Genomic DNA, 72,089 nt, shown 5'->3' on the forward strand with positions numbered 1-72,089 from the left:
CGGGGAGGGCTGTCAGCGGTACAAGCGAATTAAAAAAATATAAAATGTGAATGAGAAACAAACATCAAGTATAATTTTAAATTATACTTTACATACAGACAGCTAAAAGACAAAAATATGTACATTTGAAAAACGCACTGCAGAGTGGTGAGTTTCTTACGATAGAAAACACTGAAACACTGCAACAACACTTACAATCTGAAGGACCTGCACTGGATGAAAAGTGTTGTTGGAGACGAGAAGATGTTCCATACGGTTGAGGGGTGTAGGTAAAAAGACAGGGGTCTGTTAGTTAGGAAAGCTATGGGGATGATAAGTAGGATTTGAGGTGGATAGTGGGAAATGCAGATGGTGGGAAAGACAGTGGGTGAGGAATAATGTGGTGTGTGGGTAGAGAAGAGATTACAAGAGGAGAAGGAAGGGTTTGATGGAGAGGGAAAAGAACAAAGGAACCCTGATGTGGAGTGGTATAGGTGGGGACAAATTATTGTTGCTAGAACGGTCAAACATTCGGATGGATCTCATATTTTATGGGAGAGGGAGTCCGTTGGAGTTGCGTTGATACAGGACATGGAGTGCATGTAGGACTATGGATGGGCGGATGTGTTTGTGAAGGTGCAGCAAAGGATTATTAGAATCTAATATGGGGATGGTATAGGAGATGTAAAGGTGTTCGATTTGCGTGAGGAGGGTTGGGAATTTGTTGGTGTGGTAGATGATTCATGCAGGGAAACGTAACTGGATTCTGAAAGAAAGACAGTAGGCATGGCGTTTAAGGATTTGGAGGACCTAGTAGAGTTTTGATGGGATGGAGATCTATGGATGAGAAGAAACAGAGTTTTGTAGGTGTGGAGAATAGTGGAGGGGTGTAGTCGCTAAGTTCGGCCTGTTAGCAGTTTTAGCAGTTATAGTCTGTTGTGGCCTTTCTGTTGTATAGTTAGTAGGGTGAGGATTAGCCCAAGATATTTTCAAGTGTTTGTTAACTGAATAGGATGGTCGCAAATGGTAATTCAGTAGTCATGGAGGTGGAAGGTATGAGTAGTTTGTCCTATAGCAGTTGCCTGGGTTTTGGAGATATTGATAATGAGGAGCGATTGGTTATACCAGAGATAAACTGACGGCCATTTCTGGAATGTAGGATAGAGTGCAAGGAAAACGGCGGCATTAACGTACTGCAGGAAGTTGACTGGTGTGGGTGGTTTGGCCATACCAGCAGTGTAAAGGAAATAAAGGAGAGGAGATAGGATGGAGCCTTGGGGCACTTCTGCAGTGGAATGAAAGATGTGGGCAATGGTACTGTTAATAGTGACAAAGGACAGGCGATTAGATAGGAAGGGTGCAATAAGGCGGACATATTTCAATCGAAACGCGTATGAAGTTTGTAAAAGATACTATGATAAAATACATTGTCATAGGCGTTCTCTAGTTCAATGTAGACAAAAAAAGAGGGTTTACAATAGGTGAGTTGGTGAGATAGGATAAGGTTGAAATGGAGGAACTGGTCATCAGAGGAGAAATTAGGACTGAAGCCACACTGGTCATCAGGAAGAAGGTGGTGTTGATTCAAGTGTTGGTGGACATATTGGGAGATGATGGAATCGAAGACCTTGCTGCGCACTGAGGTGAGGTAGGGGTGGTAAGAGGAGGAATCAGTGGGGGCTTTGTCCCGTTTGGTGAAAAGTAACATTTCAGAGGTTTTTTACTGCTCAGGACAACAATCCGTGGAGAGGATAGTGGTAAGGGTTGGAAGGGTGACTATAAAGGAGAGTGATAATTCTTTAAGGTGTCAATAAAAAATGGCTCTCAGCACTATGCAACTTAACTTATGAGGTCATTAGTCGCCTAGAACTTAGAACTAATTAAACCTAACTAACCTAAGGACATCACACACATCCATGCCCGGGGCAGGATTCGAACCTGCGACCGTAGCCGTCGCTCGGCTCCAGACTGTAGCGCCTAGAACCGCACGGCCACTACGGCCGGCAAGGTGTCAATAGGTGCTGCAATCATGACCAGGGACCGTGTTGTTTTTTCTGTGAAATACCTGTTTTATGACATGTGCTGTGAGTGGTGTATTTAATTATGTTTATGGTATGTTGTTAAGTGCTGGAAGCTAGAAGCCATGGGTTTGACAGCAGTGTTAGTACGTCCATGGGTGGTAGGGAATAAGGAGTAATCAAAATGAGGTTCTCATGGATGGAGAAAATGCAAGAGTGATAGGATGTAAAGTGGTCATCTTTTGCTCCATTTCTCAGGAAAGGGATGGTTTTTGTGGGGGAGCTTGTACTGAGGTGTGGGAGCTATCGCCAGTGAGTTGATGAAATGTTTTCCAGTACTTGAAAGAGTTTATGGGAGTGTAGTGGTGAGTTTGGTACATGTCCGGCACCAGTCCCAGCGTCTTTTCTTGTGCGTTTAAGAAATTCCTTGTGTGTCTCTGTATTTGTCGCTAGTGTGTGAGTATAAGGGCCATTAGTTTACGGAAGGTGTGATGGATGCGGCAGGATTCTCAAAGGATGGGTGAGGCTTGTGGGGAGAGGGTGGGACAGTCAGGAAATGTGGTCTTGCCAGGAATGTGGGTGGATATAGCGTCTGACAAGCTCTGCTTCAGGAAGGATGTAACATGAGGAATATTGACGGGTTGTTGCAAAGTCAGAGGATGGTTTCCAATCTGGATTCCTATGGATTCCCAGTAGGAATTCCAATTGGGGTGCAAGTAGTCATGAATAGATCTTGGATGGAGACTGGGACGGCGTGCATGGGAGTGAGGTAGTTTGTAGACTATGGTGAGGAGTACAGGTGGGTTGCCACTTCCAGTCTGACCGAGAACTTCTGCAGTGAGGCGTCCAGGGAGATTGGGAGATGCTTTGATGTCATTTGAGTTGGTCTTGCTTTCAGGATGGGTGTCTTGTGAGATGAGAACATTGTCTTCTTACAGGGCGTAGCTAAATGAATCACAGAGATCGAATTCGGCAGGGAATCCACTGTTGAGGTCAGCACCAATAACACAGTTGGAAAGGTACGGTCTGAGTGAGTGAGGAAGTTATAGGGGATTGGATGATTAGGTCAGATGTAGATGATGACACAGGTAGCGATCAAGTTTTGGAAAAGAGAGAAAGGATAAGTGTTCAATGGGAGTATGACATAATAGTTGACTAAACAATAATATTCTTGTGGTGGCCAATTGCAACTGCTTCTAGCCAGGGGAAGGGAATTATCTGTGAGGTAGAGAGTACATGTAGAAGTTGAGTGATAGGGTTAGACAAACATTTCATGAAGGATGAACATATGGATTTTGTGTTGGGACAGGGTATTCATTAATGGATGTTTACTGGGATGTACAGAGGGGCTATTGTGGTGCAGGATTTTACAGTGCTGTCACGTCATTAAAAGAATAAGTGGTTTTGTGGGCGAGAGGCAGGACAGAGTGGTGAGTGAAGAGGAAGTGGACCTAGTTGTCAGAGTTGGTGGCTTTAGTGTTTATGTGGAAGATGGAGTAGGCAGCAAGTGAGATTTTGAAGGATGTGTGGACACTGGAATGGTTGGACGTTTTGGAAGACGATTGTCTTGAATTTGATGATGTCTTCAGCCAGAGGGCTGAACTGCTGCACTATCGACAACTCGCTCTACGTCTCCTGGAACACAATCTTTGGCTTGGATGGGGCGTGGCAAGTTTGCCAAGAGTGCCATTGTGACCTGAATCCAGGAGTGGCCGTGTGTGAAGAAGCATGGACATAGCAGATCTGCAGGCGATGGGTAGTCTTTTTAATCTACCGCCCATGTGACTTCCAAGGTAGTCCACCTGAGCATCTTGAGGACATGAATGACCTGGTCCGGATATGGTAGTAGACGCATTATTCCTTTGGCTGACCAGGTCTCGAGGCGAGCAGTAAGTCGTCGTCATCCACACATCTACTAGGGGTTCGGTGTTTTTTCGATGTTTGTCATCGTACAGCACCTTTGTATGCTCAGTAAGCTACTTCGTAGCTTCGGCGCCGAGACCACGAGGCATTCGTAAGGACTAATCTTGATCTCCGCTCACAGCGGGTGACAGTTATGACTGGTTCGCTCTTCGTGCCTGTACTTGTGACCCGCTGCTTCTATTTTGGATTCAGTTCTGCCTTTTGTTGTTGTTCTCTTCTCCTCTGCCAGGCCAGTGGATTTGAGGAGCCTGTCAATGCTTTAATGTTTAATACATCAATATTTAGGACGTTCAAACTATTTATTTTTTTAAACTTCCTGGCGGATTAAAACTGTGTGGCAGCCGAGATTCGAACTCGAGACCTTTGCCTTTTGCGGGCAAGTGCTCTACCAACTGAGATACCCAAGCACGATTCATGCCCCGTCCTCACAGCTTTGCTTCTGCCAGTACCTCGTCTCCTACCTTCCAAACTTAACAGAAGCTCTCCTGCGAGCACTTGCCCGCGAAAGGCACAGGTCCCGAATTCGAATCTCGGCCCGGCACACAATTTTAATCTGCCAGGAAGTTTCATATCAGCGCACACTCCGCTGCATAGTGAAAATCTCATTCTGTTTTTATTATTTGTCTGGTATATCGTGCACTAAATCACCAAGTCACTTTCTTCAGTTATTTTGTACCTGCAAGCTAATGAGCCTTACTGGGGCACATCTTGTTGCATGTATCTTGGTGGGTTTCATTTCCAACCGAAGCTTGTGTTTACATATGTCAGGCTTATCAGCGAACCGTTAGCGTCTTAGTTACGCCAATGTTTTCCGTCCCAGGCAACAGTTAAACATTTATGATTTCCGCCTCGTAGCGTGATTTGAAGCTGAATGTCGGTTCCTTTACAATCAAGTGTAGGTGGAGTGGTGGCCTTAGCCAGTTATCTTATTACCTTTCACCGACTTTTCATAAATATTTTGTCTAAGTTGCCAGCCTGTAATATGATGACTTAGGATTATACTTCTTTTACGTAAAAATTACTACTCTGCTCAGGAAACTATCGTTGTTTGTTTGTGCCTTCTCACGTTTTCCCACTGGATAGTTAGAAAAGGAGAGAATATTTTTACAGCTTCTCTCAGATAGTACTTCTTCATAGATATCTGCATCATCTTCAAAATGCCCGAGGTTATTGTTAATATTGCCTACAAGGTCTTTGATATACGACCTGAAAAGCAAAGGTCCCAACTCACTCCCCTGGGACACGCCTGAAGTTGAAACTTCCTGGCAGATTAAAACTGTGTGCCCGACCGAGACTCGAACTCGGGACCTTTGCCTTTCGCGGGCAAGTGCTCTACCAACTGAGCTACCGAAGCACGACTCACGCCCGGTACTCACAGCTTTACTTCTGCCAGTACCTCGTCTCCTACCTTCCTAACCTTACAGAAGCTCTCCTGCGAACCTTGCAGAACCAGCACTCCTGAAAGAAAGGATATTGCGGAGACATGGCTTAGCCACAGCCTGGGGGATGTTTCCAGAATGAGATTTTCACTCTGCAGCGGAGTGTGCGCTGATATGAAACTTCCTGGCAGATTAAAACTGTGTGCCCGACCGAGACTCGAACTCGGGACCTTTGCCTTTCGCGGGCAAGTGCTCTACCAACTGAGCTACCGAAGCACGACTCACGCCCGGTAAAGCTGTGAGTTATTAATTTCGGTACACAGCGACAAGTGAGATGCAGACACATTTTACTAGTAGGTGCTGTTGCGCCGCGACATCGATGTTCAATGCAAGGGTCGACATGGTTCAGATACTAATCACTGCTGCAGAACATATATGTCCTGTGAATATGAACGCCCTATCTCTAGCTGTTCAAGGTGTTGTTGCTTTTTCTGAACATGTGTTTATATGGGGAGTTAAGGACAGCGAGTGCGGTATGGTTTACTGCTGTTGTGAGAGACGATTCTGTAGGTGAGGAAGGATGGATGTAGGGGAGTGGGTGAGAGAATGTGCTCCATGTTGTGACGGTGGGAGCAGAAGGAGGAGAGGTATAGACGATAGTCGTTGGGGGATCATCCACGACGGCGAACAGTGATGGGAGGCGTTGATTGATGTGAGCGAGCGCCGAAGTGGCGCTGGAACGACGGTGACGAGCTGCGACGGATTTGCGAACGATGAGAATGTCTCCAGTGTGACAGGGACGGGAGCGGCTATGTCAAGCGTGATGCGATGGCGGCGATAAACAGATGGAGGCGGCTGCGGTGGTCGTGGCGGCAGTGACGAGCACACACACGGATGAAAGACGCGTGATGCAAATAACACGCAGAAGAAAATTTCGACGGCACAAGCTGACTACACAGAGGAACAAGTAAGGACGCAAGTTGTAGAGAAGTGGGCTCTACTAGTTTAAGCAACACAGAAACCGACAACAAGCAAGCAAGTACTAGGTAGCAGCCTCGTCGGTTGGTGCTGGGGATGGATGACGAAGGTGTTGATAAAATACGGTTACATACCAAACTGAAATTGGTCAAGTGCTAAAAGCTAGAGTAGTCTCTCATATCATCCTGGGTGAGTGATGCACTAAATAATTAATATAAAAGAAACACTAAAGTTCACAAGAATTGTGTTTATGATGATTTGTTAACGACATATTAAAATATTTCAGATAAAGTTGACATCGCTAATTTAACCAGATATCTTCAGTAAAATAACAAATTGGCTGATATCTAGTTGTGGACCTAATAGTTAAATAGTGCTTGACTTGTTTCATTTGGAAACCAGTACAGCATTGGATAGTATTAACAAACAAACAAAAAATGACAAAACGATCTGCTGTAATAATATGCTACATTCTCACATACTTCCATTCCTAGTATTTTCATATTAAATGCAGGCCAAAATTTCCACATTAGTTTTTTCGTGGGTGGTGACGTCTCTTACTCCCAAGCAGAAGATCGTCGAAGATATCCCAAAACCACCTGCTCATTACCACCACCTGCTCATTGAGCAGAGGAACGCCAGTTGATCTCATATGATAGTATATCCCCCATCTCCTCACGAATCTGTCTTCTCACCTCTGTGCAACAGCATGACACCCAGCCTGAGAGGGGATCAGAGAGAGGAGTGTCTCTTCACTCCCAATCAGTGGACAGCGAAATTATATCTCTCAACTATATCCCATCCATTCAAAACTGTATGTTTAGAAAACCTGCGGTCAGGTCTTTTATCCATCTGCCCCACATAACAGGCATCACAGTGCAGACATTCCATCCTGTACACTCTTGATTCGTTTTCTTTTATGAACTCCACTAACCCGAATGTGCCCATGGTCGTTTGTGGTTTCAAAGGAAAGTTTTGTGTATTGTTTTTGAAACCGGTGATATTTTTGTGCTAAAGGGGCCCTAGTATAGCAAGCAAATGAATTTGTATATTTGTTATTTGTATCTTCAATTACATTGATACCACGTTCTTTTCAATTTTTGGTATTTTTTAAATTTTTTTGTAAATTTTATCTACTTAATGAGGGCGAGGGTGGTACGTATCCGCTCTAGCAATGTGCTGAACGGTGCCTATTGCTTTTCCATGTTTGTTGAAGAGAATGGGACCTTATTTAGACGGTTGTATGGACCTGTGACCTCATTAGTGGCCATTGTCCTCAATTGAGGACAGTCCTTTTTCCGCCATTATTGCAATGTATGTTACTCCAAACCAACAATGGGCTTTTGTTGTTGTAAAGTAAGCTTTCCATCGACAATGGGTACCACCGTTATCGCCTTGCTTTCAGTTATTCAGTTCAAGACTGTTAACAGAAGTTGAGCGTTTTTGTAGAGCCTGCTGATTATTTCCATTTTTATGTTTGTGGCTGCATCTAAGATAAGGATCGCTGTTATTTCCTGGCTGCAGCATAATTTAATACTGTGATACCGTTTGGTACTTATGAAGGTGACAACAGTTTATGGCATTTTCTGTCCCAGAATGTGAAATATTTCTGTTCTCGTCTGAGGACACTAGACGTTTCCGTGTTAAATGTTACCATGTTATGATTTACGGTCTTTTCAGATTTCTTTGTCATGGCTCGCCAAGTCTTTAAAACTGTTGAAGAGTTAGTAGAGTACTTATTTTCTGAAGAAACAGAATTAGACATAGTAGCTCTACCTCCAGAAGCGCCCATATAGAGAAAGTTAAATGGCGTGATCAGGTTGTGAAATATTCATTTCCTGACTTAGGGAAGAAACCTTCTTGTCTGCCAGCTAAACTGAGAGAAAAAATGTGTGGTCTCACTCCCACGAAGGTTTCTGAAGAACTCTTTTGAGGAAAAGGAGTAAGCGTGATTGTAGAATAAACTGAAAAATGCTCTAGGGAGTGTAAAAATAAAATAAATTTTTCACTGTTACCTGATGAAATTCGTGGATTTGCTGGATTCTTGATATTTACTGGCTATGGTAAATTGTCCAGTCAAAGAGATTACTCGTATGAGGATGATGATCTAGATTTTCAAATAGTGAATAGTATGAAAAGTCGTAACAGGTATCTTGAAGTGAAATCTTTAACATATTTCAATGGTCACAAACAAATAGGCCAATGAAAACAAGAGTGACAAATATTTCAAAATAAAACCATTAGCAGAGGCTCCGGTAAAATATAGCGGGAAGTGGAGACTTTCAAGAAAATCTGGCAGTTCATGGAATGTTTGTGAGACACTATGGACATCTGCACATAAACCGGGTTATCAGACTAAAGCCCATACGCTATGGTTATAAACTTTGTGCCATATGTGGTACTGATGGTTACTGTTACAATTTTTCACTGTATTGCGGGAAGGACCTGAATGATGAAAACGCAAGTCTACCACTGGTTTCCAAAGTAGTTGTGAAAATGCTGTCCATTATTGATGAGCCCAACAGTTACAAAGTATTTTTTGCAATTACTTTACTAGTCAACTGAAGGAACTGAGATTCTGTGCAAATGGAACTATAAGAGAAAGCAGAACAAGGAAGTCTCCCTGTCACCAGATAATGTTATGAAAAGGAAAGAAAGGGCATATTTTGAGTTCAGACTTGACAGGGAGAAGGCAGTTTTCATCAAAAAATCAAATGACAAATACTGTGTTACGCTAGTAACTAGTTTCAATACTGTGCTTCCTACCTCAAAAGCCCAAGGTTGGAATTCCTCCCAAAGAGACAAGGTCAGTGTTCCAAAGCCACATGTGTTGAACATATACAAGAATTTCATGTGAGGCGTCGATCTTCACGACTGGCTAGTAGAGAAACATACCATCGCAGTGCATAGTAAAAAGTGGTAGTGGTGACGTTTTACAATGATGGTAAACATGACTCTTGTGAATGAATACTTAGTTTTCAAAAGATGAAATGAAGGAACTTCTCTTTCAGTGAAAGAATTCAGAAGACAGATTGCGAGAACATACCAGAAGAAAGGTCTTGAAACCAGGTCAGATAAGGGAAGACTAACAAAACTCATCTCACCTTCCAGTAGTAAGGTACCAGATATATGATATGGCCAGATGCTGCATGTCATCCAGAAGCGTGAAAAGGAAAGACGATGCCAATATGAGAACTACAAATAAAAGCCGATGACGTATTGTGGGAGGCGTAATGTTACACTCTGTGTGGAATGTTTTCCCAAATATCGTAACAGTGCTTAACGAAATTTCAATTTTGGAAAATTTTTAGGTTAAAATTTTTGTGAATCTTACTGTAAAATAAATAATGATTCTGAAATGTTATTTTGAGTTTATTATCACCAATTTTTACATACCTTGTCATTTTTCCTAGTAGGGAATGTAATAACAAAACAGCTGCCAAGCACCCAGCATCCTAAAATGAGGATGGTCAAAAATTCCACATTTAGGTAATAAGTGAAGAAAATTTCCTTATATTTACATAAATTGGGTTGCCGGAACACAGTTTTCCAAAAATACATAATATATGTTAACTAAAAATAAATTAGTTGCTAATGGGTTAATAATCTTTTGCATAAGATTTTATGGATCGCCCCAGCACTAATACATCAACAAAAAGCGATATACAAATATACTTGCTGATTTTATTTATTAAAAGTAGGGTTTTAAGATACTATATAGGAATGAAACTGTGTTAGTTATTTTTGTAGTGTAGATGGCGTTACTTGCAGTACATAAGGCAAACTGAGACTGCTGTTCTTGTTGTGAACAACAACATTCTACCTGTACACTATTCAATTCATATGGTGACATGGAATACTGCGGCTTCGTTGGATTTAATCTCCCTCAAATGGTATCTTGACTCTATTGGATCATTGCTGATGGGTAACGTTGAGTTTTATTTATTATTTTATGCAAATCACTTCTAATTCTGTAAGGTTCTTATATTTTAGCTCTGAAGTTGGCTATGTATAGCTGAAATCGTTATGTGCTTGAGTACTAAAGAACCAATGGGATTGCAACTGATTGTTGTTCAAAATGGTTCAAATGGCTCTGAGCACTATAGGACTTAACTTCTGAGGTCATCAGCCCCTAGAACTTAGAACTACTTAAACCTAACTAACCTAAGGACATCACACAGATCCATGCCCGAGGCAGGATTCGAACCTGCGACCGTAGCGGTCACGCGGATCCAAACTGAAGCGCCTAGAACCGCTCGGCCACTCCGGCCGGCAACTGATTACTGTGTTCCTATTCTTTCTTAGTTTCGTTTTTATGTTGTAGCACTTCTTTTACTTTTTACTTTGATTGTTGGACAAACAAGTTACGCTCTTCTTAAAACGAATTTATTTTTCTTGCACTTTACCCTTCTATTACTGCTGTTTGGATTTTGTAGATACGAAGGATTAGCTGTAGTTCACCCGTGGTCTGTGGACAGCGTCTTTGTTTAATAATCAAATGGTCTCCGCTACAGAGCTCTAACCCCATTACCCATTAAATTTTGAATAAAAATAATCAACAATGGCAGCCGAAGATTTCCGCCAAAAAACGTCACCCTCATTCTGCCATCGGCCTTGTCAAAGAGGGCGGAGGAGCGGACAGAGGTTCAAGGCACACTGTCCGCAGCTCGTGGCTGTGCGGTAGCGTTCTCGCTTCCCGCGCCCGGGTTCCCGGGTTCGATTCCCGGTTGGGTCAGGGATTTTCTCTGCCTCGTGATGACTGGGTGTTGTGTGATGTCCTTATGTTAGTTAGGTTTAAGTAGTTCTAAGTTCTATGGGACTGATGACCATAGATGTTAAGCCCCATAGTGCTCAGAGCCATTTGAACCGATTTTCAGAGCACAGCCTTGCCCTAGGGATGTGAAACTGCCCCTGAAAGGCGGAAGATACAGCGAGGATCAACGCTCTGAGGATGTAGAAGGCAATGGAAATCAGTGCATAACATGTATCAACAGGATATGAGGCCTTTAACCACGACTACCTCTCCACTGGCAAATGATCCGGATCTCCTGGAGGGGACTGTGAAGATGGAGGTGACCAAGAGAAAAAGGCTGAATAACAACCGCGAGGGTAATGTTGGTAGTCCGTCTGTTAAGTTGTAAGTTCATAGATTCATAGGCACACAAATTACGCGGAAGAGTGTTCTCTCTTATTTATCGAGAAAAGACAGAATTTCTGCTTCTGATTGCTTCTCAGGAAAAACCTTCATATTAGCCATTAATTTTCACACTGTAGTCACTTCGTGAGACGAACACTGTAAATTGTTTGTCCACAACACTTAGAAGAAGCATTATGGAGCTTGCATATCTAACCCCTCTTGTAGAATATAGCTTGCCCACGATAGTTTCAGGAACTTTCTAGTCTGATACATCGCATCTGAATCCACTTGATTTGGACGAGCAATAGATGTTACCTGCAAAGTCACAGACCCCTGCTAATTCTCTCAAAATCCTATCGCGTTCCGACAGCACTGTTCCATAAGTTAGAAGCCTGTCCAGTCCCCCATACGTCATTGACTTGGTGGAAAGCTATTCTATCGAAATAAATAGCATGTCACATTCTCTTTCATGCATTTTCTATTTACCTCCCTCGATCCTAAGGTACGAGGGCAGTTCAATAAGTAATGCAACACATTTTTTTTTCTGAAACAGAGGTTGTTTTATTCAGCATTGAAATACACCAGGTTATTCCCCAATCTTTTAGCTACACAACACTATTTTTCAAGGTAATCTCCATTCAATGCTACGGCCTTACGCCACCTTGAAATGAGGGCCTGTATGCCTGCACGGTACCATTCCACTGGTCGATGTCGGAGCCAACGTCGTACTGCATCAATAACTTCTTCACCATCCGCGTAGTGCCTCCCACGGATTGCGTCCTTCATTGGGCCAAACATATGGAAATCCGACGGTGCGAGATCGGGGCTGTAGGGTGCACGAGGAAGAACAGTCCACTTAAGTTTTGTGAGCTCCTCTCGGGTACGAAGACTTGTGTGAGGTCTTGCGTTGTCATGAAGAAGGAGACGTTCGTTCAGATTTTTGTGCCTACGAACACGCTGAAGTCGTTTCTTCAATTTCTGAAGAGTAGCACAATACACTTCAGAGTTGATCGTTTGACCATGGGGAAGGACATCGAACAGAATAACCCCTTCAGCGTCCCGAAGACTGTAACCATGACTTTACCGGCTGAGGGTATGGCTTTAAACTTTTTCTTGGTAGGGGAGTGGGTGTGGCGCCACTCCATTGATTGCCGTTTTGTTTCAGGTTCGAAGTGATGAACCCATGTTTCATCGCCTGTAACAATCTTTGACAAGAAATTGTCACCCTCAGCCACATGACGAGCAAGCAATTCCGCACAGATGGTTCTCCTTTGCTCTTTATGGTGTTCGGTTAGACAACGAGGGACCCAGCGGGAACAAACCTTTGAATATCCCAACTGGTGAACAATTGTGACAGCACTACCAACAGAGATGTCAAGTTGAGCACTGAGTTGTTTGATGGTGATCCGTCGATCATCTCGAACGAGTGTGTTCGCACGCTCCGCCATTGCAGGAGTCACAGCTGTGCACGGCCGGCCCGCACGCGGGAGATCAGACAGTCTTGCTTGACCTTGCGGCGATGAAGACACACGCTTTGCCCAACGACTCACCGTGCTTTTGTCCACTGCCAGATCACCAAAGACATTCTGCAAGCGCCTATGAATATCTGAGATGCCCTGGTTTTCCGCCAAAAGAAACTCGATCACTGCCCGTTGTTTGCAACGCACGTCCGTTACAGACGCCATTTTAACAGCTCCGTACAGCGCTGCCACCTGTCGGAAGTCAATGAAACTATACGAGACGAAGCGGGAATGTTTGAAAATATTCCAGAAGAAATTTCCGGTTTTTTCAACCAAAATTGGCCGAGAAAAAAAATGTGTTGCATTACTTATTGAACTGCCCTCGTACTTACGTTGCCATATTAGCGTATTTCTGTGATCATTTTTATACTTCCTAGATCAGATCGTCGATCAGTTGATGTACAACCGTTAATTTTCTCATTGCAGTCACTCCACGAGTTGTTTGGTGGAAACAGTAGTGTGTTTTCCTACAACGTTTAGCAGTGGTAAACAGATCACCTCTCGTCCCCCTTTGTCAGAGTATCGCTTATCCCCACATCTGCACCTATCTTCCAGTCTTCGATATTTATATAAACTCATAGCCAAGTCACAGACCCCTGATAATTCTTTCGAAATCCCATCATGTTGCAACAGAATTATTCCATTATTTAGAAGGCTGTGTAGCAATCTAACGCAGTTGCGTTCTGGGAGAAATTCACCATCATGCAGATGCTCAGGCCAAATTGTCTTTCTTTTTTTTTTTTTACGACTGGTGATGCTTCTAGAGATTTGCAGTCAATTACGTAATGGAACTGTAACGCGTCTCTTCGGCTACTTTAGATTCAGTAGCTACATTTATCTACATTTAACTCCAACGCCTACCAGTCTTCAGTTCGCTGCAAATCGCTACAGCTTACTGATGTCGCAACCTAGCTTAGACATCTAACTACGAATTCTGCAAACAACTGTGTTGTGTGAACTACGTTGTATCAAGAGTATCGAAGTCTTCGTTCCTTTTCCAGTCACTTGCGTACAGATCGAATGAATGTCTGTATGCATCTGTATATACCCTAATCTACTCTCTGATAGCTACGGAAGATACAGTATTCTCAATGGCCAAGGAAACCTTTAAGATGCACCTTCTCTATACGAGGACTGCACAAAGAGAATCTGATACATTGGCAATTCGTCTGTATCGAATGGTTGTCTACAAATATTTCCCTGTATGGGTCTAATCTCGTTTACTATATTGCAATAATCACTACACTAGATATGCGACGCTACACTGGGACTGTAGCCTACGCTGAGAGCGTAATGATTTATGTGAAATACATAAACAATTTTTCAGTCGTGCTATGCCTCCATAATACATTTCTAACAGTATCACTGAGCTTTCAACGTGTACTCCATTCCCTGGATCATTTACGTGGTGCAACAGCCTTGTACCTCTATATACAATTCAGAGGTACTGCAAGTGTAGGGGAAGATTCTGGGTTTAATCTGCAGTAGTGAAGAAACCAAGATGCTGTACTTCGTCTAGAATTAGTATATCCACATCATAGTAAGCATATGTGTAGTGTAGCTTTTTATTTATAAACAAAACTAGTACCCGCGTACTTATGAGAAAACCGTACATCGAGAGCCATTTAACCATGAAGTACAGGCTAGACCAAATCAGTGTCGAACAAATTTGAGCCTGACATATTCTTCTGCTTTAGCACACCCAACTATCAGTACACAGTGTTTGGATTGCATACTTAAAGATTCCTTCACATGAATCTGACCCCAACATAGGCACTGCTCTTCAGGTAGCTCCAGGTTCGTACCGCTAGGCGTTTTACTGCGGTTAACAATTCTGATGACAGTGTACGAGATTTCTAGTTCTATTAAGGTACAATGGATTTAGTTACTTACAGGTCAACTATGAGCCTCACTATAGGTCCTCCTGCCTGTTAACAGACAACTCTATCACCAGCAAACATCGTACATGTAAAACAATACGCCACAATCTGCTAAACAGGGCATGGCGCAGGATACATCGCACCAGTATCGACGATATCTTTTCCATCCCAATCTCACATGCTGATCGAGAAAAAAAGTGATTCTCTATACTTAAATACAAACCCTTATACTTCCGTGAGGAATAGATCGTTTTTCACAGAGATTTTTTTTTCGTTACATATTCGATTACCTATATGATTCTAGCAGCATTCACATGATGCCTTTGCTTTGCAGGTCAGTGACGTAACAAAAACTTGTGTGGACAGACATAATTTGTGACAGCGACTATGTAGTGTTCAGATGTCGAATCGTGTACAAACTGATCTTTGCATGGTAATGTTGGGATAGCACTTGACAATGACCTCAAAATTAGAGTCGAAGGTGAGAATGTACGTTGAAGTACGTATATATGAAATATTGGCCCGTACTACCCTCGCAGCATGGAATTGGAGTCCCATGCGCCATTGGATATTCAACGGTCATTGTCGTTAAGTACGATTGTGTACCCATTTCTTTCCTCAGAACATATGGTGTACTTGTAGCGTCTCTGATGAGTAATCCTAATGCTCTCGTACCTGTGTTCGAAACACACCACTGCTTAAATTTTGATTAATAATCAGCACTGGCGGCCGAAGACTACGGCATAAGAAGTCACCCTCATTTTGCCAGCGGCGTTGTGAAAGAGGGTGGAGGAGCGGACAGAAATTAAGGGCACTCCCTTGTCCTTAGGGTGGGAAACTGCCTCTAAAGGAGGAAGGATCAGCAATGATCAACGGCAAAAGGATGCTGAAGGGAATGGAAACCACTGTATTAAAGACAAATGTGGCCTGTAACTGAAGAAGTTTAATGACGATCTCTGCATTGGCAAAAGATTGAATAACCAACGAAAGGATAACGCTCTACGAGTCGGGGTGTGGAATGCCACAAGCTTGAACTTGGTAGAGAGGTTTGAAATTCTGCAAAGTGAAATGTAAAGGTTATCTGTACACAGGGTGTATGAAAAAGGATAGCGCAAACTTACACGGCTGAAACTACACGATAATAGAAGCACAAATGTCCCAGTAAACACGGGGCCGCAAACGAGCTGCTTGCGAGATAATCACGACTGTATGGTTCCAAGCAGTCACTGACGTCATAGTAAACATCGTCCTAGTTAGTGCACATTAATTTGAAATTTAGACTTTTACTGTTGGGTTGTACAGCGCAGTTAGTTTACATTTCACGTATGGGGTACCTGTTAAAGGAGGTATTCGAGATGTTTTCCTTGTATCTGGATGCAATACTGTGCTCGTCTCTGCAATGAATTTCGAATCCTTTCGAAAACCCTTTTTCATTCCGGAATTCTTGAGAAGCATGTACAACTCCAGTTCTTCAACCGTGTTAACGGGTGTGCTGTACACTTTGCTTTTGAAGTGACCCCAGACACAAAAATCCAAGGCCAAGGTACAGGTCCGCCTCGACCTATCCATCTTCGGCCACATCTGTGCTTTAGATGCCGTCTCACACAAGCATAAAAATGTGCCGGAGCTCCATCTTGAATGTACCAAATACTCTGACGTTGCTGAAGAGGAACATCCTCAAGCAATCCTGGAAGATGACGCTGCAGAAAGCTAAGGTACCTCCGTCCATTAAGTTGTGGTGGAAGAACGTGTTGCCCAATTAGTTGATCGCCTTGTACCCCTAACCACACGTTCAGTGTGAAACGTTGCTGATGTGGTGACTCATGAACAGCATGTGGGCTTATTTCACACCACAAATGTGTGTTATGATAGTCGCATGTGAATCCTGTTTCGGCTGTAAATAAAATGTTCCATGCGAAATGAGGGTCGACTACTGCCTGCTGAGAAAGCCCGCATCATGGAGACATTGAACTCGTTGGAGGTGGGAGGGGTACAGTACATTGCGATGTAAAATTCTCCATACACTACCGTGGCTTAGTAAAGGCATTTGCGTGGCAATTCTTCTCGTCGAGGATCCTGGAGACCGCTGTACTGCTTGCAACACCACATCCTCAACCTCAGGATCAATGCGAGCAGGCGTACCTCCTGTTCTGCCATGTGCAGAACCCCCGTGTTCTCTCAGGCGCTGATGGACCCTTGTAAATGTGCGACTTTCGGGGTGTCTTCGATCAGGATATGTTTCTTGGTACAAGCGTGCAGCCTACCGTGCATTGCCATTAGCCCTACCGTACATGAAATGCATATCCGCATAATCTTCGTTAATGAACGGTTCGATTGGAACTACAACACAGCACACGTGGCACTCTTCAGCCCGACTGATACCCTTTGGGACTACGTAATATATCCGTCCTGAACGTTCTGCGTATGTGGTGTGATTCCCACTCCACCTTTCGGCAGTGTTCCGTTGTGTAAACAGCGAACATAGGACGGCCTCAAATGCGCAAGGGGGGAACCGGACGATATTACAAACAATGTCGTCAGTGGTGTCGTGGAACCGAACAGTTGTGAATATCTTGCAAGTGGCTCGTTTGCGACCCGTGTTTACTGGACATTTGTGCTTCCATTATCGTGTAGTTTCAGCCGTGTAAGTTTGCGCCAGATTCACCCTGTATAGTAGGGGCCAGTGAAGTGAAATGGAAAGAAGACAAGGATTGCTGGTCAGATGAGAACAAGATGACATCAACAGCAGCATAAAATGGTATATCATGAGTAGGGTTCGTTATGAATAGGAAGGTAGGTCAGGGAGTGTGTTACTGGGAAGAGTTCAGTGATGGGGTTGTACTTACCAGAATCGACAGCAAACCAACACCGACAACGTTAGTTGACGTATACATGCCGATGTCGCAAGCAGAAGCTGAAGAGATAGAGAAAATATATGAGGATATTGAAAGGTCAATATAGCCCGTAAAGGGAGGTGAAAATCGAATAGTCATAAGGAAATGCAATGCAGTTGCAGGGGAAGGAGTAGAAGGAAAGCTTACAGGAGAATATGGGCATGGATCAAGGAGTGAGAGGAGAAGCATTAAGTTCTGTAATAAATTTCATCTAGTAAAAGCGAATAGTCTGTGCAAAAATCACAATAGGAGGAGCTATACTTGAAAAAGGCCGGGTGATATGGAAAGTTTACAGTTGTATTACATCATGGTCAAACAGAGATTCCGTAATCAGATACCTAATTGTAAGGCGTGCCCAGGAGCAGATGCAGACTCAGATCGCAATGTAGTAGTGATGAAGAGTAGGCTGAAGTTTAAGAGATTAATCAGGAATAATCAATACGCAAAGAAGTGGGACACAGAAGTACTAAGGAACGATGTGATATGCTTCAAGTTCTCTAGGGCTGTAGATACAGCAATAATGAACAGCTCAGTAGGCAGTACAATTGAAGGGGAATTGACCTCTAAAAAGAGCAATCGCAGAAGTTGGAAAGAAAAACACTACTACAAAAAAACTAGCCGCGAAGAAACCTTGGTAACAGAAGAAATACTTCAATTGATCGATGAAAGAAGAAAGTACAAAAATGTTCAGGAATACAGAAATACAAGATAAATAGGAACTGCAGGGAAGATAAGACGAAATTCCTGCATGAAAAATGTAAATAAATTGGAAAATAAATGATTGTTGGAAGGACTGGCTCAGCATATAGGAAAGTCAAAAAACCTTCTGTGAAATTAAAAGCAAGAGTGCTGACATTCAAAGTGCAACGGGAATTCCACAGTTAAAGGCAAATGAGAGAGCTGATAGGTGGAAAAAGTACAATGAAGGCCTGTATGTGGGAGAGAATTTGTATGGTGTGATAGAAAAAGAAACAGGAATCGTTATAGAAGATATAGGGGATACAGTATTAGGATCAGAATTTAAGAGAGATTTGGAGGACTTAAGATCAAATAAAGCACAAGGAATAGACAACATTCCACCAGAATTTCTAAAATCATTGGGGGAAGTGGCAAGGGAACGACTATTGACGTTGGTCTTAGAATGCATGAGTCTGGCGACAAACCACTTGACTTTCGGAAAAATATCATCCACACAGTTCCGAAGACTGCAGAGATTACAAGTGCAAGAACTATCGCACAATCAGTCTAACAGCTCCTGCATCCAAGTCGTTTACAAGCATAATGTACAGAAGAATGGAAAAGAAAACTGAGGATGTGTTAGATGACGATCAGTTTCGCTATAGGAACGGTAAAGGCACCAGAGAGGCAAGTCTGAGGTGGTGGTTGATAATAGAAGCAAGACTAACGAAAAATCAGAATGTTTTCATACGATCAGTTGACCCTGAAAAAGCATTCGACAGTGTAAAATGGCGCAATATATTCGAAATTCTGAGAAAAATAGGGGTAAGCAACAGGGAGAGACGGATCATATACAATATGAACAATAGGCAAGAGGGACTAATAAGAGTGGACAAACAAGATCGAAGTGCTCGAATTAAAAAGGGTGTAAGACAAGGATGTAGCCTTTCGCCCCTTTTGTTCAATCTGGACATCGAAGAAGAATGATGGAAACAAGAGGAAGTTCCAGGAGTGAAATTAAAATTCAAGGTGAAAGTGTATCAATTACATGATTTACTGCCGACATTTCTATCCTGAGTGAAAGTGAAGGGAAGTTACATGATCTGGTGAATGGAATGAACAGTGTAATGAGTACATAATATGAATTCAGAGTAAATCGAAGAAAGACGAGAGTAATAAGAATTAGAAGAAATGAGAACAACGAAAAACTTAACATCAGAATTGATGGTCACGAAGTAGATGAGGTTAGGAGTTCTTCTACCAAGACAGCCAAATAACAAATGACGGAGTACGGAGAACATGGCAAACAGACTAGCACTGGCAAAAAGTGCATTACTGGCCAAGAGAAGTCTACTAATATCAAACACAGGCCTCAATTTGAGGAAAACATTTCTGAGAATGTACGTATGGACCACAGCATTGTGTGGTAGTGAAACATTGATTGCTGTAAAACCGGAACAGAAGAGAATCTGAGCATTTGAGACGTGGTGCTACAGGCGAATGTTGAAAATCAGATGGATTAATAAGGTAATGAAGTAGTTCTGCGAATAATCTAAGAGGAATGAAAGATGTGGAAAACACTGCCAAGGAGAAGAGAAAGGATGATAAGACATCCGTCAATACATCAGAGAGTGACTTCCATGGTACTAAGAGAGTGCTGTAGCGAGCAAAAACTAAGGGGAAGACAGAGATTGGAATACATCCAGCAAATAATTGAAGACGTAGGTTGCAAATGCTACTTTGAGATGAGGAGGTTGGCACCAAACCAGTCACAAGAATGATGATAAAAAAAAGAAAATCACTGCCATCTGTGGGAAACTAAAAAAAAATTCTTCAGACTAAACGTATGTAGATTTTGCCGTAGAATTGTACTTGGCAATAAAAAAAATGTGTTTTCCTGTTTAAGATCTCAAAGTTGGCCCTCCCTCCCACTACATCTCCCACGTCATCTGCGCATGGGGTGGGATAGCGAGTTGAGTGTGGTATTGTTGGATGCTCCCCCTCCGCGACAAATAAATTGGAATTGTAACTTTCTCTGATCCAGTGTGTAGTTTTAGAGGGATTTCAATATCTTGAGTTGAAATAATCATCCTACATAAAGTGACCTTTGAAAGCAAGTCAGGCTGTAACACAGTGAATGTCTGAGGGTATTGGGGATGTATATCTGTTATTCTAACTGTTTGATTTGTACGATACTTATAACTTGTGCAGAATGGAGACACTCTCACATTCATCACCTGAATCAGCATCATTATCCAGTACAGCTTGTGATGTACAGGATATTAGGTTAGCTAATCCTAAATACAGAACATACGATTAGAGGCTGGCATCTTTCAAATGTTGGTCTTGTATCGATGATAGATGGTAAGTGCTTGTTTCTGCTTCTTTCGTTGGATCAGGATTTTGTGAATGATGTTTTTCTGCACGCAAATACAAAAATTACTGCAAAGGTTGCATCAAATCTTCTGAAAGCAGGATCAGAAAACCATGTGACTGTGAGTACTTCCGACAATGCCCACCTGTGTAAAATCTGCTTCCAGGAAGAATTAGGAGTACTGTTCTTTCACTGTACAAGTATTGCTGTTTTTGTTGAATGTGGTTCCCCCGAGTACTGTGTGACAGTAACTTGTTTTAGCTACAATAACAACATTTTTTATTAATGAAACGATATTGTAAGAGATACTATTATTTTAAGATGTATTTTTATACTTTGATAATATACGTTGTGAAGAATAAATCAGTATGGTCAAAATGCGTTCTTCTCTTGTATTTTATCACAAATAGGTCTATCGTTAATATGTTAGGTAAGATTAGACTGTGATCTGCGTTGAACAAGCGTTTTTTTTTTTTTTTTTTTTTTTTTTTTTTTAATGTCGAAGCACGGAATTGACGTACAATACCACCGTTTTGCTAACGTATGGAATTTTCCATGTGTTAAAAGAACATCATTTCGTCCCTCAGTGAAGTACCAATGTTAAGATACGTGCCACATAGTTCCATACGGTCCGGTAACAAACGCTTTGCAACATGTACACCCCGCTAAGCAAATAAGGACTAAATTATGTATTGTGGTGTTCCGCATGGAGAAAAAGGATATCTGAATGCAGCCTACAGCCACTAGTTGTATTACCGTAGTACAACGCATTACACAGCACATATAAGGTGAATTGGTGGCTGAAGATACTTGGTTTCTTATTGTATTCAGAACATGTTGGATGGAAATATGATATCATACATCAGGATTTTAATAGGAAAGCCCCTACACTATAGCGACATTGTACTTTTTAGCATAATTAGGAGCCAGGTCCATATTAGGAGATATAAGCGGAATTGTTGGTTGAAATACTTGGTTTCTTATTGTATTCACAATATGTTGGATGGAAGTATGATATCATACATCAGGATTTTAATAGGGAAGACCGTGCACTATAGAGACATTGCACTTTTTCGCATAGTTAGGAGCAGGGTCCATATTAGGAGAGATGGGTATGGATGCATCGTGGATGTAAAACTCTATCTAAAGCTGAATTTCTTGACGTTGAAGTGTACTGACGTTGTAGTGGACCATCATCCTGTACTATTGCAAAGGCGTTATATATATGAATACTAGCTTATGGATTCGGATAAGACTCTCGACTATTTTATTACAACGGATGTGTGCGAGTACATTACGTTTGGAAGAAACGTTTACAATTTCCTCCTTTAAAAAGAAATGGGTTTTAAGCTCAGATTTATAAATGAAGAGACGTACTGTTCGAGTTTGATCTTGTCTAAATACTAGCGATACGGAAGTACAGTTCAAAAGCCAATATCGGATGTATATGGCGTGGGAGACTGTAATTTTAATGATTCGTTTGTTAACGGTGAGACGGAGTACCACACACAGCATTGCAGCACTAAAATAGCTCTGACAGACTTTTACACAATTAGACAGTATTTCGCAAATAATTGTACTTGTGTGCTTTTAGTTCTACGTTTATTGAATCCAAAAATCTTATTGGAGTAGGTGTACGTCCTTACATTGAACTTTCGTTGATCTTAGAACTATTGAGTGACCGTAATCGCAAACATCAGATCTCCATCACAATGCCCCCGCTATTTTCATCAAGGCAATACTCAAAAAAAAAGTATTCAAAGAACTGTGACTGACGCCCGAACAACAGGGAACTGACGTGCATTGTGACTAGAAAATAGTGCATTGATAATAGCTAGGCACTATCCGAAATCCGGATTTGACAAATAAAACCTGCAAAAAACGGGACGCCCGAACAACAGGGAACTGACGTGCATTGTGACTAGAAAATAGTGCATTGATAATAGCTAGGCACTATCCGAAATCCGGATTTGACAAATAAAACCTGCAAAAAACGGACGACAGTTTGCTGCGCTCTATAATTTAAAAATCATATCACAGTCGCTGAGAGCACCCACGTTCCTAATGGAACGTAACCTCATATTAATTTTAACGTAGCAACACAAAGCAATGAGTAATGAAGTACCAACACTGCTGCTGTCGGAGACGGCAATGCCAAGATGGTATGAGTCGTACTTAACCATCAACTCACCATAGGTAAATATATACCTCACCATACATTCTCACCTCCCATTATAATTTTGAGGTTATTGTCAGCTGCTATCCCAACATTACCACTCAAAGATCCATTTGTGCTTAAATTATACTTACCGGTGATCAGTAAAAACAATTCGACATCTGAACACTACGTAGTCACTGTCACAAATTATGTGAGCCCACACAAGTTTTTGTTACGTCGCTGATCTGCGAAGCAAAGGTATCATGCGGACGCTGCTAGGATCGTATAGGTCGGCATACTCAATTCGAATATGTAAATAAAAAAAAAATCTCTGGGAGGAACGACCTATTCCTCACGGAAGAATAAGGGTGAATTATGGTATGAAAGGATGTATATAGAGAATAACTTTTTTTTTTCTCGAACAGCTTGTGAGATTAGGATGGAAAAGTTCTCGTCGATACTGGTGCGATGTATCCTGCACCATAACCTGTTTAGCAGTTTGCGGCGTATTGTTTTATATGTCCGATGTTCGCTAGTGACAGAGTTGTCTGTTAATAGGCAGGATGACCTATGGTGGGACTCGTAGTTGACCTGTAAGTAACTAAATCTATTGTACATTAATAGAACTAGAAATGCCGTACACTGTTATCGGAATTGTTAACCGCAGTAAAATGCCTAGCGATTAGAACCTGGAGCGAACTGAAGAGCAGTGTATATATTAGGGTCAGATTCATTTGCTGGAATCTTAACTGATAGTTGGGTGTGCTAAAGCAGAAGAATATGTCAGGCTCAAATTTATTTTCATGGATTTTCATGGGGATGTAGTCCAGTCATGAACGAGTGACAGGGTAGGAGGCGATTTACCGTAATTCCCTTCAGCATATCACCTAAGGCTGTGGCAATACAATTTGGTTCGAGGTGTAAGAGGCACTTAGATGACTGCTGTTGCTGGGGAAAACATCGACATTGATTTGGTCTAGCGTGTACTTCATCGTTAATTAGCTCTCGACGTACGATTGTCTCATAAGTACGTGGGTATTAGGTTTGTTTCTAAATAAATAATTACACTACATATGTGCGTACTATCACGTGTGTATACTCTGTTCTAGACGGAATACGGTACCATGATCGGTCCACTCCTGAACAGTGGGAAAACTGAAAAATTCTGTGATCAAACCCCAGAATCTTTCCCACACTTGCAGTACATCTGAATTGTGTGTAGAAGTACGAGGTTGTTGCACAAATGTAAATGAATCTGGGAGGGATGTACATGTTGAAAGCACAGTGATACTGCTAGAGATCTATTACGAAGGCATATCACAACTGAAAAAACTGTTGATGTATTTCTTATAAACCACAATGCTGTCAACGAAGACTACGACACTAGTATGCCGTCGCGTATCGATCGTAGTGATCATTGCAAAATGGTAAACGAGATTAGGACTCGTACAGGGAAAGAGGCAATCATTCGATATCGACGAATCGCAGATCTGTCAGATTTTCTTTGTGCAGCCCTCCTGTGTAAAAAAACCTAGCGGTATAGAGGTGATTCAGGGTATATACAGATGCATACAGACATTCACTCGATCGTTTCGCGTGTGACTGGAAAAGAAACGAAGACATCGATAATACTCATAAAACACAGCCCACATAGTGCAGTGGTTTGAGGAATAGATGTAGGTTCCTGTCTTTAGCAGTGTTCCGACAACGGTAAGATATAGAGATCGGCAGAGGTTTGAGGATCGGTACGCGCTGGAGCTAAATGTAGATAAATATAGCAATTGAATCTAAAATAGCCGAAGAGACATCCTTATGTTTTATTACGTCACTGACTACAAATGACTATAGCAGTGCTAATCCTAAACAAATATTTCAACACCAGGTTCCACATGGTGGTGAATTTCTCCCAGAACGTTGGTGTGCTATTTTTTCTCGTTGTGATAGATCTCTACATAACCAGTGGCGGGTACAGGGCTGGAAAGCTTTAAAGCTAATGGAACAGTGCTGTCGCAAGGTAAAGGGATTTTGAGAGAGAGAATTAGCGGGGATCTATGACAGGGATGGAGGTGTATGTCGCTAGATTCCGAAGACTGGAAGGCTCGTGCGAATATGAGAGTTAAGCGATACTCCGACAAAAGGGAGGCTGAGAGATTATTTGCTTACTGCTTACTCCCTCCCACATACGTCTCATGAAGTAGCTGCAATGAGAAAATTATGGGCTCTACCCCAACTAATCGACTAACAGATCTCGGAAACACAACAATGTTCACATAAAGGCGGTAATACGGCAAAATTAATAACTAAGGATCGAGGTAAATAGGAAGCGCTGGGCAGCCATGACGACATGTCTGCAGGAAAAATAATAAATGAAGGTATGTTATTTTTATCGTAGCGAGACATTTCTACCTAGCCAGTGACAGGAGGTGGACTAGACAGACTTCTAATTAATGGAACAATCCTGTCGAAACTTGATGAGATTTCGAGACAATTAGCAGGTACTGACTTGGCGGGGAAATCTCTCACTTGTGAACATCAGGTGGATTCAGATGGTACACAGCTGACAGAAAGAGTCGTGAGAATATGGCGGGTAAGTGTTGCAGACAATATGTTTTAGCGTTCAGATAAATCATGCGAAGTGACTGCAGTGAGAAAATTAGAGGCTAATAAGAAAATTTTTACTGAGAGGCAATCAACAGCAGAGGTTCTATCTTTTGTTTTCTCGATAAGTAAGAGACAACTTTCTCCCGTGGGTTTTGCGTGTCTATAAATGGATAGACGACATGTTAATAGGTAGACTAAATTTACATCTACTTCTATATGCGTACCTGGCAAGTCATCGTACGGTGTATGGTGGTGGGTACACTGCACCACTACTCAACATTTCCTTTCCTAGTCCACTCGCAAATAAAGTGGGAGTAAAAAATACTATCTATATGCCTCCGTAGAGCGCTAACTTGAGCCTTACATTCGTATTAATTGCGTAAAGTATATGTTGCGGAAGTACAATTCTTGTGCTGTCAGTTTTAAAAGTCGGTTCTCTAAATTTTCTCAGTAGTGTTCCCCGAACAGCGTCTTTCCTCCAGGAATTCCCATTTGAGTTACCTGGAAGGTGTAATCGTACTGCAGGAAAAATGTTACCATGCAAAGGAGCTGCCGTGATCAATTTAATTAATAAGCTAGTAAATTTGATATCAATAACGTGCCGTCAGGGGGGCGGGGTGGGGGTGGGGGTGGGAGGGTGGAATCGATGGCGATACTGCCACTGATCCCATCTACACAAGGAGAGACGGCCATCGTAATGAAATCAGCTATATCGCCGAATTTATAAGGTTAAACATAGTATTAACCTGATATTTAGAACTCTTTGTGCTGTTGTTTGGCGGTTTTTAGAGATTTCATTGGTAATGAGGAAATTGAATACCTTAAGAGACTTCGAAAGTGAGGAGGAGTACTGTGGCAGACGTAGAGCATGCTCTTAGCACTCCTTCATGGGCCAAAAATGAGTTTAATATTCTATTCCTATTGTGTGGTACATAACAGATATTAAGCTGATATGAACAGAGTTCTTTTTTACCGCATGAAAAAATAAAGGAAATGTAGCCTGCGCCTTCGGTTGCATAGGATTTTGACAGAATCAACAAGTAACGATACTTTAACGATGAGAAAAAAATGTGTTTGTTCCGATTTCTTCTGTCTTCGAAAATAACACGCTTAAAAGGGAGGAATCTGCATTTTGGATGAGAAGTGGGAACGTGAGAATATGGATAACAACATCCCTGATACAAATTGAGTGAAACGAATTTTTTAAACTAGGGAGCCTATGTCAGGGCCGGAATTGTCGTTAGGTCTCGATGTCCAAGCGGCACCTGCTTGTCTCGCTGTGTGCTGGAAGTTAGTTACGCTGGTACGCGGCCAGTGGCAGGCGTGATCGTGATGGCTCGGCCGACTGGAAGGCGTGGCTTAGCTTGTCGCGACAATGCACTTTAGGTACACAGTGCACTCGGTGCTGGACTAGATTAGAGGTGACTGGAGAGCTTCTTGTCTTGAGATGTCAAGTTAGATAATGACTACTGCACACGTAAAAAAAATAGTAAGATGTATTTCCCCCGTTTCTGTTGGCTAGGATGTGACTTGCGGCACGTAAATAGTTACGCTGTTGCTACATGACTCCTGTACGTACGGAGCATAGATTTACAGCAGCACTAGGTCATCACCCTTGTTGAGGGGTTCAAAAATGGTTCAAATGGCTCTAAGCACTATGGGACTTAACATCTGAGGTCATCAGTCCCCTAGACTCAGAACTACTTAAAACTAACTAACGTAAGGACATCACACACATCCATGACCGAGGTAGGATTCGAACCTGCGACCGTAGCAGCACCGCGGTTCCGGACTGAAGCGCCTAGAAACGCTCGGCCCTGTTGAGGGGCTCAGCCAGATTTGGTTACAATAGCGAATCTCCCACCATACAACCTTCAGCCCACTCGGTAGTTTTCTGCATTTTTAGTGCTAATGCCCTTAAAAGTATGAAGATTGAACTGAACACTTTCCTCTACGACCACCAAGTGGACATTTTACTTGTCTCCGAAACCCACCTGAAACCCGCCGACGACTTTCGTCACCGCAACGTGATTTGCTATCGCACTGACCGCCTCCATCGCCGAGGTGGGGGCATGGCAGTGTTTCTGTATAAGTCACTCGTCCATAATCACAAAGTTCTCAAAATCACTCGAACATATAGAGGCTACAGCAGTCACTGTTTCTATCCGCCTTGGTGGTATAACTTTTGCTGCGGCGTATTTGAGCCCTAACCTACCATTTCTTGAAGTTGATCTCCTTACCTTGACATCATTTGACAAACTCATTGCTGGGGCAGATCTCAACGCCAAACATTCGGCTCGGCGTTCTCGCGTTGCTAATTCCAAGGGCAGACTCCTACTTGACCTAGAAGATCCTCTGGCGCTGTCGGTCTATGACCCTCACTTCCCCACCCACATACTATTCATTGGCAATGCCAGTCGGACGTTCTGGATGGGCCATTTTCAAGAACATTCCGGTGCAGTTTTAGTTGGAAATACTCCACGAACTTGCCTCTGACCATGACCGCGTACTCCTGCACCTTACCAACCTCGTTCTATCTTTGGATGTCCGTTCTACCTTCACCGTCACAAATTGGGACAAATTTTCTAGGATATTTAATAACACCACTCGGCAACATCTCGACCTAACAACGCCTGCCAATCTGGTTAGTGCTGTTGATCGCCTCACCACAAATATCCACAAGGCGATGAAGACATCTACTTCCATTGTCCAATGGACTTTAACCCCACTCGATGACTTACCTCTCCTCTTGTCCGAACTCAAAATCCAGAAGAACCACCAGGCGGTGGAAGCAGTTTCGTGATCCTTGGGTTAAGCGTCTCCAGCGTGGATTCTGCCACCGGCTCGCCGATTGGAAAAAGCAACTATGGGAGGACAGGATGTCCGTCTTCCTCCTCCAACATAAATGCGAATGGGCTTTTGTCCGAGCCCTGTGGCGTTTCGCAGTGAAAACCAACAACCATCCCATCCGCACTGTCGATGGCTTAACATATGATGCCCTCTGTATTGTAGAAACTCTGGCCGATGTGTTTGTGGCCCAAAACCAGTTACTCATCCATGACTTCACGCCTGATGAACTACAAGATGAACACGATATTCTAGCAGCCATTGCCGCTTTCAGACAAAGACCATCTCTATCTGCCCCTCAACTTGCGTCCACAGAAGAAATCCAGTGGATCCTCAGGCAAAAGCGTGGACAGTCGGCTCCAGGTTTGGATGGTATTTTAAACCAAAGTCTACACTGGCTTCCACGCAAGCCACTGGTCTTATTTACCAGCATCCAAAACTGCTGTCTCACAATTGGCGTTGCCCCCCCCCCCCCCCCCCCCGCACAGCGGAAGCAGGCTAAAATGTTTGCCATCCCCAATCCCTCTAAGGATTCTAGGATCCCTACTCAAAAATGGTTCAAATGGCTCTGAGCACTATGGGACTCAACATCTTAGGTCATAAGTCCCCTAGAACTTAGAACTACTTAAGCCTAACTAACCTAAGGACATCACACACACCCATGCCCGAGGCAGGATTCGAACCTGCGACCGTAGCAGTCCCGCGGTTCCGGACTGCAGCGCCAGAACCGCTAGACCACCGCGGCCGGCTAGGATCCCTACTAACAACAGGCCCATTAGCCTTCTGAATACCATGGCCAAGTTTCTAGAATCTTTGATCCTGCACTACATTTCGCAGTCTCTGGCAGCGGCTGAGACAATCTGTCCGGAACAGTTTGGTTTCGCTTCCCATCTGTCGGCCGAACTACAAGTTCTTCAGATCATGGAACATGTCAGCAAGGACTTTAACCCCACCATGTAGACACCAGCGGTTCTCCTGGACCTGCAAAACGCGTATGACGATCTGGTAGGACAGTCTTGTGTACAAAATTCTGACATAGACGACCATCCCCAACATCTAAGTGAAGAATTATGCAAACGATATGACAGTCCTCCCATACTGCCACCTGACGCAATACGCCGATGATACGGTGCTCTATACCACTGGCTGAAACACAGGCCAACTCATTGCTCGCCTCCAGAGGCAGGTGGACACGACAGCGACCTCGTGTCATTCCAACAAGATTTCCCTCAATGCCGTCAAAACTAAGGCAATCTACTTCACTAAACACCACCCCATCCTCCGCCACAACAGTACGTTTGCAGGCGTCCAGGTCCCATGGTCCCATGATACCAAATACTTAGGTATCTGGACGAATAAAAAACTGCTCTTCCATCGCCACGCAGAATATGTAACCTAAAAATGGCTCAAGCTGATAATAGCGTTGTACCCAGAGTTCACCAGCAGGGAATTGAACCTCCACACCAAACTCTGGCTGTACCGGATGGTTGTCCATCCTTCCCTCACTTATGTCTCCACTGTGTGGGCTACGATTAGTGCCTCCCAGATTCAGACCCTCCATTACCTGCAGAATAAGGTGCTTCAGTGGAGACTCCATGCCCCTCAATTCACAAGGGTAGTTACGCTCCACGGGGAAGCGGACGTGGCCACTCTCTAGAAGTCCATGCTAGAGAAGGTAAGGCGTCTCTATGACAAAGTAGATGCCCTACGCGAGACGGTCGCTGGTTTACAAAACATTGGCACAACGCCTACCCGGCACTGGCACCACCATCCTTGAAGACTCCGATTCTGACCATGGTTAACGTTAGCCTTCTTACAGCCACACATGCAACGTTAGTATATACAGGGTGTTTCAAAAATGACCGGTATATTTGAAACGGCAATAAAAACTAAACGAGCAGCGATAGAAATACACCGTTTGTTGCAATATGCTTGGGACAACAGTACATTTTCAGGCGGACAAACTTTCGAAATTACAGTAGTTACAATTTTCAACAATAGATGGCGCTGCAAGTGATGTGAAAGATATAGAAGACAACGCAGTCTGTGGGTGCGCCATTCTGTACGTCGTCTTTCTGCTGTAAGCGTGTGCTGTTCACAACGTGCAAGTGTGCTGTAGACAACATTGTTTATTCCTTAGAACAGAGGATTTTTCTGGTGTTGGAATTCCACCGCCTAGAACACAGTGTTGTTGCAACAAGACGAAGTTTTCAACGGAGGTTTAATGTAACCAAAGGACCGAAAAGCGATACAATAAAGGGACTGGGAACGTGACGGATGAACGTGCTGGAAAGGTAGGGCGACCGCGTACGGCAACCACAGAGGGCAACGCGCAGCTAGTGCAGCAGGTGATCCAACAGCGGCCTTGGGTTTCCGTTCGCTGTGTTGCAGCTGCGTTCCAAATGACGCCAACGTCCACGTATCGTCTCATGCGCCAGAGTTTACACCTCTATCCATACAAAATTCAAACGCGGCAACCCCTCAGCGCCGCTACCACTGCTGCATGAGAGACATTCGCTAACGATATAGTGCACAGGATTGATGACGGCGATATGCATGTGGACAGCATTTGGTTTACTGACGAAGCTTATTTTTACCTGGACGGCTTCGTCAATAAACAGAACTGGCGCATATGGGGAACCGAAACGCCCCATGTTGCAGTCCCATCGTCCCTGCATCCTCAAAAAGTACTGGTCTGGGCCGCCATATCTTCCAAAGGAATCATTGGCCCATTTTTCAGATCCGAAACGATTACTGCATCACGCTATCTGGACATTCTTCGTGAATTTGTGGCGGTACAAACTGCCTTAGACGACACTGCGAACACCTCGTGGTTTATGCAAGATGGTGCCCGGCCACATCGCACGGCCGACGTCTTTAATTTCCTGAATGAATATTTCGATGATAGTGTGATTGCTTTGGGCTATCCGAAACATACAGGAGGCGGCGTGGATTGGCCTCCCTATTCGCCAGACATGAACCCCTGTGACTTCTTTCTGTGGGGACACTTGAAAGACCAGGTGTACCGCCAGAATCCAGAAACAATTGAACAGCTGAAGCAGTACATCTCATCTGCATGTGAAGCCATTCCGCCAGACACGTTGTCAAAGGTTTCGGGTAATTTCATTCAGAGACTACGCCATATTATTGCTACGCATGGTGGATATGTGGAAAATATCGTACTATAGAGTTTCCCAGACCGCAGCGCCATCTGTTGTTGAAAATTGTAACTACTGTAATTTCGAAAGTTTGTCTGCCTGAAAATGTACTGTTGTCCCAAGCATATTGCAACAAACGGTGTATTTCTATCGCTGCTCGTTTAGTTTTTATTGCCGTTTCAAATATACCGGTCATTTTTGAAACACCCTGTACTTGACCACTCGATGGGTGTCGACCATTGTAAACCACCGATGTTGATACCTAATTTTGTTCATCGTTATTTTACCCTGTTGCCTACAAGCTGAAATTCCAGCGTCGGAGGGTCCCAATCCCACACCTTCAAAGTGCATTCCACTGATGTCTTTGGACTGGCATCACTCTCGAATGGAACAGTTTTACCGTCCACCAACACATAAGACCGTGAGCAAGAGGTGAAGCTGAATTCCAACCTTCGAAAAAATGATAGTCAATAGTATCTGAACGATCTGATTTGCTTGAATTGCATTTCACCTGATTTGCGTGCAGGCGACCTAACGTAGCTGTCTTGCATGTGCTCTACTATCTTTGCAGTGCAGTATTATAAATCAACATCACAGTACATCAAATACTAGGAAAAGCGTCATTAGAGGTGAAAGAGTCCTTAACGCTTGTTAACTCAATTTTATTAAGGTGTATTTGAAAATTACTACCACAGTCATCAGAATTTCAGCTAACTAACTCCTTCATGTAAGTGATTCCAGGATTCTTCAGGTAAAATTAAATACTTTTCTGAACAAGAGACTTTGAGACAATATCTGGACTCCTGAAGTTCTAGGACAATTCGAAGAATTTTTCCCTTTAAAAGGTTTTCACACACCTGTGAAACATAGGTTTCTGATGCGAGTGATTGGTCATAAAGTGGTTGTTTAACCACCCACTCAAAAAACAACGCCATTAACAGCGACAAGCGCTCTAGGAAACCTCAAAATTAATACTGTATCTCCAGTAATTTCTGTCTACTCATGACTGAGCAATCATTTGTGCGTATGCTTCAAATTCAAACAACATGGAAAATTTTTTGTGTTGTATCTGTATTGAAACCAATCTTTCGTGCCTGATCGATATTCCATCACAACAACGTTCGTCACTCGTGACTAGGCGTAAAGAGTAGTGAAATCTCGAAATTTTCACCAGTATTAGTTAGCAAACCTGAACTTCAATATTTTTGTGCTGTACCTGGAAATCTCTCAATACCATTATCTACATCTTAACTAACCACGAAAAACGGATAATTGCAAGTAACAAAGTTTCCACGTGTTTGAAACGAAGTCCCGTGATGCGAAGTTTTGTGACGTGGACGAACCCTGCGTGTAATCAGATTGTTAACAAGTAAAATCAGATGTCAGATATCGAATCTTTTCAACAGCAGCGAGATGTTTGAATCTGAAATGAGCAGGCAATGTTTTTGCCTACTTACTTTTCTTTAGATGTGTGCATATTTGACTAGAAGTAGCGGCTCCTAGCGTTGTTGTTAGCAACACGGGAAGAACCATTAAAAATGAAAATTATTTATCACTAGTAGATTGGTGTGCGTATGCCAGGGCTTCAAACAAAACTATGAACATTGTTTTGCCGGACCAGGATTCGAACCATGTATGTGCCTTTCTAGGAGACCAGGAGGAGTCTGCAGTCTTTGGGAAAACAACGAAATGTCTGAAGTAAATGATTCTGTGTGGGTCAGATACCACGAAAGAAGAGATCCGATTTCGACTCCTAGTCTGCATTAACTGGTTACTTCAAAAATGCCTGTAAGCACAACTAACTGACCTACGGGCATCACAGACATGCAAGCCCGAGGCAGAAATCGAACCTGCGACCGTAGCAGACGTGTGGTTCCGGACTAAAGCGCCTAGAACCGCTCGACCACAGCGGCCGGCAACAGGTTAGTTATCAACCGACTTATCACATGGGAATTACGCTAATCTTGTGTCAGCGGGATGTAAGGACGCGTTTAGCCATCATAACTTCGATACGAAGCAGTTTTGAAACTTTCACTATTTCAAGATAGTTGTTAGATCGAGAAATACCATTGCCGACTATGAAGTTACCAAATGCCTCGATTTTTACTGTCATTATTACTGTTAACGTCTTCATTTTGCTGTCACTACACGCCTGTCTGAAGGAAGGATTGATTGCTTCTTGGTCAGTGTTAGAAGTGGTTGACGAAAAGCAGGAAAATATCTGGTTAGCAGCAAATTGTTGTGGCCTTCTGAGACATCCGGATCGTAAAAAGTAGTTATTTAGTTTTTTTCATGTCTAGGGAATACATTTAACTGATGAAGACAATAATTCATATCAGAAATTGCGTTGCATTACTTCATTTACATGAGCTTAGCAACGATGCCTGTAAAATGCTAAAACTGCCAGTAAATGGCACTTTCAAAGCCAGAGAATGTTAATGTCTTCTCCTAAATATCACAATCATTCTCTCCGGATGACTAGGTCGACGTCACGTATTTCAAGTAGAAGGAGGAAGATAAAATTGCAGAAGATCGACAGTTTTTGATTGCGATAAAGTCATTTTACTAGGCTCACGTTCACATCTCCGAATAATTGCTCTAACTGTAATCGCCGCTTCAACAATGTAGAAAAATATTTGAAGGCTACAGAACTCACATCTGACTTCGAGGAATTACGCTTAAACGCCAACCTGAAATTCTAACTCTATGGAATACGGTTTCAGTAAACTGATGTAGCGAAGACTGTTTACCACTGCCCTTTCTCGCCGGAAAATACGCAAATGTCTTATTGGACTCTATAACTATATTGCAACAGTAATTTTATGAGCAAGAAAAGTATATGAACTGCAGAATTTAAGGGTTCCGTGGTTTCCGTTCTGTATATTCCTTACCTAAACTGGATCTGCATCATTTCACGCCCCAGGTAGTGACACATCGTACTGACACCAAGAGTATGCTCATGCTGCGAACTTCATTGTTCCAGCCACTTGTTTTTGTAATCACTAAAATAAGTCACATGACCTCCCAACATGAGAAGTTTCATTAAGTTTCTCTTTGCGTTCTAGAAGGTAAGGATAAATGATGCCAGAAATCGCTTCTCAAACGGCTATTTAGTGCTGTTGAGGATATTTATTTTAGAGTTTTCGTAGGCGAAGAAATTTAGTTTAATCTTAAAACATCGTAAACACCAACTTCCACAAATTTACCGAATAAGGAAAGCTTACTGTCCAGTTAGGAAAAGGTTTCAAAGCAAAGTCTGCACAGTCTGGGAGATGTCGACTCTACGTCTGATTGCACTGGATTATCGTTAGCCTAAGAGGTGTCACACGTTGTGTTCCTGTGGCTGTGGAAATCGTTTGCTGAAACCGAGTGTAACATGTCAGGGTACGGTATTGCTAGAAATTCAGTGATTAACAACCGAACGCTGAGTTCATCCCCAAGCCGAGGAATATTTATGATAGGGAAACCATAGGTGGCTGTTAGTCCTTGCATTCTTTCAACGAGCCTTGTAAACCATGTATACAAATGTGTTCAGTATTACAAGTACTTTGACGTTGTAGACGACGTTATCCTCCTAAACTAACAATTGTTTCCTTACAAAGAATCAAAAGTCGTAGAAGCGGCAGGATTCGAATACGAGAACAAGACAGTACCAAATAACCGGTTTTGCTACTCCACTATCCTACTACTCGCACCGAGCTATGTTTCAAACTTCCGGAGTGTGATATGTGGGCAAAACAGTTCACTAAAATGCGATAGCCGAAGCAACATGACGTGGATCACAGCGTGTATCTCAATCCCTAATCCCTCAAAACGGCGCCGTTATTATTATTTCGTATGATGTTTAGAGACAGAATAAATTTACACGATATTCAAAACTACACTCACTAATAATGATTTATTAAATATGTTCTCAAAGCATTTTATGGGAAATGAGTTTGACTTCTGAGGTGAAGAAAGTGTTCTCCATCTTGTATTATACTTCGTATCCTTCCGCCTTGTCAGTAGGTTCTTATTTGAGAAAATCACAGCTCTGGGAATACATAAAGGTCGCATTCTTGTGAATTTTGAAGATGGATACTGTATCTGCACAGTTTCCCGTGCCGTAGGATGCAGTAAATCAGCGATACATCTCCAGGTAAAGAGGACGGTGGAGGAAGGCCACGTCAACCTTCGTCGTCGCCTAGACGTCCACTGACTACCGCGAAAGATCAAGAGAATTGAATATTCCACTGCAGTGATGAAAACCCTTTTGAGGACTAGCACAGAAATTAGGAACATCCTCCAGCTAAGTGTGAGCTGGTCGACCATTCGTTTGCGTCTCAACGGGAAAGGCAGATATGGATGAAAATCGGCACTTAGAGAAATGTTGAAGGAACAACAAGATTGCATTCCCCAGAGCTCGCTAGTGGTGGTAATGTGAACTAGGCCAGTTGGTCTCTACATGTCAGGGTGAACACATGCACAAGAAAAAAGTTTAGGAAGCGTTTTCCAACAGGATAACTTCCAAAATAAAGAAAAAAACACGCTATTTCCTTCCATTCCAACAGCTCAGCACAGACCGAGCTTTGTCCTCCATTTCTCAAGGGACAGAAGGGAGGGGAATTGGGGGAAAGGAGGAGAAGAGAAGAAGGGTGATAGGAGTGGAGAAGTGGGTAAGGGGAGGGGATGGGGGACAGAAGAGGGGAGGCAACCAATAATATCAATGTGATGTTGCCCTGTCTATAACAGGGGAGGAGGGGGGGGGGAGTATCCCGCAAGTTGAATTAATTTGCAACATTGCAGACTGCACCAGAACCACACTTATCTGACTACTTAAATGAAGTTGCCAACTTGTTCCACAAACTCATAAGAATTTTCAAATTTATCTTCCTTGATTGTCTTGTAGAAATCATTTTCTTAGTCTTCTTCATATTTATCTTCGTTCCACACATTTTACAGTAGGCGTCCACTTCTATTAACTTTTCATTAGTTGTCATCTATTTTTTATTCAGTACCGCTACGTCAACAGCAAAACATAGAAATTTTATTATCCTTCCTTCTACTGGTAGAACACCCTTTTATTGGAAGCGGTCTTTAACTAAATCATCTAAATACACTCCTGGAAATTGAAATAAGAACACCGTGAATTCATTGTCCCAGGAAGGGGAAACTTTATTGACACATTCCTGGGGTCAGATACATCACATGATCACACTGACAGAACCACAGGCACATAGACACAGGCAACAGAGCATGCACAATGTCGGCACTAGTACAGTGTATATCCACCTTTCGCAGAAATGCAGGCTGCTATTCTCCCATGGAGACGATCGTAGAGATGCTGGATGTAGTCCTGTGGAACGGCTTGCCATGCCATTTCCACCTGGCGCCTCCGTTGGACCAGCGTTCGTGCTGGACGTGCAGACCGCGTGAGACGACGCTTCATCCAGTCCCAAACATGCTCAATGGGGGACAGATCCGGAGATCTTGCTGGCCAGGGTAGTTGACTTACACCTTCTAGAGCACGTTGGGTGGCACGGGATACATGCGGACGTGCATTGTCCTGTTGGAACAGCAAGTTCCCTTGCCGGTCTAGGAATGGTAGAACGATGAGTTCGATGACGGTTTGGATGTACCGTGCACTATTCAGTGTCCCCTCGACGATCACCAGTGGTGTACGGCCAGTGTAGGAGATCGCTCCCCACACCATGATGCCGGGTGTTGGCCCTGTGTGCCTCGGTCGTATGCAGTCTTGATTGTGGCGCTCACCTGCACGGCGCCAAACACGCATAACCATCATTGGCACCAAGGCAGAAGCGACTCTCATCGCTGAAGACGACACGTCTCCATTCGTCCCTCCATTCACGCGTGTCGCGACACCACTGGAGGCGGGCTGCACGATGTTGGGGCGTGAGCGGAAGACGGCCTAACGGTGTGCGGGACCGTAGCCCAGCTTCATGGAGACGGTTGCGAATGGTCCTCGCCGATACCCCAGGAGCAACAGCGTCCCTAATTTGCTGGGAAGTGGCGGTGCGGTCCCCTACGGCACTGCGTAGGATCCTACGGTCTTGGCGTGCATCTGTGCGTCGCTGCGGTCCGGTCCCAGGTCGACGGGCACGTGCACCTTCCGCCGACCACTGGCGACAACATCGATGTACTGTGGAGACCTCACGCCCCACGTGTTGAGCAATTCGGCGGTACGTCCACCCGGCCTCCCGCATGCCGACTATACGCCCTCGCTCTCAAAGTCCGTCAACTGCACATACGGTTCACGTCCACGCTGTCGCGGCATGCTACCAGTGTTAAAGACTGCGATGGAGCTCCGTATGCCACGGCAAATTGGCTGACACTGACGGCGGCGGTGCACAAATGCTGCGCAGCTAGCGCCATTCGATGGCCAACACCGCGGTTCCTGGTGTGTCCGCTGTGCCGTGCGTGTGATCATTGCTTGTACAGCCCTCTCGCAGTGTCCGGAGCAAGTATGGTGGGTCTGACACACCGGTGTCAATGTGTTCTTTTTTCCATTTCCAGGAGTGTAGATACTAAAAAAGATAGGTGGAAGACAACAGCCCTGTTCAACACCTGTCCCAATTTTAATTCCTTGTGGCATCGCATTTCTGTTCTTACTTTTACACTTTGTGTGACTTATAAAGGGCTTATTAGCTTGTTTCCTTCCAGTGAATTATAGTTTCCTTCAGGAGATTTAAAAATTAAACTCCCTGAACTCTGTCAAAAGCTTTTTCCAAGTCAACAAAAACTGTGCAGACTTCTATCTTACCTTTTCTTAGGTACCACCTCCAATTATTCGTGAGAGTCCAATTTCATCCTTTTAACTTTGTGCCTTCTGAAGCCGAACTTTTGCCCAACTTTCTCTCAACTTTTCACTGCAATAATCTATTCTTCATTATTTTTTGTGAAGTCTTCTGATTACTCACCTTTCTCGTAAATATCTTAGCACAAAATCCAGCCTTTCCACTTTTCGTTGGTTTAAACCTTAGATGAATAAAATCCGAATCCCATCTCCACCAGTTGCATTTCATGTTCTTATGTACCATCTCAACTTCACCGACAATGATTGAAAATCCTTAGTCCTCTGTGAGCAATTCTTTTTCATCCCGAAGTCCTAAGCACCTAGAAGACCTCATGCTTCATATAATTCTTTTAAGAGCCTCTTCCATTATTTCTTCATTTCTTGATGAGGGAAGTATGCAGAAAAGGAGTACGTAAGAAAAAAGAACACGTCATCACACAGTGTGACCGTAGAAAGGGATGACCATCACCTTGTCTGCAAACGTATAACGAACTGTGCAGTTACATCCACAACGTTGGAGTATTGTAAAATGAGTCAACCTGTTTTCGTCGGCAGCTGGACAATGCTTGTCTCTGGATGGATGTATTCATACAAGCCGCTGCATTTGCAATCAGAACACACTAATCTCTCAGGGTGTTAATGGCATGTGAACCTCACTGCTGGTGCCCCTGATAGCAATATGAAGTTCTTCAATCTTGGTACATCTTTTCCGATATTGATAGCAGCATACGTCGTAGACATTACTATCGTGATGTTAACATGTACGAGTAATAGCGTGAGTACTGCAGTCAATAAATTCAGTGTGTCTTAGGTAACAGTTATGGAGCAATTGAAAACAACATGCAACCTCGATTTTGTACACGTAATATTTAGAGTTAGGTTAATATCAACTGAAGCGGTAGGGACTTGCTTGAGGAATGTAAGGCTGCTAGGCAAAATAAATCGTATTTCCATAAATAAAAATTTATTATCTCTTAATCGAAACAATCTCTTAAAAGCTATGGATAAAAATTAAGATGGAAAAAGTCAATGGCATTTAAGAAAAATTTTAACTCTTAAATAATTAAGTAGAATTTTCAAAATCTTAATAGCACAGAGCACTTGTACAAGTATAGCAACTGTTATAATAAAACATGAAACACTCCAAGGAAATTGTGGCCTAATTGCAACCAAGAGCTTCGGGTCAAGAGATAACAACAATTATAATCATTAACAACTAAATTAGTAGTCCATACCAAATCAAGGGATGTTTCAGATTAGTTCTCTGGAATACAAGAGGGCACACTAAAAATGTGTAATATTAATCCTAATACACCACTGCCAGAGGACAGGCTACAATTTCTTTTAACTCAATTAAATTCCCAGTCCTCAGGGAGTCGAATGTTTGTAATAAGTAAAAAATCTCAGAATGTTAAAAGTACACCGAGTATTGAACTTAGGTGCAAGGAAGGCCCACTGTGAACGTATAAATTTAAATTTTAAAATACCTTGTCGTTTGAAAATACAGCAATATACTAACAGCCACCTCTCAATGGCGCTATAAAAGATTTTCACAAATAGCTTTAGCAAAAGGATTTGACACCAACGGCCATTAATAATTAAGCTTTGTACCAATCATTCAGATATTAATGAACTTTTAAATATAACTCTCACTATTAATAGAGATCATCGCGAAAGACCACCTACCAGCACGGGAATGAAATAAAATAGAACGCTTTCAGGCAACAAAATCAAATTAAATTCTCAATTATAGAAACTGATAGTTGAAACAGTTAATGTCTGTCTGTAGCCAGCAACACAAACGCTAAATAAATCAGCTTCACTCACAAACTAGGAAGATGACCTGGATGCCCACAACACGTGTTTATCAAATTCAAAGTTGATGTCCACAGCTGGAAATGGATGGTCACCATGAAATCCACAGTCGTGAGATGAGGTGGAATCCCAGAACGAGTTTTCTTCTCGCAGTTGGATAAGTGGCTGACAATCTGAATTCCAACCGGTGTCCTGGTGCCAAAGACACATCCCAGACAAGGCTGCTGACTTAACACGACGTTCAGCCCACAGGGATCTTAACGCGTCCGTAGCAACAGCGGACCCCGAACTAGAAACAGGTCGTCGACAAGACAAGACTGTCGAGTATGCCGCACACGTCCATACATTCCCCCTAGGTACATTCCACCTCCACATTCCCTGGCGGGAGGGCGCCCTTCGGTTACTCAGCAACTGGCCAGAGACATTCGCCGTCAACAGCTGCCATCGACATAAGCGAGCAGCTCCAATATGGAACATTCACAGTTCAGTGAGAGCAAGATTAGGGAAGCATCGGACACCAAGAAACTGTCCCTGCTCCAATTACACCATATTCCACAACGTAGCAGGGTATTGTTTATCAAATGTGAGAAGGATGTGGAAGTCATCTTTCAAGAACGAAGGGTATTTCTCGTTCTCCGGCCTACCCGTTGGCACAATACATCGCACAAGGAACATCCCTAAAGTGAGGATGATGGGCATCTTGTACGTCACTGCCCTTTACAAACAAATGATTGTTTTATGGACTAATACACAAATGGAATCAAGGAAGATTTTTGGAAGGAGATATGCAAGATCTGATTAGAAATTACACTGAGAGAGAACGTCATATAACTCATCACGCTTCTTATTCAAAACTTGACGTTTTACACCTCAGCTGGAATCTTTCTCACGAATTTTATAGGGTTCTCGATTGCCTGTTACTAATGAAATAGAACTATTCAACTTGGAATAAAAAGTTTGAGGATTCGAAATGTTGAGTGTCCAATAAATAGTGCGAGGTGTCGAAACGTCGTAACTGAAAAGGTAGCGGGAACGGTCGAAACCCTGGAATTTCGAACAACTAATAGTGGTGCAGCGAGCCACGCTTATGACATTGAGATGGTGGTTATAAAAATGTCAGTTTGAATCAGACAGTTTTTTTCTATTTCTTAATAATCACTGTGTAAAGCTAATCATGCTTTGCAATGAATGATATATTAAGAATGTATCAGTTGTCTTTCGGCCGGGCAACAGAAAGCTGCATACAGCCAGATCTCAAATCCTGGATTCAAGTACAGATCTCTTGCAAATTCTGGAAACACTACTGGCAACATAAAACCATCAATGTTTGAAACCCTCTAACGTTTTTTTTTAATTTTTGTCTCATTTTTTACGAACCTCTTCGTGCGGTGAGACTACCGAGACCTCCGCCAGAATAGTTCGAATTTCACCTGCTCAGTGGCTATAAAAGAAACGAAGGCACGGGCTTATGGAAAAGTGTCCCAGGAAAGTGAGTGGTTCGAAGGCTTCTTACGTTACAGAACACAATATGTTAAGGAGTACTCCAGGGAAGTGGGATAGCACCGCTGTTGTTCTGTACACAGGGTGAAGAAAAATTCGCACACTTGGACTTCACAGCGCTATTCTTCACATACCAGCAATACAAAAATGTCTGTCACAAAATTTCGGCCTGAGCATATTTCCGGCAGTAAATGGACTTTAAAGATTGGCAATCTGCAACACTGTAATCACATATACGGTAACCACCTCTGTCTGCATATACGAATAGTGCTGTGCAGATGGTGCAGTGTGTAGCGTTTTGGGTTAGCATGCAGAAGGTCGGGGGTTCGATTCTGCGTCGAGTCGTATTTGTTCTTATTTGCTAAATGTAGTCTGCGTGGTACGGTATGTGCTGTGTTAACCGTTATACAGCCATTACAGTGGGTCTCCCACAAAACATTTGCACTTACGTACTACAAACTCAGAAATGGAAGTACAATTGTTTTCATTGGTCAGCTTGTAAAGAAGCCTTTCGCACGTCGTGGACGCTAATTGTTTCGCAGCATTGTATCCTCTAGATAACAAACAGGTTTTCTGTGTACCCTCCCCTAGTGTAGTGGTCCCATCGATTAGTACCAAATATTATTCTTGACACTTTCAGGTCCATTACATTTCGTTAGGGGCCAGAAGGGCTAGCAAAGTGCTTTAAAAATAATTTCCAAACTTGGTTACCATATGCATGTATTATCACAATGGAAACACTAATTATGCCGTTCAACATTGAGTCTGATGAGCATATGCTGTTTAGTACATCCATACGCTATTATTATTATTATTATTATCATCGTTGGAATTGTGGAAACATCACGTCCATTACCATTAGGGAAACAGCGCACTTTGAAAACGAACATTTCACTAGTAGCATTTGCAGGGAAATGTCTCGGACGGGAAGGTTCAGTTGTATGGCTTGGTCCTACGTGTTCACCTGAGCTAAATACGCTGGATTTCTTCCTATGGGAACACTTGCAGGAGCACTTGTACTTGCAGAAGCACTTGTATTCTACTCTGTCGACACATCACCAGTGTTCCTGTTTTACCCCTTTGTTTTGATAAATATAACTTGCTTACAGATTATTTGAAAGCCACCAGAATTCAAATTTAATTTATGAGTTGCCGCGGTCTTCATTTTTACATCGCATCATCGCGGTTCGTAATCGGGTGCGTATTTTTACTGGCACTATTGTACATACTTCAAATTGTGTTCTGTTTCTCATTTTGAGTTTTTCTTTTATTTTAAGTACGTCTGTCTGTATGCCACACTTCTCATGTAGTTCTGTAACTTTATTTGCAATTTGGTTCTTCAGCTATTGTCGTACTAATTGTATGATGTACAGTGTTTGCCCTTTCGTGTTTTGTCTTTTGCTATAAGAGTATGTGCATGTTCGTCACAATGTCGCAGTGTAGTGTAGTTTGTAATTCTGCTAGAATGTCATTGTCCTCACTGAACCCTGATTTCTGGTATTTGTCTAATTGAGCTATTATTATACTGGGTGATCAAAAAGTCCGCATAAATTTGAAAACTTAATAAACAACGGAATAATGTTGACAGAGAGGTAAAAATTGACACACATGCTTGGACATGGAGTTTTATTAGAACCACACCATATTGCTAAACGCGTGAAAGATCTCTTGCGCGCGTCGTTTGGCGATGATCGTGTGCTCAGCCGCCACTTTCCTCATGCTTGGCCTCCAAGGTCCCCAGTCCTCAGCCCGTGCGATTATTGGATTTGGGGTTACCTGAAGTCGCAAGTGTATCGTGTCGTGATCGACCGACACCTCTAGGGATGCTGAAAGATAACATCCGACGCCAGTGCCTCACCATAACTCCGGACATGCTTTACAGTGCTGTTCACAACATTATTCCTCGACTACAGCTATTGTTGAGGAATGATGGTGGACATATTGAGCATTTCCTGTAAAGAACATCATATTTGCTTTATCTTACTATGTTATGCTAATTATTGCTATTCTGAACAGATGAAGTGCCATCTGTCAGACATTTTTTGAACTTTTGTATTTTTTTTTTTGGTTATAATAAAATCCCATATTATTCCAAGCATGAGTGTCAATTGGTACCCCTCTATCTACATTATTCGGTGATTTATTCAGTTTTCAAATTTATACTGACTTGTTTGATCACTCGGTACTTTAAGCCTTTTCTTGTACGATAACTTCATACTTTTGTGTTATTCTGCGTTTTGCGACTTCTTTTCTTTGGTACCATATAACCGTTTTTGGCTGTATGGTTCTTGTAACCAAAAGCTAAAACAAAGAAACCAATAGCGCTTGTCCATGCTGCTCTTGCATCTATGGATGCAGCCATGTTGCGAAGACTCCAGAGCTGTATGATCCAGTCGGTCGCGCAATGTTAGTACGCGCAAGGAAATGACTTTTCTGACCAAGATTTTGTTCTGTTCACAGTTACAAAACACTGTACTATGTAAATGTCGGATTCGTGTGGATTGAGAAACGGTGTATACTACAGTATACAGCAGTATATGGCAGAATGAAACTGGCAAATAAAAGAAAATACCTCTCTATCCAGACACTAAAACCTCGACGTCGTGCATACTAACCCGAAAACGCCCTCCATAGCACTAAATCCACAGCACTACGTCTATATTCTGTGTGATAATTACCCTATAGTGATTACAGTGTTGTCAGATTGCCAATCTTTAACGTCCACTTAAATTCACTTACCGCCGGAAATATGCGAAATTTTGTAAGGAATTTTTGTATTGGTAGTACGTGAGAAATCACGCTGCGAAGTCCGAGTGTGTGAATTCTTCTTCATCATGTATACATAAACGATTTGACGGACAAAGTGGACAGCAGTCCGCGGTTGTTTCCTGATGATGCTCTAATGTACGGTGGGGGGCCGAACTCGAGTGACTGTAAGAACGTACAAGATGACTTAGACAAAATGCGTAGTTGATGTGATGAATAGCAGCTATGTCTAAATGTATAAAAATGCAAGTTAACATGGATGAGTAGTAAAAACCAACCCGTTATGTTGGGATACAGCATTAGTGGTGTATTGCTTGGCACATTCAAGTCGTTTAAATATGTGGGCCTACAGTTGCAAATCGATGTGAAATGAAATGAGCATGTGAGGACAGTGATAGGGAAGGTGAACGGTCAACTTCGGTTTACTGAGAGAATTTTATGAAAATCTGGTTCACCTATAAAGGAGACGGCACATAGGATGCTAGTGCTACCTGTTCTTAAGTACTGACCGAATATTTGGGATCTGTACCAGGTTGGTTTAAAGGAATTCATCGAAGCTACTCAAGGGTGGGCTGCTAGATTTCTTACCGGTAGGTTCGAACAACACGCAAGTGTCACAGACGCTTCGGGAACTGGAGTGGGAATCCCTGGAGGGAAGGAGTAGTTTTTTTCGAGGAAGATTTAGAAATCATCATATGTAGCGGGCTGCAGAGCGATTCCACTGCTGCCAACACGCACAGCGCGGAAGGACCATGAAGATAAGAAACGAAAAATTGTGGCTCATACGGTGGCACGTAGACAGTCGTTTCACCCTTGATCCGTTTGCTATTGGAGCAGGGAAGGATACCTTCCGCCACGCACTATACGGTGGTTTCCGGAGTATTTATGTAGATGTAGATATAGATGTAGAAATGCTCCTGTGACATAAAGTGGATACTGTGAAAATATCTTCGTGACTTAAATCATCTTGAAAGGAGTTTGACGAGCTATTCAACAGGCTGCGCGCATATTTCACGAAATATCCGAACAGGAAAAGTTAGCTTTCCGTTAATTGTGGCTATTACTTTAGTTAAAACACAGAAACATGTTTCTCAGTCTTCAGAATGGAACTTCCACTTTCATACTTCGGTCTTGCTTACTGCCTTCATGTGAACTTTCTATGAACACTTCACTTAGTATTTGTTACCTAATCCAAAATAGAAATTTGGGTTAATCGCAGCTGATTGCCTTTTATGGCCACAATATTTTTCTCGAGATTTCGCTTTGTGTTTCTTATTTATTTTGTATTTATCAAATCCAGTATTCAACTGCCTACAGACGTCTTGGATTTATTACTCTAAGTTTGCTAAAGAGAAAATGATCTCTTTGTATACACATAAATAGCCGACTGATAAACCATTTCCATCCTCCTTCTTCTGGGATAATTTGTCTCTCAAACTTATATACCGTTCTTTTTTCCAATGAAATACACATTGTAAATATCTAAATGTTTATTTTTTACAGTTATCTTGTATTCTGAAGAACACGACATTCCCGTAATATACAGGGTGATTATAACTAAAGTTAAACTTTCAAACCGCTATTGAAATAACTACACTGGTCATAATGACGTCAAATTGCAACGGAATGCTATCAGAGAAGTGGGAAAACGTGTGTCAGAAGAAAAATAAATAGTTACAAAATGTTGGAATAGATGGCGCTGTAAGCACCATAATTTAATAGTGGTCGACTTCCGACTCCAAATGACAAATACCGCATAAAAACAATCAATTAAAATCAAATATACTGTACTTCAATATGCTGTCCACCTTTTTCTGCAACAAGCTGAACTCGAGAAACAGCACGTTTCACAACTGATTCAAGTAATTCCTGGCTCACGTTCAGAGCGCAGTGCGTGCCTTCAGCCCAGGTAAGGTTGCAATCGTAGCGCTGAACACACATTTCAGATAGCCCCATGTCCAGAAGTCACATGGATTAAGATCGGGTGATCGGGATGGCCAGGCTGTAGAGAAATGATGATGATAATTGTAGCGCGCTTCAGCAGCTGCTTAACTGGATTTGCAATGTGAAGAGGTGCGCCACCTTGCATAAAAATGATCCCGTCCACAATTCCGCACTGTTGGAGAGCTGCAACGACGTGGTTGCGCATAAGACACCCATAGCGCAGGGGTGACGGTACAGGTAAGAGGATCGGAAGCACCTGTCTCATCGAAAAAATATGACCCTATGATAAATGGGGCCGTAAACCTGCACAAAGTGACCTCACACAGTGACCTTTTCAGGATGAAGTGGTACTGTTGATTTTTGTGTGGATCTTCCTTTGCCCATATTCGACAATTATGTGTATTGGCATATCCTGTCATATTTAAGTAGGCTTCGCCTTTACACAAAATCTTCCATGGCCACTCATTGTCCATTTTCACACAAGCAAAGGTCTCTCTTGCTGGCAGGTCAACAGGAAGCAACTCGTGCACGTGGGTAATTTTTAATGGATAGCAAAGAAGGATGTTTCGTAAGATTTTACGCACCATGTTCATGGGTATGTCCAATGTTTGGGCAATTATCCGTGCACTACACATTTTCACACCACCGCTCGTCTCCTCCTGCATTGCTGTGGCCACTGCTTCCACTGACGTCGAATCGTTTCCTCTCTCTACCAGGTTGCACACCGAAAAACCCGTCTTTTAGAATTTCGGAATCATTATCTCCAGACCAACGCATTCACCGGACGAACGCCTATTTTCAAATTCTGTAGTGTCCGGATCTTCCGCAAAACAATCTGTGCACAGTCATAATTCTTGTGATACAATTTTACAAGCAAAGCGCGATCCTGCATTGAGACAATCATGATGAACGTCGCAGACGCGAAAGGAAGCAACGCCTTGTACTCGGCGTGTTTATATTAACTTCAGTGGGTCGTGTGCATGAGAGGTGTTTTCTTTTACGTATTCTGACACATACAGTACACATACAGTTTTCACACTATTTCTTTTTCTTCTGCCATACGTTTCTCCCCTTTTCGAATAATATTACATTGCAATTTGGCGTCATTATGACCAGTGGTGTTGTTTCTACAGCGTTTTGAAAGTTTAACTACAATCACCCTGTATATCATTTCCTCCACTACACAGGATTGCATCTAGTAGGATGATCTCAGATTATAATAACTTAATTCTTTAGTTCTGTCGAAAGAGACTGAGCAAAATTATTTACAACTGACGTGGGACTGATTTGACTCACCTGGACCCCTCATCTCCATCCAGCAGAAATCCCATCCCCACCTCCTGAATCTCCTGTCCGGCCAGATACGGGGAATGGGGATTGCATCCTTCCACCATCCTCCACACCTAGCAATCCCTCATATGTCCTATCCTCTGTTACGCCAGCATTGCCTGTATCTCCACCCCCCCCCCCCAACTTTTATAAGGCCTTCCAAATCCTAGAACGCCACATGCTCCTTCCGTCCCACACATGATTCCTGTATGACCTCATTCCCTTCCCCAACTCCTCCTTTTCCTCCATCGTAACTGCATCCTTTCACTGGTCTGCAGGCTTGATCAACCCCACATCCATTCCTCTTGTCCTTGCTCTCCACCCCCTGCCTGTAGCTGCACCTCTATCACTGTCTCCCCCTCTCTCTCTCTCTCTCCATCTCCACACCCTCCATTTCCTTCATCAGCTCAAATTCCAGCACCTCCACCTCCCAAATGATGAACTTGGCTGTGACATATACCCTTACTACAAAATGTAGCCTGTCCTTGTTTCCACCTCCTCCCCAGGCCCCCCTTCTCATCTCCCCACCTTCCTTCAGAGCGATTTTTCCTTCTCTCCCCCCATCCCCGCTCTCCCCGAGTGTCTGCACTTCTTCCTCAGCTGTTTCTCTCTCCCATCCTTCCCTCCCTAGCCCCCTTTGGCGCGTACCCCCTCTAGTACAGCCTGTACCCCCTCTTTCCTCCCCGCTCCCTTGTCTCTGTCCGCCTGGCAGATCCTCTCAGTTTGTTCTTCGTCGTCGGTGTGCTACGTCAGTGTTGTGTTCGGTGCTGTTCTACAGTGACGCGAAGTGCTGTGATTTTAATCGTGTGCTGGACTTGTACATAATGTTGCTGTCCGTGATTGTTATGTGCTATGCCGCGCCAGCCAACGCAACTTTTACATCCGACTGTACTCCGACTTGTGTTCTTTTAATTGTCACAGTGTGTGGTTTTTTGTGCACACTTTTTATATTTTTATCTCCATTTATACAGTCACACCCTGTTGTATACTCCCTTCCGTTATGTTTCCCTTTTTATATGTCTGTTTCGCCATATTTCCTCCTATATGTTGTTTTAGATGTTTCCCTGGTCTGTACTGTCTCTCATCAGAAGAGAGGCGCCTATGCAGCTTGCAGTCCAGACTGGATAGGCCGTTGAAATTCAATAAAGAAAACAAAGACTGATTTGACTCTCGAAACAAAGAAAATTTCAGGCAAAACGACATGCCCAAGTCAGCAAAGAATAGTAAGCACTGTTCACTTTGTAAGACTGTAGTATTACTGACAGCAGGACACAAGTTCGAAATCGCTTGTGATATTTTTGACTTGTACAAGGCAGACTTCGGCTGGAACTCTGGCGGTGTTTTGGACGGTGTACTATAATCGGAATAAGAACTCCTGCACGAGTCTGTGTTAGTGTATTGTCCTTGGAAGCTCGCTTGGCGAAAGCCTTTAGCCTGTTATAGTAAATAGAAAGGATTTCTATATGTATAGCAGAAGTGTTCCCGCAATACGGCTTCTCAGTCTAAGTCAAACGAAATTAGCTGCGCAGCCTTTAGGAATCTTTTGTTCGGCTTCTTCTGTTCAGAGGGGCTTTGTCTCTAGCCGATTTCGGCAGTACATAAACGTGAGCTGCAATCTGTGGTCAGAAAAGCTGCCAGAAGGCCATCGCAAATCTTAAAGTCTTTGGGTCCTATTAAAAAGACTGTTTTATTGGGTTGATAGCTAGACGAAGTTCTTAGAAGTCTGTTTTAGTGATTTATACAGGGTGAAAGTTATTTAAACCAACAAACTCTGGGAGGTTGCACGGGACACTAAAACAAGATTTTTTCTCTAATAATTACCTATGAGCATTTTTTAATCCGATAGAGGCCATCCTCGCTTTGAGCACTCGCGCAATTTCGCATAACATGAGGACAAATCAGACGAATGTAAGAAACTTCTTTCATGAGCAACTGTCAATCAGTTTCACTAACAGCGTCTGCACAACCTGTATCCAGATGATTATGCTCTCAGAACATAGTTTTCCCGGTGCTCCCTGGAACTCTCTTGGTAAGAAAGAATTAAAACTCGTTTATGTGAAATTTTGTCCTCATAGCAAACACATCACAAGAATAATTTTAATTGTCCCATGCTACCTCTTAAAATTTGTTAGTTTCATTGATTTTCATCAGAGGAAACTCAGTCTATTGGTTTACAAAAATCATAACAGAAAAATATGGCATTAGAGATAAATATTTGTTTGGGTGTCCCGTGCAACCTCTCGGGGACTGTTGGTTTAAATAGTTTTCACCGGGTATAACAAACTATTTCAATCTTCTTTATTAAGCTATCGTTACCTTATTTTGTTTCTCTTCTGAAGCAGGGATAACCATGACTATCTCTAAAGGAAAGTGAGTTACAGCCTCCACTATAGAAGCTGTGGTTTGTTTTGAGGACGCACGCCAGCTTCAATCGTTTTCGTTCTCTTCGATCAGATTTCTCTTCTCTTTTTTACTCATCAATATTCTCACTGATTTGATGTGGCCCGTCATTTCCTATGCCAGCCTCCTCATCCCAGACTAGCATTGCAACCGATGTCCTCATCTACATGCTGGATGTGCGACGATCTGTGTTTTCGTCTACAGTTTCTACCTTCTACACCTCCCTCTGATGTTAAGGAAGTTATTCTCTGTTGTCTTAACACGCGAACTATCACCTTATGCCTTCTTCTTTCCAGTATTTTCCATGCGGTCGTTTCTTCCCTGGTTCTGGGTAAAACCTCCTCTTTTCTTATCAGGCAACTTAATTTTCAGTATTCTTCCGTAACACTACGTCCCAAATGCTTCTATTCTCTTCTGCTCCGATGTTCCCACAGATGATGATTCACTATCATACAATGTTGTGCTGCAAATGCACGTTCCCAGAAATTTCTTTACCAAATTAAGATATACAGTACTAGCAAACTTCTCTTGGCCAGGAATGCCCTTTTTACCAGGGCTAATCTGCTCTTATGTCCTCCTTCCTTCGTCTGCCGTGGGTTATTTTTCTTCCAAGGTAGCAGAATTTCTTAACTTCGTCTACTTCGTGATCACCAGTTCTGATTTAAGTTTCTCGCTTTTCTAATTTCTGCTGTTTCTTAATACTTCCGTCTTTCTCTCGATTACTCTCAATCCTTCTTCAGTGTAACGTGTCTCATACAGGCCGCGATGGTTTACGAATGTCGGCTCCAGTGTTCGTCAGACTGCAGCTATTCTCTGGCCTGAACATAATGGGCTAATACTGGCTCGACAAGTTGGTCTGCAGAGGCGAGTGTGTTGCCTGCAGAATTGCCGGCGTTTCCTGGTGCGCTACGAGAAACAAATTTCTGAATGTGTCTGTGGGCAGCATACTACTCTGAGCGTTAGCAAGAAATGGCCAATCGCATTTCCGAAATCAAGGAGTCAAAGTCGTTGTCCCTGGAGGCAAGTTGTGCTCTCTGGGACGGAGGTGGTGGGTATGCGTACTGCGGAAGTTTTTAGTAGAGGATCACGTTGTTATTAACTTTGTATCGTTGCAACTGACGTAAAAATCGCCTGCATAGCTTCACAAGACCAGTCTATGCCTACGTAACTTCGTAACTGGGTGCAGTTGACCCTATTGAATGTTCTGATTTGTCGAAACACTCTGTCTTATCTCCCGCTGTTGAGATGACTGCATGTGCACGTCCCGAAACCTAGTTAAAAGAAAAATCTGGCCACGGACACGAGGGGACATCATCAAACGCTACGGTAGTTCCGTGAACATGGACGAGGGGGAACGTTGCATCTGTGCTCATTATACTGTCCATTCCATTCAACAGATCTCGTAATTGTTATTCATCTTCACTGAGGATAATGAAGTCAGATGTGGATCGTTTCATTAACAACCTTTCATCCTCACCCTGAAGTTAAGTCCCATTCTTGAACCTCTGCTTTATTTCCGTCATTGCTTCTTCGATACATAAACTGAACAGTAGGGGAAAAAGACTGTCTCCCCGTCTCATACCACTTTTAATCTGAGCTCTTCCTTCTTGGTCTTCCCATCTTATTGTTCCCTATGGGCTCTTGTAATTATTAATGGTCTTTCACAATAGCTGACGCCTACTTTTCTCAGAATTTCGAACATCTTGCACCATTTTACATTGTGGAGCGTTTGTCGCATGTCGACAAATCCTACGAGAGCGACTTGATTTTTCTTCAGTCGTTCTCCCTTTATCACTCGCGGCGACAGGACCCCCTGTGTGTTGGCCTTACCTTTCCCAAGGCCACACTGATCGGCATATGACAGATCCTCGATTTTCTTTTCCCATCTTCTATATATTATCCTTGTCAGCATCTTCGCTGCATGAACTGTTAAACTGATTTCGCGATAGTACTCACTCTTAACACCTCTTGATATCTTCGAAATTGTGTGTATGTTTTTCCGAAAATCTGATGCTATGTTGGCAGTCACATAGATTCCACACACCAATCTGAGTAGTCGTTTGGTTGTCTCTTTCTCCAGTGATTGTAGAAACTACGACGGAACGTTATCTAAGTCTTCTGTCTTATTTTATCTTAAGCCTTCCAAAGCTCTTTGAAGTTCTTACAGTAAAATTGGATCTTCTGCATAGATTCCAATTTCTTCTATTACTTTACCACCTATCCCATGTCACCTCTGCGGTTAACTGTGGAATTACCATTGAACTCTTAATGTTACCTCCCTTGCTTTTAATTTCGCCAAAGATTGTTTTGGCTCTTCTTCATGCCGAATCAGTCCTTCCGACGATCATGTCTTCGTCGATTCCTTCACATTTTTCCTGCAGTCATTTCGCCTTACCTTTCCCGCACTTCCTATTTATTTCATTCCCAAGTCATTTCTCATTTAACATTTTTATTTCTTCCTTCTTTTGTCTATCAGCTAAAGTATTTCTTCCGTTACTCAAAGTTTCTTCGAAGTTACTTTTCTAACACCATGTTTGTCTTTCCATCTGTGATTGCTCTTTTTAGAGTTGCCTACTCCAAACGAACTGCCCACTGTGTTTTTTTTTTTATTTTAGCGAAATTCAAATGCCTCCCATCCTTCCTCAGTACTTCAGTATCCCATTTCCCTCCGTTCCAATTCTTCCGGACGATTCTCTTAAACTTCGGAATACTCTCCACCATCACGAAACTGTGATCTGAGTCTACATCTGTTCCTTGCAGTCCATTATGTGGTTTTGGTATCTCTGTTTGACAAAGATGTGAGGATGATGAGGTCCCATACTCTGAGGAGCGTAGGGGACGATGCGGGAGACCCGCACCGCCGACTAGCGTACGTGGTTTGCCATTGCCTTCCTCCGACCGTAATGGGAATGAATGATGATGATGATGATGACGACACAACAACACCCACTCATCTCGAGGCAGGGAAAATCCGTGACCCCGCAGGGAATCGAACCCGGGACTCCGTGCGCGGGAAGCGATAACGCTACCGCAAGATCACGAGTTGCGGACTGACAGAGATGTATTCTACCTGAAATCTTCCGTGTCTCTAGGCCTTTTTTCAAGTATACCTCTCATCTTTTGCTTCTTGAACACAGCATTCTCTATTTTACTAGCCAAAATTTATTGGAGAATCAATTAGACTTTCTCATCTCTCATTCCTACTACCAAGCCACATTGTCCGGTAAGCCATTCTTCTACAGCTTCCCATAAAACCGCATTCCAATCCCCATTGATTATTACAGTTTCATCTCTCTTTACGCAATGTTTTACAAGGTTCAGTATCTTCGTATGGTTTCTGTATTTTTTTTGTTCGATTTGTGAAGACCTCATGTGTGATCTGTACCTGAATTATTGTCGTCCGCGTTGATCTGCTTTCGATCGACAATAACCCTATCACTGAAATGTTCACAACTACCCTCTTTCTCTCCTACTTCCTGTTCACAACAATTTCTACTCACCTTCTACAATTTTCTGTTGGCGTTCAAATTTCCCTACATTCATCGGACGGAAATCCTCTTCTTCTTTCCATTTCACTGACCCACACTGTTTGCACACTGAGTCTTAGGACTTCCCTTTTCAGATTTTCTAGCTTCCCTACCATCTGTGAACTTCTTCTGACATTCCATGCTCCTAGAATGTTACACTTTCGTTCCATTTGCTTGTTTTTCTCATTGTCACTTCCCCTTAGGCAGTTCCCTCGCAGTGATAGATATACGGGACTGATACGGAATCTTTTGCCAATGGAGAAATCATCCCGGCTTTCCTTCAATTACGGGTCACATGTCCTGTGGATACATCTCATGTGACTTTTGTGCAACGGTTTTCACTGTCTTCTGCATCCTCATGCCATTGGCCTTGCTGGTTCTTCTGCCTTTTAGGGCAGTTTCCCATCCTCCGCTTTCTCTGACAAGGTGGACATCACCTGTTTAAAAGGATGTGGATGAGCTGGTATCTGAGTTTGAAATTAAAATAATCCCCTTCTAAACCACCAATTGATAGCTTAAGGAAGAGGTCTGACTCAAAACACAATTTAAAATGTTTCACAACTTTTGCGTTCTTTCCGTGCAAAACTGATTAATGATACTTGGAAAATCTGAACTCTGTCGTCAAATATACACATGTAGCGTTTCATAGCAAACTGGTGGGTTTTCCTGTCTAAAGAGATAGCTGTGGTTCACAAGATCACAGCTCTATTTAGCTTCTATGAACAGTTGCAAATATTTCCGTCTATCGTTGTGCTATGGTGTACATACACATTAGTCGAAGTATGGGCTTCAATGATTTCGACATTTTGAGAATTTCATCATCTAGCTTGCATAAAATATTTTTTATTCATTACTTTAATGGAAAGTTTCGACTTTTCCCATCATCAGATCCAAAGTTTTGAATTTCTGAACCTGAGTGTCAGTTTCAGTAAAATCAGTGCCAATGCAGAGCATAGGTTTCGTTGCTCATCCTCCAATCGAAACAGGAACTATATCCAACAGGAACAATAATCTGGAATATCCATGACATGAGCTCACGGAAGATGATTGCGGCATTATTGTCGCCAAGATTGTACCTGAAGTGCGTAGAAGTCTTGGAAACCTTGATATCATTTCATTGGATAAGCCTGAATATCAGAAAAACAACAGGAACGTCGATTCCACGCCTTCTCACACAGTCACAGATGAATGTGCAGAAAGATAGCTATCAGTGACTCCTGAATCGGTGTCACACTGTATCGTGATCTATGATGGAACATGGATCCATTGGTGCACCCTAGAGCGCAGGAGAACGAGGAAGGAGTGGTGGAAAGGGGCCACGCTTCGGCTAAGTCATTACGGAAGCATCAACCACAGGAGTATCAAAAAATTTTCTCTTGTGGAATTCACGTAGTTCAGACATAATGCGCTGATAGCTATCCTGACAATTGTAACGCATGCACGGCATCGCACAGGTTCTGTTCGTTGTAAAATACAACAACGCAAGCTGCAGTCTTTGCCTAGTGTCTCCATTTATGTACAAGCACTCATTTCTAGAGGTGTTCTTACAATGAAGAGCAAAGAAACTGGTACATGCATGAGTACTGAAATACAGAGATATGTAAACAGGCAGAATACGGCGCTGCGTTCAGCAACACCTATATAATACAAGTGTCTGGCGCAGAGATCGGTTATTCCTGCTACAGTGGCAGAGTGTTACAGTGGGAGCATGAGCGATAGGACACAGCATCTCCGAGGCAGCGGTGAAGTGGGGATTTTCCCGTACGACCATTTCACGAGTGTACCGTGAATATCAATAATCGGCAAAACCTCAAATCGCCGACATCGCAGCGCCCGTACAAAGATCCTGCAAGAACTGCATCATCGACGACCGCAGAGAATCGTTGAGTGTGACAGAGGAGCGACTCTTCCGCAAATTGCTGCAGATTTCAGTGCTGGGCCATCAGTAAGTGTCAGCGTGCGAACCATTCAACGAAACACGATCGCTATGGGCTTTCGGAGCCGACGGCTCACTCATGTACCCTTGATGACTGCACGACACAAAACTTTACGCTCACCTGGGCCCGTCAACACCTACGTTGGACTGTTGATGACTGGAAACATGTGCCCTGGTTGGACGAGTCTCGTTCCAAATTGTATCGAGCGGATGGTCGTGTACGGATATTGAAACAACCTCATGAATCAATGGACTCTGGATATCCGCAGGGAACTGTTCAAGCTTATGGAGCCCCTGTAATGGTGTAGGGTGTGTGCAGCTGGAGTGATATGGAACCCTTGATACGTAAGATATGACTCTGTCAGGTGACATGTACGTAATAATCTTGTCTGATCATCTGCAACCATTCATGTCCATTGTGCATTCTGACGGACTTTGGCAATTCCAGAAGGACAATGTTACACCCCACAAGTCCAGAATTGCTACAGAGTGGCTCCCGGAACAAAATTCTGAATTTAAACACTTCCGCTGGCCACCAAACACCCCAGACATGGACATTATCGAGCATATCCGGGATGCATTGCAACGTTCTGTTCAGAAGAGATCTCCACCCCCTCGAACTCTTACGGATTTATGGACAGCCCCGCAGAATTTATGGTGTCAGTTCCCTCTTATATCAGTTTCTTAGGCTCTTCAGTGTATAGTTTTGTCCAACCCCTGTATGTGTCGCGTAGCCTGACACAGTTCAGTCCTTAAAAGCACCCACGACGCTTAGTTGTTTCGGGGACCTCGAAGGTCTCTCAGGTGATGGACATGAGTTTCGATGTTAAGTAATTCCTTCGGATAACCTCCAGGTTGCTGAATACAGCATCTGATGGTCGTTGACTAAGTGCTATAGCGAAACCCGAGTGCTTGGTTCTTAATGAGACGAAAAAATTCCTATACCTAAACTTACTTCTTACAGTAGATGGAACGAAGAAACATTAGAAGGGAAGCAAAGAAGATTGTAGTTTAAAGTCCCATATATTACAAGGTCGGCCTGGAGGAAGGTTAGAGGAAGAAATCAGCCGTGTTGTTGTCAAAGGAATCATCTCAGCATTTAGAGTACACGATTAAGGAAAATCACGGAAAACTTAAACATGGATGACCAGACGAAATTTTAAACCTCTATCTCAGTACCTCGCTCGGTAGGCTACGTCCATAGTCTGCTGAATAACAGCGCTCATCCAGTCACTGTTCCTCTCAAAAAAATTCATTTCCTTAAAAATGACTTACTTTGAAACATATTAACTGTGGATTTTTTATTCAAAACGAAAAGTATGTTAACTTACAAATGCTCCAGATGATGAAAGAAAAGTCGAAACGTAAAACGTTCCACCAACAAGTGCCAATTTCCTAGTTAGTCATCAGAAAGAAAAATAATTATCTCCTGTTTTGTTACATATATGTACACTTGACAGCAAAAAAAGTGGGTCACTGCCGAATACAGCCAACATAACGTAGCTGTGTTGCAGATCTTCTACACACCAAAACCCCGTGAGGTACACTCGTTTGACTACACACAATGGGTACCGCAAGAGACTACTAGAGACCAAAGGTCTTTATGGCAGTCAGTCTAAGCGTCAACTAATATCGTCATACAAAACATATTAGAAAACACGTTCTTAGCGATGAGACACCCCATAACACTCATAAACTAACCTTAATTACAACAAATGAAATTCTAAAAGTTCTGAGAAAACGGATTATTTTACATATATCGTGCAGTAATCCTTAGTCAAAATTAAATACTTGACACAATATATGGAGTTACAAAGCTGTACGGCAATTGGAAAAAAGTTTTTCGCTCTCGAAAAGGTTTTCCATCCACGTGCTGAACGTCGCTCAACGGCGAGTGGGTCTGGAAAGTGGATATTGGACGAACCAGTAAAAAAACGCGATTAACGGCAACAAGCACTCTACGGAAATCTCTACATTAATAGCGAATCACCAGTAGTATCATTGTTCTCGTAACATATCAACAGCTACGTGTACACAAATTTGAACTTTAAATGACATGACCAACGTCGTCGTTCTGGACCTGGATTCAAACCCATCACCTATAGCCATTGCTAACTAAGCTAAGCTTTGTTTGTGCCTTATTGAGACCCGATCACTAAGCATAAAGAGACGTGAAGTATAGACGTTTTCACCAGTATCAGTTATCAATTCAGATCCTGAAAATAAATGAAGAAAATGTTTGTACTGAACTGGGAATCCTGTCATTACAGTTACCTTCCTGGGAACTACCCCCAACGACGTTTAATATGGTGTCATTCACAAGGAGCAAGGTATCCTCATATTTAAAATTGAAATCCATCATGGAAAGCTTGTGACAGAGATGCGAACCCAGCACCTAATCAGATTGTTAACGAAGTACGTAAAATCAGATGTTAAATATCAAATGTTTTCACCAATAGCGAGATGTTGGAACCTTAAATGACCATAGAATTGTTTTTTCCTGACTGAGATTCGAATCCATCATCTAGCGCCGTCGTTATCTCGCCAGGAACAGACGGTAAATAGCTATTGTTGGTTCACCAGTACCGCGAGATGTGCACATGTTTAGCTAGACATCAGGCGACGAAACCTTCTGTGCTGAATGCATTTCAAACCCCGCACAAGTGGTCATGAAGCCACTTTAAATATCAAATTCTTTTCCAATAATAGCTAGGAGTGGCATGTTTGTACTTTCAATGGTGTGATGGAAAATGCTCTGCGTTTGGAGGACGGAGGGTGTATTCATGGCTGGAGGGGAAGAGAGAGATGAATTTGAAATAACAAAAACTACTGTGACAGAGTCCATCTACGCTGATTAGTTCGTAAGTATCTAGACAGGGTATAAATGAAATCAAAATAGAATATTTAACAAACTGTATATTCAAAAGAAACCCACTTGAATTAAAAAGGCAATTCAAAGGAAAAACAACCCATATTGTATCTTTGGTGTTGCCACGCGATCTTCCACTAGCTCCCAATGACGAAAAAGAAGACATAACAAAACATGGACTCTAATATTTTATCCAGAATCCTTCATTATTTTGTACTTCTATCATGCGTCTTGGCATAGAATGTATAAGTCGTCGGACGTAACAGCCTGAAGAAGCAACTTCCTCCCAGGCTTCCAGCACGCAGTCCCAAAGAGCATCCGCAGTAGTTGGTTGGTTTCGTGGCCGGTTCTCTGTTAATGTTCTGGCGATCTCAGCCCACATGTTGTCCATGGGGTTCATATCAGCCGTCCGTGGCGGCCAGTCCATGACGTTGACGCCAATCGTGGAGAGCCGCTGCTGAACAATTGCAGAATTGTGAATGGGAGAATGGTCCTCTTGCAATGTGACGTCCCATTCTGCGTACAGCATTCGCACTGACGGAAGCATCACATTTTCCAATATGTGGTATACTGCACGCTGACTAGAGTTTCTATCCTGTGAAGAATTCCCGCCCCTCTCGCAGAAATCCAACCCCAGCAGGTAACAGGTAGCCGGCCACTTCTTCTTGTCGTGGTTACATATTCGCGTCGATGGCGAGTCCCTTGCGGCCTGTAAACGATTCGTGGGCCGTCGTTACTGGTGGAAAACACCTTCTCATCAGTGAAAATGTCTTTGTCCCACGACGCCCTCAGATGGAGCTCCGCAAATGCTAGTCGGTATAAAACATTGTCTTCGCTGAGCTCTTGTTTCACGGCGGCTCGTCGTGCATGCAGTCCAGCGTCCCTCAGTCTTCGGCGAATCGTGTCATTGGAGCCGGGGAAGCTGGTCTCCCGCCACAACTGCTTTGCGTTCAGAAAGGGATTTTCTCTGCTCCTAGACACTAGGTCCCTGTCTTCCTGCTGTAAGCTCACTCTCTTCCTGCCTGAGCCAGGAGCCCTTTTGGTGGTGCCTCTTTCAAGGCAGGTCCTCTATCATCTCGTTCCAGTGGTTTGTGGTATGCCATACCGTCTGCCAGCTTCTCTGATGGAATATCCTCCTTTCTCAATGAGAGCGACGACTCTACCTCGAATAGACCCCTCCCAGTGAGTCATTACGGCAGACAGCCTGATGTGTATTTTTTTTTCTTTATTGTATTTCAATTCCCCATCGGGGCGGGCTGGCAGCAGCATATGCGCTGCTCTTCAGCCGAAAGACATAGAACAAACAGTAGAAGACATTTAAAAATATACAAAGGAGAGAATATGGTGAACATAGATATAAAAAAGGGGGATCATCATGGAAGGTAATAGACAAAAAACGGGGTGACCGTAAAATGGAGATAAAAAAACTGTTAAAACTGTTTAAAAGTAGCACACACAAAAAGCCACACACTGCAACAATTAAAAGAACACAAGGCACAGTATGACTGGAGCATGAAAGGTATCGACAGATGGTGTAGCACATAACAAACACTGATGGCGAACCTCAAGGCAGTACACAATTAAAATCACACCTCTTGAGGCACAGGAGAAACAGCACTAAACACAACACTGATGTGGCACACTGACGATGATCAAGACAGAGGATCTGCCAGGCGCAAGGAGATGAGGGAAACTGGAAGAAGGGAGGGAGGGGAAGAGATGGGGGAGATGAGTGGGGGGCGCGCTGAAGAGGGCCAGGTAGGGAGGGACGGGGGAAGGAAAGAGGCAAGTATGGGGTGCAGGTGTCTCAGGGGGAGGGGGGGGGAAGGAGGAAAATCCGCTCTGGGAGAAGGAGGGAAGAGGAAAAAAGGGAGCCCTGGGGAGGAGGGGGGGAACAAGGCCAGGTTATAGTTGGAAGGAAGGGTAGATGTCACGGCGAAGTTCGTCATCCGGGAGGGGGAGGCGTTGGAAATTGCCCTGATGAAGGAGATGGAGGATGTGGAGGTGGAGAGAGGGAGGGATACAGCGATAGAGGCGTGGAAATGGGCGGGGGGTGGAGAGGAAGGAGGAAACCAGAGGGTGGGGGGGATCAAGCCTGCGGACAATGTAAAGGATGCGGAGATGTTGGAGGAACAGGAGGAGGTGGGGGAAGGGGATCACTTTATACAGGAGCCGTGTGGGGGAAGGAAGGCGGATACGGAAGGCAAGGCGGAGCGCATGGCGTTCAAGGATTTGGAGGGCCTTGTAAAAGCGGGTGGGGGCGGAGATCCAGGCAATGCTGGCATAACAGAGGATAGGACGGATGAGGGATTTGTAGGTGTGGAGAATGGTAGAAGGATGCAATCCCCATGTCCGGCCAGACAGGACTTTCAGAAGGCGGAGGCGGGAATGGGCTTTCTGCTGGATGGTCTGGAGATGAGGGGTCCAGGTGAGGTGTCGATCGAGGGTGAGGCCAAGGTATTTCAGGGTGGGGGTGAGCTGGATAGGACGACCATAAAGGGTGAGGTAGAAATCATGGAGGCGAAAGGAGCGAGTGGTGCGGCCTATGATGTTTGCCTGGGTTTTGGAGGGGTTGAGACAGAGGAACCACTGGTTACACCAAGTGGTGAACTGTTTAAGGTGGGTTTGGAGGGTACGTTGAGACCGTTGAAGGGTAGGATAGAGAGCCAGGAAGGCAGTGTCATCAGCATACTGGAGAAGGTGGACTGGTGGGGGTGGCTTGGGCATATCAGCTGTGTACAAGAGATAAAGGAGAGGGGAGGGGCAGAACCCTGGGGGACGCCATCTGTGGGATAAAAGATACGGGAGTTGGTGCTGTGGAGGGTGACACAGGAAGGACGGTGCGAGAGGAAGGAAGCGATCAGACGGACTAAATTGATAGGCAAGGCGTAGGTTTGGAGTTTAAAGAGGAGACCGGGATGCCATACACGGTCATAGGCATTTTGGAGGTCAAGGGATACAAAAATGGCGGAGCGACGGGAGTTGAGCTGGAGGGACAGAAGGTGAAAGAGGTTGAGGAGTTGGTCTTCAGCAGAGAAGGAGGGTCGGAAGCCACACTGGGTAAGGGGGAGGAGGTGGCTGATGTGTATTTCTGCTTGCTGCTCTTATACTGATGTCAGGAGAGTAGGTAAACATACACTCCTGGAAATGGAAAAAAGAACACATTGACACCGGTGTGTCAGACCCACCATACTTGCTCCGGACACTGCGAGAGGGCTGTACAAGCAATGATCACACGCACGGCACAGCGGACACACCAGGAACCGCGGTGTTGGCCGTCGAATGGCGCTAGCTGCGCAGCATTTGTGCACCGCCGCCGTCAGTGTCAGCCAGTTTGCCGTGGCATACGGAGCTCCATCGCAGTCTTTAACACTGGTAGCATGCCGCGACAGCGTGGACGTGAACCGTATGTGCAGTTGACGGACTTTGAGCGAGGGCGTGTAGTGGGCATGCGGGAAGCCGGGTGGACGTACCGCCGAATTGCTCAACACGTGGGGCGTGAGGTCTCCGCAGTACATCGATGTTGTCGCCAGTGGTCGGCGGAAGGTGCACGTGCCCTTCGACCTGGGACCGGACCGCAGCGACGCATAGATGCACGCCAAGACCGTAGGATCCTACGCAGTGCCGTAGGGGACCGCACCGCCACTTCCAGCAAATTAGGGACACTGTTGCTCCTGGGGTATCGGCGAGGACCATTCGCAACCGTCTCCATGAAGCTGGGCTACGGTCCCGCACACCGTTAGGCCGTCTTCCGCTCACGCCCCAACATCGTGCAGCCCGCCTCCAGTGGTGTCGCGACACGCGTGAGTGGAGGGACGAATGGAGACGTGTCGTCTTCAGCGATGAGAGTCGCTTCTGCCTTGGTGCCAATGATGGTCGTATGCGTGTTTGGCGCCGTGCAGGTGAGCGCCACAATCAGGACTGCATACGACCGAGGCACACAGGGCCAACACCCGGCATCATGGTGTGGGGAGCGATCTCCTACACTGGCCTTACACCACTGGTGATCGTCGAGGGGACACTGAATAGTGCACGGTACATCCAAACCGTCATCGAACCCATCGTTCTACCATTCCTAGACCGGCAAGGGAACTTGCTGTTCCAACAGGACAATGCACGTCCGCATGTATCCCGTGCCACCCAACGTGCTCTAGAAGGTGTAAGGCAACTACCCTGGCCAGCAAGATCTCTGGATATGTCCCCCATTGAGCATGTTTGGGACTGGATGAAGCGTCGTCTCACGCGGTCTGCACGTCCAGCACGAACGCTGGTCCAACTGAGGCGCCAGGTGGAAATGGCATGGCAAGCCGTTCCACAGGACTACATCCAGCATCTCTACGATCGTCTCCATGGGAGAATAGCAGCCTGCATTGCTGCGAAAGGTGGATATACACTGTACTAGTGCCGACATTGTGCATGCTCTGTTGCCTGTGTCTATGTGCCTGTGGTTCTGTCAGTGTGATCATGTGATGTATCTGACCCCAGGAATGTGTCAATAAAGTTTCCCCTTCCTGGGACAATGAATTCAGGGTGTTCTTATTTCAATTTCCAGGAGTGTATTTACGTCACACGGAGGGGCAGAGGCAGAGGCATGCGGCGCAGCCGTGCTGGCTCGTCCCGGGCTGTTGGCCCACCAACGCAACCGCCAGCTCGCTCACTTGCGTCTCGCCTCGGCCAGCCTGGCTGGCCCGTAGCTCGCGAGCCGCGGCTAGTACAGACCCGGGCCGCATGGCCACGGTCAACCCTTGAAGGATCAAAAGTTACAATTAACCTACCCATGTCTGTAGTACAAACTAACGCAGCTACAGCTATTATGCTATAACATATGCAGGCACACCTACAGTTGACGATTCATTCAAATATTTGACGAACAATACGTTCAAAAATACATTCATTTTTAACATAGCTGCCACAAAATATTTCACCTAGCTAGCAATAGCATGACGGAGGAAACTATTATTTCGTGTAAGAGCTCTGCCTTAGATGTAGCCTTAAGAAAACCTATATTCAACCCCGACAACTAAGCGGAATGTAAATGTAAACAGGTTTGGCGGTAGGTTCTCCAAATAATAGTATATACGTTGTATATAAAACACGTTTTGTGCACTTATAACATGTACTCAGTGTCTCTGAAACAATACGAGCTGCACGACGGAAATTACTTTCTGCTGAGGCACTTCATTTACATCTCATGATATACGACTAATAGAGAACATTGCCCTTTATGGCAGTCAATCCACTTGTAAATTAACACCATGATATCGCAGATATTAGGCAACACGTTACTCCTAGCTACTACTGAATAAGAATTTGATTATTAACGAGTCTTCATAACCGTGTGTGCGGCGTTCGACTCTCAGTCAGCATAGACCTTTTCGTCGCCTTATTTCTAAATAAACGTGCCCACATCTCGCTAATGGTGGACCAACATTTGACATTTCTCGTCTGTTCATGGTCAGACAACGACGGCGGTAGGCGCCGTGTTTAATCCCAGTCAGTCACTACAACTTCAGTCGTCATTTAAGGTTACAACCTCACTACTGGTGACAAACTGTGATATCTACATTTTGATTTTACGTACTTATTCAACAATCCGATTGGGTTCTGGGTTCGCATCCTTGTCACCAGCATTACATGATGGCATTTCAATTTTAAACGTGTGCATCCTTTGATTCTTGACAATGCAACAATATACAACGTCTTTTGAGGTTAATTACCAAGAAGGTAATTGTCATGTTAGGGATCCTGGCTTCGTACAAACATTATCGTCATTTACGTTCAAGTTGATAATTGATAACTGATACTGGTGCAAACGTCAATATTTGACGTCTCTTTCTGCCTAGTGAGCGAGTCTCGATAAGGCACAAAGCTTTGCTTGGTTAACAATGGCTTTACCTTCTGGGTTTGCATCCGGATCCAGAACGAAGACGTTGGTCATGTCATTTAAAGTACAACTTTGTATACAAGTAACTGTTGATGAATAATGTGAACAATGATATTACTTGTGATTCGCTGTTAATGTTGGGACTGATGACCTCAGAAGTTAAGTCCCATAGTGCTCAGAGCCATTTGAACCATTTGAACCATTTGTTAATGTTGGGATTTCCGTTGAGTGCTTGCCGCCGTTAATCACATTTTCTTTTAACTGCCTAGTATTAAATAAAGTTGATGCGAAACCACTCCCGGTTGAAAGGTGAACGACGTTCAGCACGTGTTGGGTAAACCTTTTAGACAGCAAATAACTTGTTTCCAGTAGCCACACAACTTTATAAATCCATACACTGTCTCAAAACTTTAATTGTGCCTAACGATTACTGAACGATTTATGTGACAAAATTAGTTGTCCCATAACGTTTGAAATGTCACTTATTGTAATTAAGTTTAGTTTAAAAACGTCAAGGACTGTCTGATCTCTGCTGTACTATTGTGGTGTTACTTTACATCTGGACGGACTGTCATAAAGACCGGTATTCTCTAGTAGTCTCACCACCGAGCGAGGTGGCGCAGTGGTTAGCACACTGGACTCGCATTCGGGAGGAAGACGGTTCAATCCCGTCTCAGCCATTCTGATTTAGGTTTTCCGTGATTTTCCTAAATCGCTTCAGGCAAATGCCGGGATGTTTCCTTTGAAAGGGCACGGCCGATTTCCTTCCCCATCCTTCCCTCACCCGGGCTTGCGCTCCGTCTTCAATGACTTCGTTGTCGAAGGGACGTTAAACACTAATATCCTCCTCCTCCTCCTCTTCTAGTAGTCTCTAGCGTTACCCATTGTGTATCTTACAACGACTGTACTGTGGAGGGTTGAGACCATGTGCAACACAGTTATGCTATGTTGGTTGCATACATTCATGTGAAGCCTACACGATGGATTTTAGGCGTGACCCACTTTTTTTTTGCTGTCGAGTGTACCTAAAAAGTTGAGAAGCTATTCTGGTACAACAGAATAGTGGTACTAACTGCAAAATGTAATCGGGGAAATAAGTAAGTAAGTACCCTACTGGCCATTAAAATTGCTACACCAAGAAGAAATGCAGGTGATAAACGGGGATTCATTGGACAAATATACTAGAACTGACATGTGATTACATTTTCACGCAATTTGGGTGCTTAGATCCTGAGAAATCAGTACCCAGAACAACCAACTCTGGCCGTAATAACGGCCTTGATACACCTGGGCATTGAGTCAAACAGAGCATGGATGGCGCGTACAGGTACAGCTGAACATGTAGCTTCAACACGATACCACAGTTCATCAAGAGTAGTGACTGGCGTATTGTGACGAGCCAGTTGCTCGGCCACCATTGACCAGACGTTTTCAGTTGGTGACAGATCTGGAGAATGTGCTGGCCAGGGGAGCAGTCGAACATTTTCTGTATCCAGAAAGGCCCCTACAGGACCTGCATCATGCGGTCGCGCATTATCCTGCTGAAATGTAGAGTTTCGCAGTGATCCAATGAAGAGTAGAGCCACGGGTCGTAACAAATCTGAAATGTAACGTCCACTGTTCAAAGTGCCGTCAATATGAACAAGAGGTGACCGAGACGTGTAACCAATGGCACTCCATACCATCACACCGGGTGATACGCCAGTATGGCGATGATGAATACACGCTTCCAATGTGCGTTCACCGCGATGTCGCCAAACACGGATGCGACCATCATGATGCTGTAAACAGAACTTGGATTCATCGGAAAAAATGACGTTTTGCCATTCGTGCACCCAGATTCGTCGTTGAGTACACCATCGCAGGCGCTCCTGTCACTGACGCAGCTTCAGGGGTAACAGCAGCCATGGTCTCCGAGCTGATACTCCATGCTGCTGCAAACGTCGTCGAACTGTGCGTTCAGATGATTATTGTCTTGCAAACGACCGGCCGGGGTGGCCGAGCGGTTCTAGGCGCTACAGTCAGGAACCGCGCGACCGCTACGGCCGCAGGTTCGAATCCTGCCTCGGGCATGGATGTGTGTGATGTCCTTAGGTTAGTTAGGTTTAAGTAGTTCTAAGTTCTAGGGGACTGATGACCTCAGAAGTTAAGTCCCATAGTGCTCAGCGCCATCTGAATCATTTTTTCTTGCAAACGTACCCATCTGTTGACTCAGGGATCAAGACATGGCTGCACGATCCGTTACAGTCAAGCGGATAAGATGCCTGTCATCTCGACTGCTAGTGATACGAGGCCGTTGGGATCCAGCACGGCGTTCCGTACTACCCTCCTGAACCCACCGATTCCATATTCTGCTAACAGTCATTGGATCTCGACCAACGCGAGCAGCAATGCCGCGACACGATAAACCGCAATCGCTACAATCCGACCTTTATCAAAGTCGGAAACGTGATGGTACGCATTTCTCCTCCTTACACGAGGCATCACAAGAACTTTTCACCAGGCAACGCTGGTCAACTGCTGTTTGTGTATGAGAAATCGGTTGGAAACTTTCCTCATGTCAGCACGTGTAGGTGTCGCCACCGGTGCCAACCCTGTGTGAATGCTCTTAAAAGCTAATCATTTGCATATCACAGCATCTTCTTCCTGTCGGTTAAATTTCGCGTCTGTAGCACGTCATCTTCGTGGTGTAGCAATTTTAATGGCCAGTAGTGTATTTTGTTGAGAACTATTTAGTTGCCACACCAGACGACTGACTTTTGTATTATCAACAAGAAGGTTTTTACGATTTCACATGCATGTCCTAAGGGACATTGCGTCGTACTTATTAACAGTACAGGCACTGTAGTATCATATGTATTAGCTGATACCAGGCGGCAACCTTCAATTAAAATGCCGCTACTCCACTTTCCTGTGCGGGAATAACATCATGTGCAGGCTCTGACTCATGAACGAGTACATATTGAAGTTGGGTATGGCCTTTGGTCGTGCAGGGACAGAGGCAGCGGTTAAGGCGAACGCTTGCGCAAGGCGAAAATTCCGGCTTCGAATCCCGGTCAGGCACAAACTGTCGTTGTCGTCATTCCATTATACAACTGATTGTTATGTGAATTCGGAACTGCGAATACGTTGCACTTATAAAAGAAAGTTTTTCTTTCAAGTATCATTAATAATGAAGCACTGCGTTTCATTTGTGGCGGTACAACTACTGAAATACAGCAATAACGATTTAACTAGCAGTACTGTAGTCACCAAAAAGGATTTATCATGTATTTTAGATTTTTTACTGGAGTACAACAGAATTAAATTCCAGACACGTCTCTCAGTTTTCAAAAAATGGTTCAAATGGCTCTGAGCACTATGGGACTATACGTTTTACGGCATCAGTCCTCTAGAACTTGAACTACTTAAACGTAACTAACCTAAGGACATCACACACATCCATGCCCGAGGCAGGATTGGAACCTGCGACCGTAGCAGTCGAGCGGTTCCGGACGGAAGCACCTAGAACCGCTCGGCCACAACGGCCGGCTCTCTCAGTTTTGATCTTTGTTTCTTACTGAACTTCATTCTTAGGATCAGATATTTCAGCGTTTACTGAGAACTCTGTGCTGTCGAGGAAGAAATGGCAACATCTTCAACAGGAGTGTCTGGTACGCTACTATAAGCTTTGTGCGTTTTTCTTAATGTGAAACTTAAGAACGAAAAAAGTCATAATGTCCAAAAGAGAAATGACCACCAGCCATGGTCATTTTTGTTTTGGATATTATGACTTTTTTCATTCTTACGTTTCAGATTAAGAATTTTTATAGCTATTAGAGACAAATGAGTATGAGACACTTTGATGATACTACATTTGGACATCTTACATGCCTGCTCCGAAATAAAATGTTTCAGCAGCATCTTTAAATACGAAGAACTGGGTTGTATGCGCCGGTATTACATGTAGAAGAGGGTTCACAGCTTTAGCTGTGCATCAGGTAAGCGGAGGCGCCTTTGAAGTGTGGCACTTGGATCTGCAGAGGCATGTACTTTCATTCTTTCTTTCTTTAGCTTGGGCCGTTTTTCCCGCAGATACGCAGTGTCGGCATGGTTAATCGGATGTGGCAATGTTGGTTGACGGGGTGGCAGGATGCCCTTCCTGCCGCCACCCCGTACTCCCCGGGAAGGAATTAGTGTACCTCAACTGTCTGTGACTAGTGTAATCCATGGAATAGTGTGAAAGTGTTCAGATATCTGCGAGCCATGTAACTGAGGCGGGACGTGGGGACCAGCCCGGTATTCACCTACGGGGATGTGGAAAATCGCCTAAAAACCACATCCAGGCTGGCTGGCACACCGGCCCTCGGCGTTATCCGCTGGGCGGATTCGATCCGGGGCCGGCGCGCCTACCAGAGTCCAGGAAGCCGCGCGTTAAGCGCGCTCGGCTAACCTGGCGAGTGCTACAGAGGCATGTACTGCTTTGCACAAAGACAACATGCCATATGTGGTATCGATAGCTACGATGCCACAATGTAGGTGCGCTCTGTTAGGTTGGCACTACGACACCGACACCGACGACAGCGCCCTCTAGCCGGCGCTGTGCTGCTCTACGAGCGACGCTCCAGATTCAGCCCACTTGATTCCGAGTAGACGACCTAGCAACATTGTTTCTACTTCAAATGGGGCTAGTCATTACAGACTTTGTTACTTCAGTTACTTCAGTGATAGTTGTCCAAGTACTAGTAGCTATTAGCGTTGATGCCTATCCAGCTCCGCACCTACGTGCTCTTCAGTGCAAAGTTACGTATGTCATTGACTGCTATTCTCTATTAAATCTTCTGTAAAGTTATACTCAGTACCGCAGTACTTCACCTTTTCCTGCTCCTATTCGGTTCTTACATTCGGCCTACCCTTCAGCTTACAGGACCAGACCCACGCGCCTCCTATCCAGGCGGGATACAAAACCATATGGTAATGAATGAATGTTTGAAACATTTTATGCATTATTTGGCACACTGGTATGGACATGCAACAGAGTACCGAGAACACAATGGCACTGAAGAAGTGTTTTGTAAAAAAACTGAAATTACAACGATTGCCGTTTTCGCTATTTAAATAGTTTCTTTATTCATCGATTTGTATTTATTTTAACGCCTTGCATCTGTAACCCCACAAACAATTAAACTAATTTCAGATGAACCGCATGCAAGTTCGACTTGGCTGTTCGTTACAGACATCCTTTTGTTTTCTAAAAAACCTTTACAGGAGCAGCAGAGCTAACAATGCCGGACGCTTCGCTCTTTCTATTGTGTTACGGGCGTAACGCAGCTCGCCGATTCAGGAGCCGCCTTCTTGTGTGAGTGCTACAAGGCAGAACAGTGAACTCGACGGAAATCCCAACACATACCTCTCACCTCGTGGAAATTACTTTGCTACTGACGGCAACATAGAAAAGGGGACACAAAACTACGAACGCCACAGTGCAGTCCAAAACGTATGTAGTATACACTCACACGTTCAGAATAAATAACGGGATGTGGGGAGGAATAAATAAATAAAAGCGAACGCTAGCATGGCAACACAATCGACGAAAAAGTCTGAAAACTACGTCACACACACGCGCTCGTGGCGGGCGCGCGTCCGCACACACACACACACACACACACACACACACACATGCATAGAGTGTGCTGACAACGAGATGAACATATATCTCCTCACAAACGGCTCTCGGCAGGGTAAATAAAAAGAAATTTAGCTGCGTCTCTACGTTGATCAATAGACATAGTCTTTTCAGTTCTCGACCAAAAAATTCTGAAAGCATTTCTCCACATTTCGCTTCGGAATGTTACATGTGGGGCCCACTCTTTTTCAGCGGCAGAGTGAAGCAAAAGCTTTGTCAAGCGTACGGAATACCGTTTTGCCGGAAAACAGCCTGCCTGCGCATTGTGTAACGATCGCGTAAAGTTCTTTTCTATTTAGCTCTTGTCTCGAACAACACGTGCAGTCCACTGTCGAGTTTCTGAAGAACGGTAGTAAACGGCGTTGGTCAGTCAGGATATTTCTGAAATGAAATTTGCGGTGAAATTTTAGCAATAAATGAGAGCTCATTGTCCACGTCTGTTTAAGAGAGTGAGTGTGTACGATGACTGCTGTGAACTGCAGAAATGAGTATGTTAATCTATTGTATTCTTAGAGATATTTCCTTACTGATGGACTTAAATACTTCGTGATATTCGGTCAATGAGATGCACTTTTGTACCTAATAAGACTTTCTTCATTTTAACTTAACCGTAGATCTCATACTGTCTGCAGAATGGAATATTGTGAAAGAGCTGTAATACTAAAAGTTACTACAGACCTGACCGCAGTTTGCACTAGCTAGTGGAGAAGAAAAAGAGATAATCAACAGATAGGGACGTTGAGGAAAGGGGCAAGAATGGGTATTAGAGAAGAAACCGGTATGAGCCATAGAAAAGTCGTGAGGACATGGTAGAATGGAGAAAGATACGCACACACAATATATACGAGAAGAAAACAGTACACTTGAGAAAACGACAGCTACTTTAATTCGATGCAGTCATATACCACCTGGGGGAGAGGAGGTGTGCTGATAATGGTATCAACTTCGCCCGTCAACAGATAGCGTAGTGGAAAAGGAATAGCTGCCAGAGCACCGTCTGTGTCCATCCTTTAATAGGGAATCCTCACAGCTAGAAGACTCAGTGTGGTGTAAACTAGTGAACCAAGCTGGCAGCCACGCCTTGCAGACGCACTCGTGCTTCCTGCAGCCAAATGAGTGAGATTGAAAGGAGTCATATTGTGGCCCTCACAGTGGCAGTGCGGTCTTTTCGGATAATTGCCATAAAAGTTGGAAGAACTGTGTCTGTTGTGGAACGATGATGGTATCAGTGCTCACTTGAAAGTTCACACACTTGTAGACGAGGCTCTGGACGTCCACGCAGCACAGTTGCCCGCCGGGATCGTCGTATTGTAAGGGCGGTAGTGGCGGATCGTACAGCTACCACAGCACAGAGAAGAGGGCTTGTGAGCCGTGTCAAAGCGAACTATTGCGAACCAGTTATCAGCAATAGGATTACGGGCAAGTACAGTTCTAGCCGGTCTTCCACTCATGCCTCAGCATCGAAATGGACGTCTCGTTTGGTGCCGTCAAAAGATAACTCTGAAGATGGAATGAAGCGCGGAGTTCTAGAGCGATGAAAGCACATACTGCTTGCCCGGAAGTGATTGTCATTTTGGCGTACGACGTAGCCCTGGTGAGCTCTGTCTCGTAAAGTTTTTCTTTTTTTTTTTGTCATCAGTCTACTGACTGGTTTGATGCGGCCCGCCACGAATTCCTTTCCTGTGCTAACCTCTTCATCTCAGAGTAGCACTTGCAACCTACGTCCTCAATTATTTGCTTGACGTATTCCAATCTCTGTCTTCCTCTACAGTTTTTGCCCTCTACAGCTCCCTCTAGTACCATGGAAGTCATTCCCTCATGTCTTAGCAGATGTCCTATCATCCTGTCCCTTCTCCTTATCAGTGTTTTCCACATATTCCTTTCCTCTCCGATTCTGCGTAGAACCTCCTCATTCCTTACCTTATCAGTCCACCTAATTTTCAACATTCGTCTATAGCACGACATCTCAAATGCTTCGATTCTCTTCTGTTCCGGTTTTCCCACAGTCCATGTTTCACTACCATACAATGTTGTACTCCAGACGTACATCCTCAGAAATTTCTTCCTCAAATTAAGGCCGCTATTTGATATTAGTAGACGTCTCTTGGCCAGAAATGCCTTTTTTGCCATAGCGAGT

The sequence above is a fragment of the Schistocerca cancellata genome, chromosome 5, assembly GCF_023864275.1.
Source record: "Schistocerca cancellata isolate TAMUIC-IGC-003103 chromosome 5, iqSchCanc2.1, whole genome shotgun sequence".
NCBI classification, from domain to species: Eukaryota; Metazoa; Arthropoda; class Insecta; order Orthoptera; family Acrididae; genus Schistocerca; species Schistocerca cancellata.